Source organism: Pinus tabuliformis, chromosome 4_1 (genome assembly GCF_031772625.1).
Source record: "Pinus tabuliformis cultivar Carrire ecotype Pingquan chromosome 4_1, CPIR1, whole genome shotgun sequence".
NCBI classification, from domain to species: Eukaryota; Viridiplantae; Streptophyta; class Pinopsida; order Pinales; family Pinaceae; genus Pinus; species Pinus tabuliformis.
In genome coordinates, this window is record NC_142303.1 from 676,782,528 (window position 1) to 676,854,616 (window position 72,089).

The window sequence follows — 72,089 nt, forward strand, 5'->3', positions numbered from 1 at the left end:
ATTTATACGTGTAGAAAAATATATGTGCAAGAGGTATGGAGTGTGTAGGAGTGTGAATGTGCAGGGAAATGTATGTGCGAAAGGATTGGTGTGCGGAAGGATGGGTGTGTAATTCTTTTGGATACATAGAAAATGATTAGGTATGGACATGTACCTGGAAGTGATGTGCAGAGTGGGGAAAAGTGTGGAGTGAAAAAATGTGTAGAGAGTGGGAATATGAAAGACTTCCACTCCACTACCTTTGAGAAAAACAACCAAGTATGAAATTGAGGTAAGGATAGACAATACATAGCGGTGACATAAAAATGGATCAACAAAAGGGACCTATTACACAATATAAATACACATGGGAATGTATTGATTGAATAATTTTTTTCTCATTCAAGGAATTCTTGAATGAAAACTTTCAACGTCCATTGCTTGATATGTATTTTCTACTAACATGTAAATACAATAGTATCATCATAAACCTTGTTAGCACTAAATTATGTCCTCTACTAAGTCAACAAAACAAGGCACTAAATAATGTTGTATGCATAAGTTAACAAATTAAATGTACGAAGTTCTTGCAAGTAATTATGGATGGAAGATTGTGGAAAAAGGGTTTCTCATAAGAAATGTGTATAATCATGCACAAGACGTTGATGAAGAATTGATGATTTTGTATTTAGATCACATGGCCAAGTAGCTAGCTTATGCAAGTACGAGGATAACAAATGAAGAATGGTTTGATATCAAACATATCAATTTTCCTCAGTAATGGAAAACTAATGTGAAGTATCTAGACAACATCATCAATTCTTCAAAGTTGAAAAATTGAAAGAGAGTATTATGGAAAGAGAGTATTTGATAAATTGCGGAGGAGTTAAGAAGAAATTTTGTAATGTATTCAGAAAAATCCTTTACTATTGGATTAACATAATTAATAATTAGTGAGATGGAGGAGGTTATTTATTATGTATGCCAAAGAAAGGGACATGTATAGAGATATATAACAACATAAGAAGAAAAGCACAAATATGATTCACATTGGATGAAAGCATATAGTTGGATAAAACTTATGTGGCCTCAAGATGTATAAGAGAGATTCAAAATAATTGGTGGACTAATTTTGGGGTTTCATAACACATTATTCCAAATCAAGAGAGACCACCTTAGTAGACTAAATTAGAGGAACAATACAAGTATAATTGGAGAATATTTTATGTGTTGATGATGAATATTTTGGGACTATATCAATTAGATAGAACATTAAAAAATAAAGGATATGAATGACTTGTTGCATGTGCTAGAGGAGAAGCATAATTTTCTCTTTGTTTGGAATATGGCTAGTGTTGATGTTATAGTTGTGGTGTGATAATTATATTGAGGCACCAAGCTACCACAAAGAGGAATGCCCAAGCTCTAATGCTTGTAAGGAAGGTGGAGTTTCCATCCAATTCTTGGGTAAAAGTAGAAAAAATAGGTTGATGGAGGAAAGTCACTAAGTTAACTAGGTTTAATTTTAATATTCATGTGAACCCTAGGGATGAGGACTGATTTTCATGGTGATTTTATGTCTCTTCAAGAACAAATAGAAATAGTAGTGAAAATATAAAGGAAAGAAAGACACTGAAAATTTACACCATAAAGAACACAAGAATATAGAGAATAACCTTGAAGACATGTTAAAACCATCAAACACTCCTTATAGAACAAGTCACTGCATAATCCATGCTTGATATGAAACAATGTATCCAATATATCCAATACAATGATACTCATGTGCATTTATACTTTCTCATGAGTATTCATAGAGTATCAACATCTATTACAATGAGGGGTTGGGAAGGCAGTTCATGGATGGTGGTGCAAAATAGCAACTTTCAAATTCACATCATAAATTATGAGAAATATTTATTATAAATTGGTGTAAAGTACAAGAGTTAATACATGTGATATTACTGAGAATATATTTTCCACTCTAACAATAAGAGTGCAAAATTGATATGCAATACTATATGAGAAAAATAAATTTATTTATTTATTTAAAGTGCAATAAATAATATCATTTAAATTCACTTAAACTTTTCCCAATCGGGGTGCGAAACAGTTGGAGTTCCACTTGGGTTTGGTTGATATAACATAGCATTGATTCATTTGGGATGGTGGGTGGTATCCCCCACGCCCTCACATGCTTATTCAATGTGATAACATGAAGCATCGCAGATCAAGGCAGATGCATGACATGAAGGTTGGTAACCCTCGATGCCCACAGGTGGTGGGAGCGGAGGTGGAGATAAGACCATATGTCCAACATATAAACTTGGGTCCCCAGCTTCATAGGGAGTCTAAGATTGATGTTTACAGGTTTGCAGCGCCAGGAATGCGAGAGGTATACCTAGTTGCTGCTTGTCTCAGTTCGAGGTTGGCATATAAATTTTGGCATGTTATAATGCTATCTCTGTATCCCAGGTTGGGGGCTGCTACTTGTGATAAGCCTCATGTCCGGAGGGGAAAGGAAACTTTGGTTAAATTAGCAGTTTTTGTGACTGGAAATATTTGCCTTCTTGACTATGTAATGTCGATTTCTATATTTTATGGCAATATCCTTTCTTGCATGGGCATGTTTACTGGCTTCCAATTTTTTCTCATGATGTTTCCTCTACATGTTGATAATTGGGTTCCTCGTTTTAAGCTTTAATTGTCTAGGCAAGCCTTTTGGAGAGTAAGGGTTCTGGTAAATGAACAGGGTCGAGTCGACGGACTCAGGGCTTAGGGCTCAGGGGTGCATGGGGGCCACCATTTTTATTCTAGTGGTACCTCCCACTCCCAGAGGGTTACTATTTAGATATGCTTGATGGTTCGGGTGGTGGAATTTTGAAGGGACACAATGCTGTTCGATGCTTCATTTGTTTTTCTGGTCACACATTAAATTAATGCTTGTCTTTCGGGTGGTTCTTTGTATAAATCATATTCCAAGTCCGCCTAAGCTATATCCACTTTTGGCCTCTGTATAGTGGGCTGGTTTATGAGGGCGGGGAGGAGGGAGAAGGGTGAAGAAAGGGGGCCCGACCTTGGCACATATGGTGATGTCTCAACCTCATGGTGGAGCCTTAGGCTAAGGCGGAAGGGGCCACAGACACCAAGAAGGCAAAGGAAAAGAAGTTGGTTCATCTTTCGGTGGGACTACATAATAGAGGACTGAGTGGCAGAGGACTGCGTGACAGAGTACTGCGCGACAAAGGACTACGCGACATAGGATTGTGCGGCAGAGGACCGTGCAGAAGATGACTGCGTGACAGAGGACTATGTGATAGAGGGGTCAGAAAATGAACTCTAAGATTCTTCAGGTCACAGTTCATGCATACTGCGAAGGGACCCCGACGCAGGTGAAACGATTGATCGCGACCTTGGAAGTAGAGTTGAATTCTAAAGCGGAGCTTGAACCGCCAGCTAAAGATTGGGGGGAGCTAATCACATATATTGGGTACACTCGCGAATGTCTCACCCAGTTTAGACAGTCCATCCATCTCTATTGGTTAATGAAATGCATAGTGGCCAAAGTAATGACTGCGACCACCAACACAAAAAAACAAAGTGAGGTCGAGTTAAGCCTTTGAGACATTCAAAAAGAGATCCAACTTATTCAATTTCAGATGCAAAATCAAAACGCTTGCTTGGGACGCATTGAACAACATAGCTCATGTCTACGTAATTTGAATTACCAGGATCAAGTGCTAAAGATCCTGCGAATCGTCGGATGATTAGTTGGTCGAAGTTATGCCTGCTAATTTTGACTTAATTTTGGTTGTATATGTTAGGTAGCATTTATGTTTTCAGTGTTATGCTGACTAGTTGGTTTTCAAACTATCAACCTTATAAGGCTTGGTTAAATAGACTCAAACTATTTATGTTTTGGATGGATTATAATGCGATTCAGTGGCCAATAGACATGGTTTCCCATTGGGTAGGTTGAGGAAACCAAACGAATTATATATTTTTAACTTGCCTGTTTATAGATGAATGAATGAAAGGTATTACTAAGCTTACAAAAAAAAATCACTTAAACTTGAGGAGAAAAAACCTTTAACTAATAAGACAAAAACCTTTATAAGTGCAAAAATACTACATCAAGCTCCATAATCAGGAGCTAATTCACAAAATTTACCAAAGCCTTGTACACTTTTTTGTTGTTGTTGGTAAATTTCAATACTTTGTATTAATCATAGAAACAAAGATACATGGATAAAATGTTGTGGGCCAAGGGAATTCCAACAAAGGAACTCCACCTCTTCCTTAGATACCCAAAAATAGCTAAAAACATACTAACTTTTACACAATCACTGCCTAGTTGAGCTTACAAGTTATCCACCAGATCAACACATATAGACCAAAAGACATGGCATACCCACATCAACAAATGAGTGACCAAAAACAACTTTCATAAATAACAAAGTAGGAGATGCATTTCATCTTAGAACCATAAAAAAACATCAACTTGATGGGACCAAAAAACACATCATACCAAACATTCGAGCCATGACACCATCTGTTGCCGCAATCACATTGGATAGATGTCCATCCTGGGCTGAAAAGAAACACAAAAACCACCACTTGGGAAGTCATCCTCCATTAACTAGCCACAATCTTTCAACCTTAGCCCTCATCAGACGAGGAGACTATCACCAGAGCCTGAACACTAGAGCTGGGTGGCTCGCCATGGTCACCACCTTCCAACTCACATGATACATGAATTTCAACATACCCAAGAGGGTATTCAATTCCATTGACCATAAAATGCAAGTTCCTTAACATTCTATTAACATCATCTAGTGATGCAAATAGATTGTATTTCTCCACCTATTTTTCTTTGAGAACTAAGTCCAACATTGTCTTAATTTGCCAATGAAGGGCCACTAAATTTAAAAATCATTTTTTCCCGCCTCTTGTGTGAACCCATCCTCTAAAATATCCAAGAATTTCTGAGTTAGACATTGATTTCTTTTTTTCTCCTACCTTCACCTCCATTTCTCTTATTTCCAGATGCACATTAGGAGGAATGGGTTGAAGTAGGAAACCACTAATTCATTGGAAAACAAACTCATGCCCCTCAGACCAAACAGAGAAGCACTTCCTCCACCCATTTTGCTTCTTTGATGTTGCCTTGGAGGCATGTCGAAATCAGAGAGGGGTTGATTGAGATCTTTATAGGGATTTCCCCTACTTGTAAAAGTACAAACATACCTAACTTTATCTTCTACCAGGTTAGGACACCAACACACGAAGTTGTCACAATAGCCCAAAATTAAATGAATGTACTTGGAGAGAAGACTTCCAACACAAATAGGAGGTGGCACAAAATCTAAGTTATGCTTAATCCCCTCCACCATTTGACCCATGCAACACCCCTTTTTGGACCCGAACTAACCACATACCTAGATCGAAAGGACAACACTACAACTACTAGACTCAAACTCAATACCTAAGTAATCTAGCACAACTTTCCACTAGAGACCACCCACACCAAATACCCATGATGTCGCGTAGAAGCATCTAACTGCATAAACACCCTTAGCACCACACAAAAAGAGCCGATAAATAAAACCCTAGGCCCTAGACCAAGCGAATAAAATACTTTCAATACTGGAGCTAAAAATAAATTGGGGTAGAGGCTGATGCACCCAAGACAACAATAAGGCCCAAAGGAGACAAAAAGAAACCAAAACCTAGAGGGCTAGAGCCAAAACACATAAATAGAACTTATAATCCCAGTAAGCCAGACCGCCAGGAGGTGCTCGCCACTCCATCAACTAGCACAAGGCCTACGTCTAGAACACCGCCTTCCAAAAACACATGAGGGAAGGACTGAGAAACTCCCTTCCCCATAGGAAAATCCCTCATAGAAAACATAGTAGGAGATCCCCCCGTAAACCAAATATCCAACAATATGCAAGACAAGGCTAAGGAAGAAACCTTGACACTAACACATTCCTTGACACTACACACCATCAAACAAAGCCACCTCCAACAAATAAACTTGTTCATGCATGTGAGGAGGACATCGTGTACTCCTGAAATAAATGAGCGTGTGTTCCCTAGGGTGGTGGTCACATAAACCCACGCCTTGTCCAATTTGCATTGACACCCCGATCACGGGTGCAAAATTTCAAACTAACAAAAAAACTTTATCATTCAAATTTACTTAATTTGCGGGAAAAAACATTTAACTATTAAGACAATAAAGCTTCATAAGTGCCAAAAGGCTACATCAAGCTCCACAATCAAGAAGCTAATTCACAAATTTTAACAAAGCCTTGCAAAAATTCAAACATCTAACGAAAAATTTTATCATTTAAATTTATTTAAACTTAGGGATAAACACATTTAACTAATAAGACAAAAAAGCTTCATAAGTGCAAAAAGACTACATCAGGCTCCACAATGAACAAGTTAATTCCCTAACTTTAACAAAGCCTTGCAAAAATTCAAATATGTGAAAGGGAATTAAACTATCTTAAAGGGTGTCCAAGTTCAATCAAATTATCTTAAAGGGTGTCCAAATTCAATCAAATTTTACACATTTGACACAATTATGATAATAACATCCCACTAGTAAGCAATGGTTTTTTCCATTCAAATTAACCTCCAACTATACATAACCCATTTATGAAAATTAAGAACCAACACATCAACAACATATCTGCACCATGTGGGACATAAACATTATTTATTTTCATGTTGTTGTTATCGCCCAAAATATTTAAGGTCGGTTCTCAATATTTGAGATGTTCCACAAAAAATTAATCCTGGACCTCAACACAATTTGCTTAATGGCATTTTGTTTATCCATTTCAATGACATGCCTTTAGCACTTAAAATATATAATTGAAAATCCGGCCATGGATCACAGATGGTTGTAGCCACACTATTATTATTATTATCCAATTTTAAGGTCACAAATAAGCCAGAAACCACATTGGTGTATGAGACGCCCTTGTTTGTAGGACAAAGGACCCACCTCCACGCAATGATTTGAATGCCAAGTCTACGAAGGCATACACACTCTACCCTCCTCTAGTTTCCCTCTGGTTTTGAACCTGTGACCTCTTAGGAGGAAACATGCTCTTAACCAATAGGCCCACTATGAAAGCAAATGAATTTTAATGACACGATTTCATCGTTTAAATAAAAAATTGAGATCCTCGAACTAGTAATCGATGCCTGCAACGACGTTTAAAAATAAATATATTTAAAATATCGATAATGGATTTGAAACACTGATAATGGATACAGATCGGCTGGGTCTCTAAAATTAATAATTGAATAAATTACATAAACTATTCATAAAAGGGCGAAATTCATGGAAAACATGATGATGAAGGGCTACCTCAGGAACTTGATATTTAGATATTTATTATATTTAATAAATGTTTATAATATATAAGATGTAAAGTACAATAATCAATTCATTTCCTAACTTATAAAAGAACCTTTTTAATATATAACAAAAATAAAAGTATTTAATCAAATACAATTTTAAAATAAAAGGTATAATATACGAACTAATATTTGTAAATAAAATTATTATCTAAATTTTATATCAATATTATAAAATAAAATTAAATATTGTTATCATTTCTTATGGACAAGCTATTATAGAACTTGATTACAAGCCATGGAATTAATAGTAAAAGATGTTCATAGAATTTCTCAATGAAACCCATGAGTGCTCACTTTTGTGACCATTATATTTTATGAGCTCCTCTATTGCTATGGAACTTTGAATTTAAAATAAGACAAAATTAATATCCATATGCTATGAATTTGGGCTTCTTTTGGTAATTTATGATTCTTCTATATAGGCCACACTACTATCTAGGCTTTGATAATGCTTCTACTTAAAGGCATCAAACCTTTTATGCACAAGAGGAACAAATCTTCATCTCTAGTAATGGATGTTGAGATACAAAATCCTAGGCATGAATGAAAACAAGAAGTTTCATGATTTTTTTAAAGCAATTATCACCTATTTGAAAGATGGTGTGGCTCTTATTTTTCCAAGTTCTACTCCAATATTTTTCTCCAAACAAAGCTCAGTCTATTGGACTTTCCACCATACCATATCAATGCATAATTTTCTCCTTGTGGAACCCCTAAGTTGCAAAGGCTATATGAAAAATTGTACAATAAAAAAATGTGTGAAGGGCATGAAGGCCTCCTTCACCAATTGTGCAACTATTAAAGAGCTAACATGGAATATGAAGGCCTCCTTCACTAATTGTGCAACTATTAAAGAGTTAATGTGGAATCCCCACCATAACAAGGACAAGTGCATGACCAGGGCTTAGCACATTCTAAACCTCTCTCAACCATGTCTCCATGTAAATTTATGCATTTTCTCAACCGATTAGTACTAAGGTGTCTTTTGTGACCAACCCTCATCTTAGTTTATTATGATCTATAGTGTCAGTGACCCATGCATAATTTCCTATATTTTAATTATATATTAAGTCTATTACTTATTTTCTTTCCAACTACTTTGCCCTCATTTTAGTGCCCCATTTTAAAACTACTTTTCCCTCCTTTATTTAAAATGACATGTGTGTATGCACATAATGATACCCTTAATTAAATAAAAGCATCTAGATAAAAGTGAATCTTTCACTGAATTTTAATGTTTCTATTACATAATCGTTTTAGTTTTATTTACTGTCTACGTTTGTACACTAAAGCCAAGCCTATTTTTACTCATAAATATTTTTCTATTTAAATTAGTGCATTGTATAAATGATATTTTCCATGTAAATGAATGCACTTTTTTTCCCATGTAACAAAGCATCCTAGCCTCTAGCCCCTAGGCAAGGGTAAGATATTCTTTAGGGCTCAAGGTTGTATAATAACCAGACTTGAAACCATTACAATAATATAGTTAATATGAGCTCTTTATGTCATTTGCGAGAATTGAATTTGGGTAGGGAGGATAACAATAATTCCTCCTAACCAGCCGAGATAAACCCAATTAACAATTAAATGAATGCAATTCTAAGACATGCACATGATGTATATATTTATTTTATGATGAGGAATCCTAGTGAATACCAAGTGTGAGGTTGTGGTCAATCTAGCCCTTTTATATAGGTTTACAGTAGTGGGGAACTAATGTTCTACAGATGAGATTAACAGGGAAAATTTTAGTGGCGAAATTTTCCTAAATGGCTATTTTTTAGACATTTTTTGAAAACAAATATTCACCAATTTGATTAAAAATTCACCTATTTTTTACATATATATTGTTAAATAGATGACATTTTCCAAAAAATTACCAATTTTAATAGTAAATTACATGTTTTTTCATTGAATATTCACCAATTTTCTATTTGTATGACATTTCAAATTAGAATAGCCACTTATAATACTACAAATAGGCATACCATTTGAATCCTTAAAAAATAACTTGGAGACTAAGTTAACTCCATACCCTTATACATTAGTGGGAGCCTTGTAGTCCATTGAGACATAAAGACTTTTCTCCCTTATTTCATACCCCTTAATTTATCCTTGGAGATGATGTCCCTAACCTTAGCTCATGGCATTATGCAACATCTTGGGTGAGGATTTGTTTGCGCCTAAGATGTCCTACATGGAGGGAGTTTATATTAGGTGGGAATAACCTAAACCTCTCTCTATGGTGAGCATGTCTCCTTCAAAAAGTCTTTGTCAATATGTAGGCTATGCTAGCAACACCAAACTTGTCCTTACAAACATTAGGAATCTAGATTAAATAATATCATTCGAATAGTCAAGCAATCCATAGTCATATGTTTACATCATAGCATATAAGATGAAATATCTAGTTTCTTGACCCCGACTTGGGTATAAGTATCTTGTCTCACTCTCAAAGTACATATGCTTATGATTCTTACTTATCACATTCAATGAATCATCAATAACATCATAAGATGCAACAATTAAGAGAGACATGTTATATATAATCATCATCATGCCAAATAAAAAAATAAGCATAGAGTAATAACATTCATTACCATCCTAGTAAATATGAGTGTGTTCACTAGTCATATATAATCAACACATCATATCATACCAAAAAGCATTTAAGTTTATACATCAAACATTATTGGGACATCCATACATTTGGAACACCACCATATAAGTGGCAATAAGTCTACTTAAAAGATGGAATATTACATTTCCATATCCACATTTTGGGGATGGACCTAAATCTACACATAGAGTTTGGTACATATTAAGAACAAAGCATATTCATCTATTGTTTTCCAATTTAGATAAAGAATTTCATTTCTAATAAGTAGCTATCATTAGAGGAAATTTCAGCGTAAAAGTGTCCATGAAATTTTCATGTACATAATATTCAAACCAATCAAATTCCTTTAAATTTAAAAAGAGATGCATATAAATATTTTGGAGGGAAAATAAAAAAACAAAATTACTCTTTTTAATTGTATTTTTGGCTTATCTCCTTATAGGTTTACTTAAATTTCAAGTGTAAACACTCGTTGTATGCGGAATTAAATTTCACATCCAACAAGTACCCATTATGCATACTTCTGAGAATACTCACATTGATAAAAATTGAAGATACATTAAAAAGCGTGTTTCAACATGTTTTTTTAATGTATCTTCAATTTTTATCAATGTGAGTCTTCTCAGAAGTATGCATAATGGGTACAAGTTGGATGCAAAATTATTTAATTTTGCATCCAATGAGTGTCTACACTTATTTGAGTAAACATATAAGGAGATAAGCCAAAAATACAATAAAAACATAGTTTTCTTCTTTTCCCTCAAAAATTCATAACTCTTATTTTATTATTTTAACTATTATTTTATTATTTTCCTTTAGGAGACCACTTTTAGGCTGAAATTTCCTCTAATGGTTGCATTAAACTCAATTTCCTTTCGAAGATGATCCCTTAGTAAGGCGAGTTTCAAGTGAATGCTATAGGGGAGGAGTTGGCAATAGAACCCATAGTCCCATTCTTAGGATAAGATGGAAAACTTCTATTATTGAAAAGATTGTTTGACAATTTCTTGTTTAGCACATTGGGGGCATTTTTTTTCAAGGCACACCAAGTATTTAATTTTCTCCTATGTATGATCCCTCCTAGAAACAAATAACAAGGAGAAAATGACTTCATATTCTTTGAAAATGATTTACTTATTGACTTAAGTTTGCAAAACTAGGTTTCTATTCATATTTTAGTCTCGAGAGCTTATGAATCCTAACATCCAAGATAGAGTTTGTAATTAAACTTCTATAATCATAAGATATAAATTTTTTCTAAATCTCTTGGTTTAATTCCATATGTAGTCTTTCTAATGGGTTGTTAGGGCTTATAGGCCAAGCTTCAAGAGAATATTATCAAGGATAAGGATTTGAACACATTCCAAAATTAGTGTGTCAATTGGTAGAACTCAACCTCCAACTTTCCCAAGCCTTATAATCTATGGTTCAAAGAGAAAAAAATTGGTTATGAATTTCTAATTTCCTCTCTTGTATAATGGATTGGTTGAGGATTAAGAAGTCTTGTAACACCATTGGAAGCCATGATCTAGGAAAACGTTTCTTAAGACGTAGATCATACATGAAGGTGTCAATTTTGTAGACCTATTTGTTTTTTATAGCTTCACACTCCTCTAAAATAACTTTTTCCATGAAGGTTATCAACTTGAGAAGAAGTGATAAGTAGTGTTTAAAAATTCAAGTTACTCTAATTGTTTTTGCCAATGGGTCACCTCTAGAAACATAGTTAAAAAGGAGGATTTTCAAGGCTTTTGACCCTTCTATAAATTTGATGATACACTTTATGCACAAGATATGAGTTTTTGTACACATCCTAATGATGCCCTCCTACCCAATTTTTGGGTAGGTAATAGACGTGCTAAGGAACTTTATAGAATATTTTATGACCTTGAGAATTTCCCAAATAAAATACCTAAGGAGTTCCTCAAGCCTTTGATAAGTCAGTGTAGACAAGACTTGAATTGAACACTAATATACATGCATGATATCCAATGTCTTAGTACGTATATGGAATTTATTTGTTAGATATATGGGCATGGTAATCCACTTATTAGTTTCTTTATATAAGTTGGAGAAACACCTCCCATTTATCCTTAGGAGATGCCTAAAATGCAAAATGGACATAATATTTGAACTTCAATTAATGGCATGGAATGTTGTGGACACACTTAAATTATCAAACTATGTGCATAAGCCTTGAAGTTATATGCACTATATATGCAACCACTAGGTATTTTCTTACTAAGGCATATTTTATTACTCTATGACTAATGTGCAACTACTTATGCATTTAAACTGACTAATTTATCAAGAATAAAGCCAACATAACATTGTATTGCATGTTGGTTGATGACAACAACAACAACAACAATAATAATAATTATAAGAATAAGGTCACAAACTGACTACACACCAAATTTGATGTATGAGCATATGAGCTTCACTTAGTGAAATTGTGACATAGCATGTTTGTTCATGAGATATTAAAGAATACCCCTAGTTGGGTATTCTTTCACATATGATTTTCACCTTCCAGTTGGGGTTTTTTCACATATGATTTTCTTATGGTAAATCTTACATTTATTTGTGGATGGTGTGTGTGTGTGTGTATTTTCATTCTTTAATTCTTGGATTTAAGATATTTCATACATTTAAGTAGAAAATTAGTAATTAAATAATTTGAAATCCAAAGGAAATTAACCTTCACAGTAGAGATTTCAATACTTTCATTATATATGTTGTGGTGAACTATTCAAGTGGAATATCCATGGTAGATTAAAGATCATGTTCATATCTAAGTAGTTTTCTTTGGGGTATTTTGTGGGAAACTGCAGAGATTGAGGAATTAGTTTAAGAAGAAGGTTGTTGAACCCTAGCCATGGACGATGAGTCTATTCAAGAGATATTTGTGAGTTTGGAAGCACAAGTTAACAACATCAATCACAATATGCACCTCATCATGACAACTATATTAAGCAAGCTTGGGTCTTTCAAAGATTTCAAAGATGTTGGAAGAACTAAGAGGGGGGTGAATTAATATTTTAGAAATTGTTAGAAATTTATACTTTAATTTATTTAGCAATCAATCATAGGAGAAAAATCATAAAACAAACAATCGTATAATAAAAGCAAGCATAGATGACACAAAGATTTTTAAGGTGGAAAACTAAAAAAGGATAAAACCACCATTCTTCTTCTTCTCTTCTTAAATATTTCTTCACATCTATTCATTGGAACCTACCAATAGGAAACACCCACTCCCTTGCAATGTTTCGTTGGCACGGTCCACCAATAGGAAGCACCCACTCCCTTCACTATTTCACTGGAACTCACCAGCAAAAAGCACCCACTCCCTTCACTATTTCACTAGCACTGACTAGCAAGAAGCATCCACTCCCTTCATTGTTTTGTTGGCACCCACATGTACAAAGCACCTCATCCCTCAGATTAGTTTGCTAGCACCAAACAGATGGAGGCATTGACCCCCAAAATCATGTGGACCTCCATTTCATCCATTTTCAAACTAGATCCACTCCCTTTAGTAAAAAATTAAAAATTAATATAAAACTCTTTAGCAAATTTCTTCATTGATCAACAACTCTGTTGTTAGCAACACATCATTAGTAAACATTCTTTTGTCATTGACATGTATACATTCCTTTAACACAAACCCTAACCAAAACCTCACTATCAAGCAACAACTTTATTACATCATCATTGTCAAACCTCTATCATCAACAACCTATTATCATTCATCATCATACTCTGCAAAACTTATATATATCAACAGTGTATTGTAGTAACCACATCAACCTTTCATTCATATCCTTCATCAGCAAGCAAATTTTTACACTAGCAAAGAATCTTGCAATACTTGATAGTAGCAATCCAACCCTGTCATTAAAACATCTCTATAACACTAACATTGTCATTCAACCAACAACTCTGGTTTCCTCACAATACTAAGTTATGAACTCAATAGTGCATTGACTCTAAATATTAGTATTCAATATAAAACCTTGGACAATAAATAACTCATTAAGAAAAGTAACACAAACCCTAGATTCCTTGGTCTTTTGGGCAATATATCACCAATCAAAATTTAGCAGCAAAAACTCTAAACACATCCTCAAGCAACCCTGTCAAACTAATTACAACCCTCAAATCAGTCAACAACAACTTAAATAAAATACTCTAATTTATTTATGAATGTGGTAGTAGAGAAGCTCGACAATCTTGTAGCAGTAGTAAAAATCCAAGCAAGAGACTATATGGATATCATACTTAGCAACATAATTATTATCATCATCATAACCCATCAACATCAATCATCATAGCATATATCTACAAAGCAAGCCTTGGACAAATATCTCCAATAACAACTTCAACTTCAACATTTTCAAAACCCTAAGACATTCTGTAATCGTTCTTGTCACAAAAGCCCTATCATCTTTAACAACATATAAACATTGATACATTTACATAAGAAAACATACCATTATAGTCTTTAATAACATAATAACATTAACTTCACTATTCAAATATTTTTCCAAACAAAAACTACATCTACATCTATCCTTGTCATGTCATGTTTTACTTATACAACATCAAACAATTTCTTAGACAAGATTATCTCTAACATGCTTTAACTACTACAACACCAACCAAACTAGGCCAAACGAAATTAGGATTGTATACACTCTACCATACAAGCATGACCATTTATAACTCTATCATAATGGTTATCGCACTTTAACAACGTACAAACTTTGCTCAAACTAGGTTTCGGTCAAGTAACACCAAATATAACAATCTTGTGCTGTACCATCGACCACATCAACCCAGTCCTATTGACTCTCCGTGGCTAGACAAAATATTTTACAACATAAAACTTTTTAACAAACTGTCACTTCTGCATTCTGACTTTAGTTCAGTCAATTTTACTTTTAAAACCTATAACTAAGATACAAGACATTGCACCATGTGAAACGTAGACATAAAATATAATGAGATGTTAGTGGGTGTCATGTGCTATTTTTCACGTTTTTGTTATAGCCCAACAGGTTTAAAGTCGGTTCTCAATATTTTAAATCTTCGACAGAAAATGAATCCCGGACCTCAACACAATTTACTCATTAGCCTTTGTTTATCCATTTCAGGAAAATGACTTTATTTGAAATCCGGTCATGGATCACGGATATTTTAAAAGCTGAAATCCTGTCATGGATCACGGATGACTGTAGCGACGCTATGAAAGTAAATGAATTTAATGAAATTATTTCATCGTTTAAATAAAAAATTGAGAGCCTCCAAATGGTAATGGATGCCTGCAACAACGTTTGAAAAGAAATGTATTTGAAAATATTTATAATGGATCTGAAATACTAATAATGGATACGGATCGGCGGAATCTTTGCCATTTATATTTGAATAATTTATATAAATTATTTTTAAATGGTGGAATGGAATCAAAATATGGATGAAATAAAACTGCATATAAATGTAAAAATTGAATATTTACTTTAATCTAAGTGTCACAAATAGCAAGGCGCTAAAGAATTTTGTTATGTAGAAGTTTGATAAACTGGTGGTATGGGAAAAGAACTAGGTAAAAAGAAAAAGTACTAAATTGAAGAATTCAACACTACGTGTGATCTATAATAAAAAATAAAAATTGAAGAATTCAACACTACGTGTGATCTATAATAAAAAATAAAAAGAGTTTATTAGAGCTAGCATTTGGTGGAGGGCAAATGTTCTTATTCCTCAATTAAGAACCAACTCGCATCAACTTCAGTGTGAAACAGGACAGTGGAAAATGCTTAAAGAAACTTGGGAAGAACGGGTGTGTACATTTTGAATATCGTGGAATTGGAAAAACATTTGATTTTGGAATGTGATACATTCAAAGACATGAGAGAAAGTTATGAGAATATGCTAGCATCGGTTTCTTGGCATTATCTTTTCAGCAAGAGAATTGTTGGAAAGTTAAGCCAGCTCATCATCCATTTGAATAAGAAAAAGATTAGAGAATTGTTGGAAAGTTGAGCCAGTTCATCATCCATTTGAATAAGAAAAAGATTAGAGAATTGTTGGAAAGTTGAGCCAGCTCATCATCCATTTAAACAAGAAAAAAATTGAATAACAAAAAAACAAAAAATTAATAATCTAATAAACTATTCATATAGTATGGTTAATCTCGTTAAAATATCATTTCATTTATATTGGTTAATCTAATAAACTATTCATATAGTATGGTTAATCTCGTTAAAATATCATTTCATTTATATTGGTTATCTGCGAAATCCATAGCAATATGTGATTCTAACCTAAATGTAAATTGAACATAAAGAAAATAAATAGTTTAAAGCTGGCACCTTAAACTGATTCTCAAGTTGGACTTAAAAAATGAATAGTAGAGCAGGCAACGCCACTTTTAAACAATGAAACTCTTCCTCATTTTTCATGCAGAATGGTTCTGATTTTTTCCTCTGAAAAGAATATAAGAGAGCAAGCCACCAGGGCTTGGGGCCCAAAGCATCAGATCTTGTATTCTGTGAGGAATAATGGCACAAGTGGAGGTTAAGGACATCGATGATCTGCCCAGGTGCCCTGCGAATCACATGGCGCTGACGCCGCTCTGGTTCATCCATCGGGCAGCTCTCGTTTACCCGAAACGCAAATCTGTCATCCACGGCGCCCAGCAGTATACGTGGGATCAGACGTACGAGAGATACAGGCGCCTCGCATCCGCCCTGGTCAAACACTACATCGGTCCCGGTACCACGGTAAGCGTTTCTGTATTCGCTTAGCTTAGTGTATGTATTTCAATCTAGAGGTCTGAAGTTTTAATTGGCAGGTCGCGGTGCTGGCGCCTAATGTGCCGGCCGCCTACGAGGCCCATTTCGGCGTCCCCATGGCGGGGGCCGTGCTGAATTGCATCAACGTCCGGCTAAACGCCCGGACGATCGCCTCCCTGCTCGAACATTCCCGGGCCGCCGCCGTGCTGGTCGATCAGGAGTTCTCTTGGCTCTTGCACGAGGCGCTGAAGCTGATGGCGGAGAAGCAGGGAACGGGATTCGAACCTCCGTTTCTAGTCGTCATCGGTGACGAGACCTGCGAGGAGGGGAATTTGAAGCGGGCCCTACGGAGTGGTGCCGTGGATTATGAGAACTTCTTGCAGACAGGAGATTCAGGGTTCGAGTGGCAGCCGCCAAACGATGAGTGGCAGAGCATCGCGTTGGGGTATACTTCGGGCACCACGTCGAGTCCGAAGGGCGTGGTCATGAGCCACCGGGGGGCGTATGTTGCGTCCCTCGGCTCTGCTTTGTCCTGGGGAATGGCTGATGGTTGTGTTTATCTATGGACTCTGCCCATGTTCCACTGCAACGGGTGGTGTTATACCTGGGCCATCGCAGCGTTCTGCGGCACCAACATCTGCTTGCGTCAGGTAATAGAAATTAAAACTGTAAAACCGTTTTCCACTGGTTAGCCGATATCTGATCTCGGTTTTTTGTTTTTTTTGGTTCGGAAGGTTACTGCCCAGGGGATCTTCACCTCCATAGCCGAGCACAAGGTGACCCATTTCTGCGCGGCCCCAGTGGTTCTGAACACAATATTGAACTCCGAGACCAAGGATCGAGTCTCCATCCCGCGCGGCGTTAACGTGATGACCGCCGGTTCGGCGCCTCCGGCTTCTGTGCTGGCGAAGATGGAAGAGCAGGGCTTCCACGTTACGCACACATACGGCCTCAGCGAGTCCAACGGGCCGTCAGTCATGTGCGCGTGGAAGGAGGAGTGGGACTCGCTCCCACCGCCGGATCGAGCGAGGCTGAAGGCCCGGCAGGGTGTGCGTTATGTCTCCCTGGAAGGGCTGGATGTGGTGAATCCGGAGAGCATGGTACCGGTCCCGGCGGACGGGAGCACTGTCGGGGAGGTTGTGATGCGGGGCAACATGATGATGAAGGGCTACCTCAGGGACCCAGAGGCCAACCGGGAGAGCTTCCGCGGCGGGTGGTTTCACTCCGGCGACGTGGCGGTCAAGCACCCAGACGGTTATATCGAAATCAAGGACCGGTTGAAGGACATTATTATTTCCGGCGGGGAAAATATCAGCAGCCTCGAAGTGGAGACTGTGCTGTATACTCATCCTAGGGTCCTGGAAGCCTCAGTTGTCGCAAGGCCCGACGAACGTTGGGGTGAGTCTCCGTGTGCCTTCGTAACCCTAAAGGGGTCTGCTGATCGCAATGGGGATGAAAGTCGTGTGGGGCAAGATATAATGAATTATTGTCGGTCTGCGCTCCCCCATTACATGGGACCCAAGTCGGTGGTGTTCGGTCCTTTGCCCAAAACCGCCACGGGCAAAATCCAAAAGCATATTCTTAGGTCCAGGGCCAAGGAGTTGGGCGCCCTACCAAAGAGTAGAATGTAATTGTTCGCTAAATAGTGGAGTTTACCACATTTAACCTACTCGTGATATGAAATGTCTCCAACTAAGTTTGCTGGAACATTGCATCGTTATCCATATTCAACATAAAAACATACATGAATTTAGTCTTTTATTTACAACTAGATATTAATAGAAATAATAGATAGATAGCCTATAATAGATAGCCTTCGCTACCCTATTCATATTGATACTACTGCACATTTATTAATAAATTGTCATACAAATTCGAAAGAAAGTTCATATACTCAGTGTGTTTATCCATATTCAACATGAAAACATTCATGCATCTAGTCTTTTATTTACAACTGAAATTAATAGAAATAATAGATAGCCTTCACTACCATATTCATATTGATATTATCAATATGCGTAGTATAGATAGCCTTCACTACCATATTCATATTGATAGTATCAATATTCGTAGTATTTATATTTATAACGTATCAAACATATTTATATCTTATAGTGTAATTATGTAAACATAGTAATTTATGATTTATGGGATGTAAAGTAAATCGCTTGGCTAATGGGAAAGCTAAGGACATTGGAGGTTATTAGGTGGAAATCTTAAAAATTGGAAGTCCTGTCCTCATCCCCCACATTCACAATCTTTTCAATCAAGCAATCAAGCAAAGGTTCCCTAAACCATGGACTCAAAGCCTCATTATCCTAAAGTGGGGATACAAATAACCCCTCTAATTATCGAACAATTATGATCAACCCTCTCCTAGCTAAGTTATATGGTATTATTTTGGAAAGGAAGTTGAGCATATGGCTTGAAAGTGAAGGTAAGTGGGCTAAAGGCCAAGCGGATTTTAAAAAGCAACACTCAACAACAAACCACCTCGTTACGCTTAAGATCATTGTGGAGGAATGCCATAATGATAAATCCAATCTCTTTTGTTGCTTTGTGGACTTTAGAAAGACTTTCGATACAGTTCCTAGAAACAACCTTTGGAACAGATTAGAAGAACTAAAGGTTCCTTTTGAGTTGAACGCTGCCGCTATAAGGTTATACGAGAATGTAATTGCCAAGTTAAAAAGCAATGAGAGGTGGTCGAAAGATATTAAGTGTAATATCGGAGTTAAACAAGGTTACCCCCTCTCCCCTACCCTATTTTGCATTTACATCGACAAGCTAGAAGGTTGTTTAGAGGAAGCAAGATGTGCTGACACGACCTTAGCTGGGATAGTCATCATCCTTCTTCTCCACGCTGACGATATTGTTCTTCTTGCAAGGTGCCCATCTGACCTTGATAAGCAACTTAAAATTATTAAGGATTTCTGCTCTACCATGGGTATGATTGTTAATACTGACAAAACAAAAGTTATGATTATCAAACCCAAGAAGGACACTTACGCTAATTTTATGTATGACAATAGTAACTTGGAGGAAGTGTCTTCCTATAAGTACCTAGGAATTGATATTCATCACAAGCTCAACTGGAACTATAGCATTGAGAAAAGGATTAATGGGGGATGGAAAGCTTATTTTGGACTTGAAAACAATTGTAAAACAACAAACCTTGTAATGTGGGATAGAAAGAAGTTCCTCTTTGAAACTTTAGTCACTCCAGTTATCTTATATGGATGAGAGGTTTGGGGTTGTAGCATCTCTAGAGAATCCTGGAGAAAGATTGAGCAAATCCAAAAGCGTTTTATAACGTATAACCTCAAAATTAAAAGCGACACACCATATCCTATTCTCCTTATAGAAGTGGGTCTTTCCCCTATTGAGAGCCTAGCTATGACTAAGCTTCTGTTGTATAAGCACAAACTCAATAACATAGGAGATCATAGACTTCCTAAGCTAGCTTTAAATTCTAGCCAAAACCACATAAGGCTCAAACGAGGTTGGTATAAAGACACCAGGGCCTGGTTAAACCATTGCGAGATCGACGAGAATGTTGCATTGCAAAACATTAATAACATTAAAAATATTGTTACTTCTAAGTTCAAAGAAAAAATGTGGTGTGAGAAAGATTTAGCAACTAAAAGAAAATTAAGATATTATAAGGAGGTCATCAACCCCACCCAAAAAGATCAAAGTATCTCTCTGTTTTAACTATCTCAAAGAAGAAAATTAATATAGTCAAGATTAGAATGAACTCTCATGAGCTCCATAGTGAAACGGGTCGTTGGGAAATTTCTAAAACACCATGGATGGAAAGGTTCTGCCATCTCTGTGAGAATACGAACATCGAGGATGAAAATCACTTCCTCTTAGAGTACCCTGTGTACAACCACATTAGATCTCAGTTTCAAAATCTTTGTTGCAATACTGACCTTTCTAGCCTTTTACGATGTCAAATTACAGTGAGCTCGGGAGGCTTCTCTCCAAGTTTTTTGAGCATAGGAATAAAATCTTAAATCAAACTAAATAATTCGTTTCTTTAGGTTCGATAGACCAAAGTTTGGTTTCAGTGGACATTAACCATCATCATCATCATCAAAATAATCCATTTATTTCTTATATTTTAAGGAAATTGTTTTTTATAAATAATATTCACATAAATTTATTTTAATTTTGTATTTATTAAGTATTTAGAGGAATCGATTATCTTAAATGCAAATATTTTTTTTGAGTGCAAAACTTGAGAGGAATCAATTATCCTAAAATGCAAACATCTTTTTGAGTGCAAAATTTAAGATAATGTTTGCACTTAAAGAGATTTGATTTGAATCTTTTAAGCTTTCGATATATCTGGAGTTAAATGGATTTATGCTAGTTTTGAACATACTAATAAAATGTTTAACTATAAGAATTTTTTAGTTTTCAATTGTTTTGTGTATTATATAGAATTATTTTTGTTATTAGTATTCTTTCTCTACACAAACACATTAAAGTGTTTTTGTTATCAATACTTTTTAAAATATTTTATGTAAACTCCCTATTAAGAACATTGAAGGAATAGCAATTCTACGCTATACTTTCAATTAGAAAAAACATATTAATAGAATAAGAACACACATTTTCTCTCTCTCATAAATATTAATATGAACTCCATATAAAAAATGAAATAAATTATACATCTTTCTCACAATGTAAAATAAAAATATAAGAAAAAAATAATTTTAATTGTTTTATTATTTTCCATATAAAGTTGATATAAAATTATGTTACTTATAATGTGCAATAAAATAACTTTTTTTTTTGTTTCAAATGTTATATGCTAATTGAATATAGAATGAATTATACATCATACAATATCAATAATATTATTTTTACATGTCATTTATCAACTGCATATTAAGTAGTGAAGGAACTACACACACATATATACTTTCAATTACTTTATTTCTTTATATAAAGTTTAATATAAAATTAAAGTATTTTATTTATAGTTTACATTAGTTTTTTTGTTTTTAATTTATTAATGTAAATATTCATTTATTATTTTTAAATGTAATATTTAATAACAACATCTTCTTCATATTAAGTTGTAAAAAGCTAAAATAAAAATATTTAATTAAATACAATCTTCGACAAAAAAGCATAATATATAATATAATATTTATAAATAAAACTATTATTAAAATCTTAAATCAATATTATAAAATAAATACATTTAAAGATAGTTATCCCATCTTTAAAAGTTTCCAAAAAAGTTTCTAAATTTCTTATAAATAGGGAGTTATAGGAATTTTTTTATGGGCCATTGACTTGATAGTAAAATATGTATATAGCATTAACTTAACCCATGAGTACTCATAATTGTGACCATGGACCATTATAGTATATGAGCTCTTTTAGAGTCAAGCGAGAGGGCGGGCAAACCAATGACAACAAGTGGCACAGAGTCAGAAGGAAACCCACAGAAAGAGTAGTCGACTACATGAGTGAAGTAATGGAAGGGTCAGGGGAACCTCATTCCGAGGAAATTGAATGAAAGATTGGACGACAGGAAGAGGAAGAGGGCAAGTGGGGGGCCGGATGGAAGTTAGGTGGGGCAGTTAGAAAAAGCAGCAAGAGCCAAAGGCAGACAGGAGAGAAGGTAGCTGCATTCAAAGGGAGAAGGAGAAAGAACGTGCAGCGGAAGGTGGTGGACGCAGGCTCGAGGATGTCGAGAGGATAACGAGCTTCGCTGCAAAGCATTGTTATGTTTCTTCGGTTTCCTTTCTTGCTTGCATCGTAGAAATGGATGTTACAGAGGAAGTCAGGGAGTGGGATGAGGGAAGGTAAGACTTAGAGCTAGTCGAGACCTGGGTTGTTCGGGATTCTAACCGAGTTGAATGGAGATTCTATGCATGGAATGCTGATGGAGGGAGGGGGCTTGGGAATTATATAGTGTATCTCTGGATAGATGGGATTCGAGGGAATGAGGCCCGATGGAATGACCATTGGGAAGTCCATAATGGAGAGTGTAGGAAGCCTACCGCTCCGATCAGGTGGTACCCGAGGCATGGAAAGGAAGAAATAATTAGTAAAGGAAGGGAGCCCAGAACCATTATGGCCAATTCAGTAAGGTTGTGGTTAGCTCGGCTCGATCTGAGCCCAAACTGGGCTGACGACTGTGGGCCTTATGGGATAACAAGGGGTAAAATTTGGGCGTGTTCACATGAGTGGAGAGAGTCTTGGACAGAAACCTCAAATGCGAACCTGAATGCTGATAAGGAAACCAAAAATTGGGACTCCAGTAGATATACAACTATTGATTTGCATGGTCCTGTTGGCTGGGGAGGGAATAAGCAGAGCGGAGAGGAATTGGGAGGTCGAAGCCTGCTAGCCCCAGAGAAGGTATGGGGGAAATAGGGGGAGAAAGAGGGAAACCCAAAGTCTTCAGACCCAAAGAGAGTGGACAAGCCCAGGGCAGAGAAAATTAAGACCATTATGTGTAAACAAAATCTGAATGATAAAGAAATTTCTTTTGTTAATGTTTTAGGTACTAAAAAAATAGGGTGCAACACCGTCTGGAGGTCCGAATCCTATATCATGCTCCAGTAAGCAAGCCTATCAGTCCAGGAGGTAACTCCTCAAATGAGATTCTATTTATTCATTTAGGCTTGATCATAGTTATATACACGAGGGAGTGACTATTGAGTTTCATCTCCCGACGACTCTCCATTTTTTATTATTATTTATTTACATTATTTAAAATTGTTCACCCAATCCCTATGATTAGGTGTCAACATTCCCCCCCTTAATCTGAATGGATGTTGGTGAGTCCAAGCATCGTTCTGAATCTTTCAAGATTTTCTCTTCCAACCTCTTTGGTGAAGATGTCTACAATCTGCTCATTAGTGGAACAATGGTGAAGATGGATTGTTTTAGCCTCAACATGATGTCGAATAAGATGATATTTTGTATTGATGTTCTTCGTTAGATCATGGAAATTTGGGTTCTTGGCCAAATTTATTGCAGAGGTATTGTCAATCATGAGTGGAGTCGAATGTACTTGTTTTACTTGCAAATCTTCCAGAATTTTCTTAAGCCACACAATTTCTTTTGTTGCCTCAGCTGCTGCCACATATTCTGCCTCTGTTGTGGAATCTGCTGGAACTGATTGTTTGCGTGATCACCAGGAGACACTCCTGATCCAAGACTCATAACATAACCAGAAGTAGATACCCCAGTTTCTTTGTCTCCAATGAAGTCTGAATCAGAGTATCCAATCAAGTTGAAGTCGCCCACCTGTGTATACTTGAGTCCAAAGTCTTGAGTTCCCTTCAAGTAATTTAGAACGCTTTTTGCAACAGACCAATGTCCCTCACAAGGCTTTTGCATAAACCTGGAGAGGATTCCAACAACAAATGAAATTTCTGGTCTGGTAGTAGTCAGGTAGTTGAGACTTCCTACAAGCTATCTATACTTTGTTGCATCCTCAAATTCTTTTCCTTCAATGGATGTGAGCTTTAAGTTTTGTTCCATTGGAGTAGTTAGAGGATTTCATTCAGCCATGCCAAACCTGTTCAACAGATCTCCAATGTGCTTCTTTTGAGAAAGGAACATGGACTTCAGATGTTGAGTTACTTCAATACCAAGATAGTAATGAATATAGCCCAAATCAATCATTTCAAAAATTTTCCTCAATTCCTTCTTTATGGATGCAATGTAGCTCTCATTTTTTCCTGTCATGAGAATATCATATACCTATACCACAAGATATACAACTATTTTGCCAACTTTCTTAACAAACAAAGTTGCATCATCAAGATCATAATGTTTGAAATTGAGTTTCAGAAGATGCTCAGTTAGTTTTTCATACCGGGCTTGCGGTGCTTGTTTGAGGCCATACAAGGATTTCACAAGTTTGCATACTTTATGTTCATGTCCTTTCACAACAAATCCTTTAGGATGGGACATAAAAACATTCTATTTTAGATCTCCATTCAAGAAAGTAGTTTTCACATCCATTTGATGGACTTTCCAACCGTTCTGAGCCGCTATGGAAAAGAGTGTCTAGATGGTAGCCCATTTTGCTATGGGGGAAAAAGTCTCCTCATAATCGACCCCTTCATTATGTGCAAAACCTTTTGCCACAAGCCCATATTTGTGCTTTTCAAGTGAGCTATTAGCTTTATAATTGTTCTTGTAGACCCACTTGCGGCCAATTGGTTTGGTTCTCAATGGAGGATCGACCAACTTCACAGTGCCATTCTTTATCAAGGCATCATACTCCTTTTGCATCGCTTCTTTCCATTCATCATGAGAAGCAAATTCTTTGAAGGAAGTTGGTTCAAAATCTGTAGACAAATTCAATTCACAATCATAAGAAACAACCATATCAACAGGTGAATCAAATACATCACCTCCATTTTTCCGGGTTGAATTTCTAGTTCCTGCCTTTCCAACCTGATCAGGATGAACACTTTCAAGTGTCTTTGTCAGCCACTTTGGGGGACCTTTCTGAGATGGTCCAGGCTGCTCAATTGATTGAGTTGGGACTGAATCAAGATTGAGTCCCAATTCTGTCAATCACATCAATCAAAGTATCATCAGTGGTTGGAGTTTCATTTGGGGGAGAGATTGCTTCAGAAAAAGATTCCACAGGTTGATCCAGTATAGGAATCCCCCCTTCAAGACGTGGAATCTGATTATCAAATTCTTGAAATGATTTTTCATTTGCGAATCTGTCCAAGCGATCAAGTTGCCGCTCAACAACATTGTCAATTTTGGATGATTCAAGAAAGATTACATCTCTAGATACAACACACTTTTTATTGACTTCATCATAGAGACGGTATTCTTTGGATGTGTTTGAATACCCTAAGAAGATACACTTATGACTTCTTGCACCAAATTTGTTTCTATGTACCTTTGGTATCAAGGCATAACATGTGGAACCAAAGACCTTCAAATGCTTTACCGAAGGAATGTGCCCATACCACATTTCATAAGGAGCCTTGTTTCTAATAGCATTAGATGGACATCTATTATTTACATATACAACACATAGAACTGCATCAGCCCAAAAAATCAATTTTACATTCTTGAAAAACATCATGGAGCACACCATATTTAAGATTTTCCTATTCATTCTTTCAGCTACTCCATTCTGTTGGGGATTATAAGGCACAATTGTTTGATGTTTGATCCCATGTTGGCGAAGATGGTTTTCAAATTCATTTGAAGTGTATTCTTTTCCATTATCAGTGTGAATAGAGCCAATATGAGATTGTGCATCATTTTCAATCCATGTATGAAATTTCTTGAATGTTTGAAAAGCATCGGATTTGTTCTTCAATAAATAAACCCAACACATTCTCGTGTAGTCATCAATAAATGTCATCATATATTTATTTCCATTTGCATAAGGAACAAATATTGGACCACATAAATTTGAATGAATGAGTTCAAGTTTTGTATGTGCTCTGGAATGTGAATTATGAAAAGACTATTTGTTATGCTTTCCTAGAATGCAAGCATCACATTGCTTAAGTTTCCTAGGAATTGTAGGCGAACCAATAACACCATTTTTCTTCAACAAGCGGAGGATGTCATAGTTCAAGTGTCCAAATCTAGCATGCCATAATAAACTTGATGGAAATGTACCTTCTTCATAATGAGAATTGTATGAGAAATTGTGTGCACGAGCAAAGGTACCTTGCAGCTTGAGAAGCATTTCTTCTTCTATCCCCGTCATGAAAAGTGAGTGATCTGATGCTTTTCTCACCTCAAGCTTGCCATCAAACATATGAATGGAGTGTCCTTGTTGGCGGATGTGGACCAAGGAAAGAAAGTTTCTCCTCAGCTGTGGGAGATATAAAACATGATGCAGAAGAAGGTCTGGAAGACCAGACAATTTAAGCTTGATTGTGCCAAGCCCTGATGTTTTGAGTTTTGATTTGTTTGCAAAGTATACTTCTCCATCAACATTGTCAGTAAATTCTTCAAAAAAATATTTTCTAAAAGTCATGTGGCAAGTTGCTTCTAAATCAAGCAACCAATCTTTTTTCCAAGAAGCAAGTGAAGCATTAAATAAGTCTTCATTTACTCTAATATTACAGTCTAACACAACATAGTGAGTGGATTCAGGTGCTTTACCTTTCTCTTTGTCATTAGTTTTACCTTTGGGTTGGTTTCTTTCCTGCTCAATTCTGTCCCAAGGCAACTTGCATGTGGATGCATCATGTGATCCATCTCTATTGCAACATATGCAATGCAAATCTGACTTTTCTCCTTAAGAGTGTCTGCCCCCCATGCCTCTAAAATTTATTCTTCCTCTTCCTCTTCGACCACCTCTTCCTCTAGAAGAATCTCGAGCAAGATTCTTCTCTCTATGTGCAAGACACACAACCTCTTCAGAAGACTGAGGAGCTGTCTTCTTCCCAAAAGCTTTCTTTGTTTCAACAAATTTTTTCACAAGGGAGTCAAAGGAAATTTTTTTGAGGTTTCCATTTGCTTGCAATGACTCAAGATAATTTGAGTAAGTGGGATAAAGTGCCTTGAAAAAAGCTATCAGAGGAATGTCCAGTTCAACATTAGTGACTTTGATATCATGCATAATAGATTTTACTTCTGATGCAAGAGCAAGAGGATCATAATTTTGTAAGTCAAGGCTGCAAAATTTAATCATGAGTTGAACAACTTCAAGTGCAGAGTGTGAGTCATAGAGTTCCTTCAGTTTTTGTAAGGCTTCGAAAGAATTTGAAAATGGTGAAATATGGCGACTCACCTCTTCATTTACTGATGCTGAAATCAAGGCATAAGCCTTGTTGTTCTTATTTTCCCAAATGACAAATTCCTTGTCTGAGGTAGGTTGTTCTGGTTCTTTGTCTCCGTCTCCAACACACACTCCTTTCCACAACTCATTAAAAATGAGTGTGTGTTTGATTTTCCATGACCATTATAGATAGTTCTCCTTGTCGGTGAGAACCACTCCCACAATAGGTATCAATGGATGCATTTAAAAAAACAATTTGTGTACTGTAAAAAAATGTACTTCTGCTACCAAGAAATAACACTTCCAGTGGTAGTTTTGTAAAAAAAAAATACAATTCTAATATAAATATGTATCAGAGGTTTTATATAAGGGAGGGAGTTAAATGGAAACTCAAGGCAACACTCACAAAATAGTGCACAGTTGAAGGCAAAGCTCTCTGAGGCTATGGCAGCAATATCAAACTTAACAGAAGAGAGGCTATGGCAGCAATATCAAACTTAACAGAATGCTATTGATATGTCTTCACAATTTTATGACTCCAATGCTATCACTTTAAATTCATTAGCAATTTAAATGCAGAAGCTAAGATGACTTCTTTAGAAAGAAAAGAGGAATTCAAATGGAGTGATTGTACTCACATTTTATTCAAGGCTTAACAACAAGATTGTATGTGCAACGTTTATGGGTGGGATATATGTGCAGAGGCCGAGCCGAGCAGCGTTGCAACCATGGTCCACGTTAACTTCTATGGTAACTATGGCAAGACTTCTATTGTGTGAGATATAAGAAATCAGGTATGGAGACGTTGGCTGGGAGCAGGTCACAAGCTGAGGAAGAGTCTTGGGACTTGTGCAGGTATTCGATGGGTATACCAAGCGTTACACCAGATTATCACGTAGAGGGCAGAGTGCAAAGAGCATAAGACTAAAGAATATGGCAGACTGCAGGACAAATTTCTGAAAAATGGAAAAAGGGAGTTACAATGGTAGATTGTAATGCCAAAAATGGAGCTGCCTCTGATACCATGTCACTCCAGGAGGTAACTCCTCAAATGAGATTTTGTTTATTCATTTAGGCTGATCATAATTATATACATGAGCGAGTGACTGTTAGTTTCATCTCCCAATGACTCTCCATTTTCTCTTATTATTTATTTACATTATTTACAACTGTTCATCCAATCCCTATGATTAGATGTCAACAAAGCCGGTTCTGGTGAAATGCTTGGGAAAACCAAAACAACACAAGAACGAAGACAGTATGGAAAAAGAAGGAAAAGAGGCAGGCAAAAGAGGAACCAAAGGAACAGGGAAGGCAGGGAAAAGGACAAAGGCAGGGGAAGCAACCTCCAACAGAGGTTCTAACAAAAGAGGCAGGAGGACTGGGAAGGAGCACATACAGACCCTCATAAATGTGTATATAGCTGGCAATCCACCAAAGGTAAGAGCTCAAATTGCAAAGTGGGAGAGGGAACTGAATGACAATATAACCAATCAGGATATAGAGACAGAAGAATGGGAAGCCATGGTGAAAGATCCGGGGAACACCAGAGGGAGACACATGTTGTTTCGGCAAACAATCCAACAATACTGGGTTATGAAGAACATAGTGGCCTGAGAAATGACACTATACAAGGAACATGAGGAGTAGGAGGAGGCCCAGAAAAAAGAGGAAGCTCGAACAATGGAACCCAGTATGAAGGATCTTCATAGAGAAATTGCTGCTGTCCATATTCAAGTGTATAGAAACAATCTTGCACTGAACAGGATAGAGCAAAGCTTACAGGACATGAAGAGGAGCGAAATCCCGGGGTCCAGCGCTAAAGCGCCAACCCCGGTGGACTCATCTAACGAATGAAACAGGTCCTGAAACAGATTTTTGTTTTATGCCAGATAACCTTTACTTTTTAAAGCTAAAATTTATAGTAGGTAGAACTGCAAATGTTGCTTGGATGGTGTTGAAAAATTTATTCAACTTTTGGACAACATTTAACGCAGACAGGTGGCCAACAAACCTAGTTACCTGTGGGCAGGTTGAGGCCACCTGCAAATTTTGTTAAAAAAGCTTCTATGGTATGGAAATATTAATAGAGAAAGTACTACCAAGCTTACAAAAAAAGATAACATTTATCTAAAAACTAGGTAAACATAAAATAAAGTTAAATCATAAAAAATTATATATTCAAAAGTATTATATATATTTTTGTTTTTTTAAGTTGCGTTAATAGATTTTTATTAGTAAAAAAAATCACATCGTGCACAACTGATTTACTGAGTCACTAAAAAATAGTCTGTGTGATATTTCCATGGATACATAAGTCCAATGAACTATTTACTAACATAAATACATCTCAGAGACCATGTAAAAGAGTGTGGATTTTAACAACAATTTATCCCTTTACAAAAAAACCAAGATCATTGTATGCTAGCATAAAACTAAAAACTGAAAACAAGAAACAAAGAGCTCGATCAAAAGATTGAAATAATAAGCTATCGTTTCCGCCACAAGAAACCATCAAGCATAATTCGACAAGAAGGAAAATCTATAGCACAGGTATCTCATTTAGTTGGAGATAGTAACAGGAGATATGGGTGAGGATTTCCCTTAAGGAGAGACAACTCGAGGAGACACATTGAGTGGTATCACATTGATCGATGCAGGAGTTCCATTAGGCTCCTTTAATTCAGTGCCAGAATCTAGGACAACATATTTCTCAACTCTTGAAAGTTGGGCAACAATATCATCCAAAACATAGCGGATGTTCCCCAAGGTTTGTTTGATGTCCGCCTACCCTATAAACAACTTGCAGTTATCAACTTGTTTATCCTCGGGGACCATTTGCATCAGGGTTTCCATCTACTAATGCATCGTGATGGAATGATGGAAGTGAATCTTGTGCTTCCGAAACCTGCCCAGATCTAGAACCCACTTTAAAGAAGCACCTTCAATTTCTGAGTGTGAGAAGTAAGCCTGATCCCCAAACTCCTTCGACTCAAGAAGGAGGATTTCATTCTTGAAAGACGATTTCCTTCTTGACCTCAGGACAGACTGTATAAAATAAATTGGCCGTTGATTCCCATCCAAAGAGCTGGCGACAGTGGGAAGAGGGACTAGTTGCACCACCTTGGCGGTTCGACATTCATTGTTGTGGAGCCATAAAGGCCAAAGAAAATAGGATTGGTCGATTATAAGAGTAGATCTGGAATGTGTGTAGCGTAACAAGAGAGAGAAAAATAATTTTTTTATGCATAAATTGTATCCTAAGATAAGTAGAAGGACACGGAAATAATAAAGAACTCGAGCAGGATTGTGCAACAGATCATCCAACCAACAAAGTTGTGGCTAGGGCACATTTAGGATGGTGGGTATGTAGCACCACATCATTGTTCCAAACCCATTGTTGGAAATCGAAAGGAAATATCATACAGGAGGGAAAGGGTAGAAAACTATAGGGTCAAGGGAAGTTGGACCCAAAGGAGTCAATTTTGAAAAGAGGGAGAGGGAATTGACTATTGCCCAACTAGAGAGACCAAATCCATGCAATCACATAAAAACCCTGCCAAAGGGAGGAGAAAAAAACCAATTGAATGCTTTCAAAACTAGATTGAAAAAGTGCCTAGGAACCACACCCCACATAATAGAACTAGGTAGCTAAAATAAATCCCTGCCAGGTCGAAATCTTGAAGCAACACAGTGGAGATCACTGCCACTAACTCAAAAGCAGGCTCAGTTCCTGTGCGATGAAGGAAGAAGATTAAAAAGATGGACCCTTGCTTGATGGTCCAACTCTGTGGAAACATAACTTAGTTTTTGTTAAAAAGGTCGTAAGAAAGCATTTATCAAGAAAGGTAAATGACCACCCGACGTAGAGTTGTGAGACTACCACAAGACTACCACCCTTCTATCACATTCACGCGATTGTAGTAGGGGAACATCATTTTTTTTTTTCTAGTTTGAAGTCTTTCTAGAAAGGTTGGTAGTTTTGCTAGATAAGAAGACTTAATAAATTCTTGTCAAGATATAGATATGTAGTACTCGATATATTTAATATGGTCCAGGTACAAATTTGCATATAAATACAAAATTCTCATTCAAACTGATTATATATATATATATATATATAATCCCACAAATATATTAATAATTTTATATTGAATATATATTTTTTTATATTAGTTTAAAATAATTTCATATAAAAAAATAATAGCATTCCATTTTTATATTTAAAAATTTATATAATTTTAATATAATTTCAAAATAACTATTATTATATATTGAATTACATTTATATATATATTTTTTCAAATTCTAATATTTATAGTTTTTTTTTTAATATAATTTTAAGTTATTTTTTTATAAATATAAAATATACTAAAACCCTATTAAAAAGAAATTACATAATAAAAAATATATTTTAATTATAATTTAATTATATTAATATTTTCAAATGAAAATATAAATATAAAAATTATTCTACATAATTTCATATATATATATATATATATATATATATATATATATATTAATAATTTTATATTAATATAATCTTCCCACTGAAAAAAATAAAAAAATACATAAAATATTTTAAAATATAATTTAAAATTAATTTTATATTTATATAATCCTGGCTTTATTTTCTATCTAAAAAACGGATGGTAAATATAGAAACCAAAGCTATAAAGAAGCAGTAATAAAACCAATGATGAGCCTATGCACACGATGGATGGTTAAGATTTAATTGGGATTTCTGTTTTTTTTCCTTTCTTTAATTAATAAAATTAATGAAGCAAACTTGACTATGTTCTCCCTTCCCATCAATTGTCTATTTCTTATTTTCCTGCATTATGAGTTTGATTGGCCTAGAGTTTGATTGGCCTAATGGCTTCAGCTTCTGCTGCATCCAAAGAAAGTCAATTCAAATTTGTTGCATTGAAATTGGAGCCAAATTTGTTACACCAAAATTCAATTCAAATTCAAATTCACTGCATCACATACTTTGTACATTCTCAATTCAAAACTTTTATGTTGCCACACTAGGCCCCTTGATATCAAAGCTAAAATTTTAATATCAATTTGGTAGCATATTTAAAACTTTTGTGTAGTTTTCATGTCTTGTTTAAATATTTTTTTTTATTATTATGTATTTTGATATCAAATCTATTAGTATCTTCACATTCAATTTTTTTTTTAATTTATTTATATATATATTAGTATCTTCAGATTCAATTATTTATTTATTTATTTATATATTTTGATATGAAATATATTAATAACTTCACATTCAAATATTGTTGTTTCTATAATTCCAAATCATATTTATATAAAAATATAAACTATCATCAAGAAAGCAACAACAATATAAAGTGTTATGGAGAACATTAGGAAAGTAGCAAAAGAGTTCTTTTTAGTAGTATATTTCGTGCTAATGAACAGTCTAAATTGGAGATTTAAAAGGCAATGTTCAAATCAAGCTATGTCCTATTCTTTCAAGCTAAATGGATTGACATTTCACGATTACGAGTTATTGCATTATCAAATAGTTATAGTGTGATATGTAAATTATGTTTTTTGGTGGGTTATTTTTGTAAGCTATATGCCTAAGTCTTTTTTAAAAAGGTTTGTAGTTTTTAGATAAAAAGGCTTAAGTTTAGGTACAAATTTGCATATAAATACAAAATTCTCATTCAAGCTGATTATATATATATATATATATATATATATATAGATAGATATAGATATAGATATAGATATGGATATAGATATAGATATAGATATAGATATATATAACATAAAAACTAATTATCCCACAAATATATTATAATATCCCACAAATATATTAATAATTTTATATAAAAAATAATAGCATTCCATTTTTATATTTAAAAATTTATATAATTTTTTTTTTTCTATATTAAGACTAACCTACATACCCACGGGAGATTTGAACCGGTGACCTATCGCAAGGAGTGCCTTAACAAGGCACCCATTCACCGTCAATCCAAACCCCGTGGGCTAAAGGTAGTGGGCTTGGCCCGATTTAGACTAACTACTCGCACGACGAGCTACGACCTTGCTCGGGATCGAACACAAGACCGGTCCGTCATGACGAGGCCGACTTTACCACTACGTCGCCTCCACGACCTTAAATTTATATAATTTTAATATAGTTTCAAAATAACTATTATTATACATTGAATTACATTTATATATATATATATATATATATATATATATATATATATATATATATATATATATTTTCAAATTCTAATATTTATAGTATTTTTTTAAATATAATTTTAAGTTATTTTCTATAAATATAAAGTATACTAAAACCATACTAAAAAAATTATATAATAAAAAATATATATTTAATTATATTAATATTTTCAAACGAAAATATAAATTTTTATATAATTTAAAATTAATTTTATATAAAAATTATTCTACATAATTTCAATATAATGTTCAAATATTTCCAATTATATTTTTTAGATTAAATATATTAATAATTTTATATTAATATAAACTTCACACAGAAAAAAGTAAATATAAAAAAAGTTACATAAAATATTTTAAAATATAATTTAAAATAAATTTTACATCTGGGCTTTATTTTCCATCTAAAAAACCGATGGTAAATATAGAAACCAAAGCTACAAAGAAGCAATAACGAAGGAAATAGAGAGGGAAAAAGCTGCTAAACATTAATTAAAAATGGCAAGCCCATCTACATGCCAATGCAGTCATATGTTGATAGTTGTGCAAGGGAGTTTCAAGAATTTTAATTTAATTAAGAGTTTTTCTTTTGATTTATAGTGGGAAGGGATTCCATTCTATTCCATGGAAATATAGAGGGAAAAGGATGTGAAACATTAATTAAAAGTTACAACTCTTAGTGTATGTACATATAGTTATATCTTGATAATTGTGCACGTAACTTTCAGAATTCTAATTTAATTATCAATTATCTTTAGGTGGATGATTAAGATTTAAATGAGAGTTCTTTTTTTTTTTTTTTTTTCCTTCTTTAATTAATAAAATTAATAAAGCAAATTTGACTATGTTCTCCCTTCCCATCAATTGTTTGTTTCTTATTTTCCTGTATTATGAGTTTGATTGGCCTAATGGCTTTAGCTTTTGTTGCATCCAAAGAAAGTCAATTCAAATTTGTTGCATTGAAATTGAAATAAAATTTGTTACACCAAAATTCAATTCAAATTCAAATTCGCTGCATCACATACTTTGTAAATTCTCAATTCAAAACTTTTATGTTGCCACACTAGGCCCCTTGATATCAAAGCTAAAATTTTAATATCAATTTGGTTTCATATTTAAAACTTTTGTGTAGTTTTCACGTCATGTTTAAATATAATATTTTTAATTATATATTTTGATATCAAATCTATTAATATCTTCGCATTCAATTTAATTATTTAATTATTTATATATTTTGATATGAAATATATTAATAACTTCACATTCAAATATTATTGTTTCCATAATTTCAAATCATATTTATATAAAAATATAAATTATCATTAGGAAAGCAAGAACAATATAGAGTGTTATGGAAAACATTAGGAAAGCAGCGAAAGAGTTCTCTTTAATAGTATCTTTCCATGTGTCTCCGTGACCTGTGCTAATGAACAATCTAAATTAAGATTGGGAGATTTAAAAGGCAATGTTCAAATCAAGCTCTCTCCTATTCCTTCAAGCTAAATCGATTGGCATTGCAAGATTATGAGTTATTGCATTATCAAATAGTTATAGTGTGACATGTAAATTATGTTTTTTGGTGGCTTAGTTTTGTAAGCTATATGCCTACAAAACATCATATTTTTTGGTCTAGTTTGAAGTCTTTCTAAAAAGGTTTGTAGTTTTGCTAGATAAGAAGACTTAAGAAATTAATCCCAAGATATAGATATATAGTACGTGATATTTTGATATATTCAATATGACCCAGATATAAATTTATCTATAAATACAAAATTATCATTCAAGTTATATATATAAAATAAAAAAATAAAAAATAATTAATAATTTTATATTGAAATATATATATATTTTTTAAATTAATTTTATATAAAAAAATAATAGCATTCTATTTTTATATTTAAATAATAATAATAATAATTATAATAATTATATATATATTAATCAATAATTATATATATATATATAAATATAAATTTTAATTAATTTTGTATAAAAAATAATAGCATTCTATTTTTATATTTAAAAAATTATACTATTTTAATATAATTTTCATTATAATATTTTTATATTAAACCTATTAATAATTTTATATTAATATAATCTTCACACTGCAAAAAAATAAATATGAACACGAAAAAGTAGCTTGTTTGATGTGGATTTATAGTTGGAGGGTTGTACATTCCATTCTAAAGAAATAAAGAGAAAAAGCTGCTAAACATTAATTAAAAATTGCAATCCCATGTGCATGCATATGGAGTTATATGTTAATAGTTGTACAAGGGAGTTTCAAGAATTGTAATTTAATTAAGAGTTTTGTTTTTTTTAAAGCTTCACATCATTTGTCTTTTTCTTTACTACTTTTTTTTTCACTATTATTTTTGTTGCAGGGTGAGCTTGGTTGCTCGAACCGTTGTGCTTTTGCTGCATTAAAAGAAAGTCAATTTAATTTTATTGCATTAAAATTAAGTCAAATTTGTTACATCAAAATTCAATTCCATTCAAATGGGTTGCATCAAATATTTTGTAAATATTGAATTCAAAAATTTTATGATGCCACACTAGAGGCCTTAATATCAAAGCTAAAATTTTAAAATTTTAATATCATTTTATTTTTACTAAGCTAGGCCTAGGTTGCAGTAAACATACTCATTCAACTTGCTCTTAAGATAGAAGGATCTAACCAATAAACATATTCATTCAACTTTCTCTTAAGATAGATGGATCTAACCACTAATGGGAGTCCATTCACCAGATTTGTACTAGGTTGCAGGTCTAAATTTGGACTCCCATGAGGAAAGTTCATATTTACATAAAAACATAAACTATGATAAAACCATAGCATAGTTCAAATACATAAATAAATATATAATTATTCAAATTATATAATATTCAAAATCTAAATAAAAATAAAAATTACATTAATATAATTTTATATTATATAATTCAACTTTTTTAATATAGTTTTAAAACTATATATAAAATAAAGTAGGCAAGGGACACTACCTTATGGTTTTGAGGAAGGGGATGGTGTTCAAGGGTTCTGAGGAAGTTAAAGTTGCTGAGTATTCATGGGCTTAGGATGGATGACAAACAACCACAATGAAGCGTATGCCCTCTACTAGGGGATTACATTAGCCTAGGCCACAATCAACCTACTCATTCAACTTTATCGTAAGATGGAAGGATCTGACCACTAACGGGAGGTGTCGTCTAAGAAGGTGAAAAATTTGCCTGGACGGTAAAAAATGGTCAGAAAATAAAAAAATCTAGTAGTAGGAATGTTTGAATTGAGTTTTTAATGCATAAACTATGAATGTTTGAATTGAGTTTTTAATGGATAAAATAGACTCAACATCATCAGATACTGTTGGGGTACCCAAAATCTTGAAGTTTCACAATTGTAAGCTGGATTTACAAAAATTCCTTATCAAAATCTTTCCAGTAGTAGGAATGTTTGAATTGAGTTTTTAATGGATAGAATATGAATGTTTGAATTGAGTTTTAAATGGATAAAATAGACTCAACGTCATCAGATACTGTTGGGGTACCCAAAATCTTGAAGTTTGACAATTGTAACCTGGATTAACAAAAATTCCTTATCAAAATCTTGCCACAATTTCCATAATTTTCAGGACAATTTTGAAACTTAGGTATACTACGGCCTAATGGAATGTTATTCACCGGATTTGTACGAGGCTTGAGGTCTGAACTTGGACTCTCGTGGGGAAAGTTCATATTTATATAAAAACATAAACTATGATAAAACCATAGCATAGTTCAGATACATAAATAAATAATCATTCAAATTATATAATATTTAAACTCTAAATTAAAATTAAAAATATATTAATGTAACTTTATATTGATATAATTCCATTTTTTAAATATAGTTTTAAACTAAACTATATATATATATATATATATATATATATATATATATATATATATAAAGTAGGTATGGCAGAAGGGAGGCGGTGCTCCATGGTTTTGAGGAAGGCGATGGTGCTCAATGGCTCTGAGGAAGTTAAATTTGCAGAGTATTCATAGGGCTTAGGATGCATGAAAAACAACCAAAATGAAGCTTATGCCCTAGCCAAAGAAAATAAGATAGCTTCTCTCACTTTTTTTTTGGAGACTCCCTCCTTATTTACCATTTGGTGAAGGATGGGGACAAAGCATTATAAAGCCTTATGAAAAGAATTAGGAAAGTAGAAGAGTTTTCCTCAATAATATATTTCCATGTTCTCAATTACTTCAATAAAGCTAATGAAGGGTGTAAATTAAGATTGGGAGATTCAAAAGTCAATCGCTGAATTAGACCACCTCTCCTATTCCTTAGAGCTAAATGGATTGGCATTGCACGATTACGAGGGACAATATTATCAAATAGTTAACAAGGGACAATATTATCAAATAGTTATAGTATAAGATGTAAATTCTAATTTTTTTGTTATTATCAAATACTTGTAGCATGACAAGTATTTTTTTTTTTTGGTTCGTGATATTTGTAAGGTATATGCCTATAAAACATATTTTCTTTTTGTCGAGTTTGGAGTCCAACTTTTTGTACTTTTGCTACATAAAAGGACTTGGGAAATTTTATTATATAGCTACGTACTACATGATGTATTAGTTGTGGTTCAAGTACATATTTGCATATAAATACAAATTATCATTTTAATTTCAATTAAAACCACAAAAATTAAATATCCCATAAATATATTAATAATTTTATATTGAAATTTATCTTCCCTGGTTTAAAATGATTTTATATAAAAAAATAAAATAAAAAATTATATTAAGAAATATTAATTTTAATATAATTTCAAAGTAAATACCATTATATATCCGAAAATATTAATAATTTAACATTCAAATATATAAAAGATTATATAATTTAGTTTGACATTGTAATATATAAAACATTATATATTTTAATATAAATTTGAAATAAATATCATTGTACATTCAAATACCCTAATAATTTAGAATATTTATATTTTTTAAATGTAATTTTAAATTATTTTTATATAAACCTAAAGTAAAATAAAAATATAAAAAAATTATATAATAAAAAATATAATTTTAATTGTAATTTAAATATATTAATATTTTTAAGTTAAAATATAATTATTTATATTAGTCTATTTGTGGTAGTTCAAGAGGGGATCATTGGGGAATGAAGTCTTACCGAACCCGAAATCTTGGGTTCAAATCTTGTACTACCCTCCTCGGTAGTGGGGCGAATAATGGACATGTAAAACTCGAAAATCAGAGAATCCTACCAAACTTACTATATATATATATATATATATATAAAATTTAAAATTAATTTTATATAAAAAACATTTAATATAATTTCAACATAATATTTAGATATTTCTAATTAAATATTTTGATATTAAATATATATATATAATTAATTTAAAATTAATTTTATATAAAAAACATTTACTATAGTTTCAACATAATATTTAGATATTTCTAATTATATATTTTGATATTAAATGTATTGATAGTTTTATATTCAATATAATCTTAAGCCTCTCGCATTCGAATAATATTTTTATGTTATTTTAAATAACATATACCTAAAAACTAGGTAAACATAAAATAACGTTAATTCATAACAAATTATATATTGAAAAGTATTATATATATTCTTATTTTTTTAAGTTGCATTAATAAGTTTTTTTTTACATCGTGTTCAATTGATTTACTGAGTCACTAAAAAAATATATGTGTGACAAAGAATTCATCTAGGCTTACGCTATTTCCATGGAGACATAATTCCAATGAACTATTTACTAACATGAGTACATCTGAGAGACCATGTAAAAGAGTGCGGATTTTAACAACAGTTTATCTTTTTCCAAAATAAAAAACAAAACCATTGTAGGTTAGTATATAACTAAAAATTATATTAACTTAAAACAAGAAACAAATAGATTGACCAAAATATCGACATAATGATTTATTTTTGTAGTGCATCATTTGACAATAAGGAAAAGTTGTAATACATGTATCTGATTCAGTCAGAGATAATGACAAGAGATAAGGGTGAGGATTTACCATGAGGAGAGACACCTGAAGGAGATACATTGAGTGTTATTGCATTGACCACTGCAGGATTTTCATTAGGCTCCTCTAATTCAGTGCTAGAATCTAAGGCAACATGTTTCTCAACTCTTGAAAGTCGGGCAACAATATCATCCAAATTATAATGAATGTTCCCCAGGGTTCATTTGATGTCCACCCACCCTATAAACAACTTGCGGTTGTCAACCTGTTTATCCCTGAGGACCATCTACATTAGGGTTTCCATCTGTTGATGCACCGTGATGGAATGATGGAAGTGAATCTTGCACTTTTGGAACCTGCCTAGATCTAGAACCCACTGTAAAGAAGTATATGCAATTTTTTAGTATGAGAAGTAAACACAATCACCAAACTCATTCAATTCAAAAGGGAGGATTTCCTTCCTGACCTCAGGAGGGATCGTATCAAAGAAATTGCCCATTGATTCCCATCCAAAGCGCTGGTGATGGTGGGAAGAGGAACTAGTTGCACCACCTCAGCGGCTTGACATTCACTATCGCAAAGACATAAAGAAGAAATAAAATAGGATTGGAAGATTATAGGAGTACACCTAGAATGTGTGTAACTTACCAGGAGAGATCAAAAGAAACTTTATATGTATAAATTGTACCCTAAGATAGGCAAGAGATCATGAAACTAATAAAGAACTCGATAAGGACTATGTGATGGACCAGCCAACCAATAACGTTGTGACTAGAGCACATTTAGGCTGGAGGGTATGTAGCAGTACATCATTGTTCCAAACCCATTGTTAGAAATCGAAAGGAAATACTAGATGGGAGGGAGAGGGCAGAAAACTATATTGCCAAGGGAAGTTGGACCCAGAGGAATCAATTTTGAACGGAGGGAGAGGTAATTGAAAGTTACCCAACTAAAGAGACCAAAACCATGTGACCTCATAAAACCCTGCCAAAGAGAGGTGAACGAAACCAACTGAATACCTTCAAAACCAAATTGAAAAAATGCTCAAGAACCACACCCCACATACTAGAACTAGGCAGCTAAAAGAAATCTCTATCAGGTTGAAGCCTTGATGTGATGCAATGGAGAGCACTACTGCCAACTCAAAATAAACCTCAATTCATATGTGGTGAAGGAACATGATAAAAAAGATGGTCCCTTGCTTGATGGTCCAACTCTATGGAAACACAACCAAGTTTTTGGTACAAAGTTCGTAAGCAAGCATTTAGCAAGAAAGGTCAAATTCCACTCGATGTAGATTTGTGAGACCATCACCCTTCTATCACATTCTTGCAATTGCACTAGGGGAATGACCACCCTATATCGGAATTTAGGTAAACCATTCCACCATATTCGAGATTAATACATAAATAGGTGGAATGTGTAATGCCTAAGTTGAAGGCCACATTCCCTCCCTAGTATAGGCAACCATAAATGATCTCACAATGATTTATGTTAGACTACATCCCTATGATAACCAATCCCTCCACCAGCAGCTAATGCTTTTGATCCCTTAACCAATTGTCGTATGAATCTTGTACTGCGATCTCAAGTGGGCATTTACCGTGAGAATATTAGGTTTGGTGATCCCTCCTCAGTGATCTAGGTGAGCGTCATGTATGGTTAGGGGATGGACAAGTGTGAAGGGAGGCATGCCCCCCAACAAGCGCCACCTCTTCTGTCATTCCTTTTCTCTGCATGGTAATCATGTAATAATCACTCTTCATATGCACTTTTAATAACACCCCATCGGGAAAAAAATACTATATATAAATATAAAATATAAATATTTATATTTATATATTTATATAAATATGAATATTATATATAAACAGAAATATTTTAAAATATAATTTAAAATAACCATCACATTTATATAGTCATGACACGATTTTCTATATAAAAAATGGATGGAAGATAGAGAAACCAAAGCTGCAGAGAAGCAACAACAACATAGAGAGATGAGTGAATGCACACTAAAATGTGGAGGGTTGATGTGGATGTATAGTTGGAAAGATTCATTCCATGAAAATATAGAGGGAAAAAAATGACTAAACATTAATTAAAAGTTGCAACTCCTAGTGGATGCCCATGCAGTTATACATTGATAGTTGTGCAAGGGAGTTTCTAGAGTTCTATTTTAATTATGAATTATTACTATGTGGATGGCATGGATTTAATTGAAATTTATGTTTTTATTTTTATTTTTCTTAATTAATGAATTTAATAAAACTAAATTTAACTATTTTTGGCTTTCCATAAGTTGGTTTTTTTAACCACTTATTTAGTTGTTGTTACAACATCATGAACTTAATTGGCCTAATTTATGTTCTTTACAACATTCAAAGAAATTTAATTCAAATTTGTTGCATCGAAATTAAAGTAAAATTTGTTACATCAAAATTCAATTCAAATTAGCAGCGTCAAATGATTTGTAAATATTAAATTAAAATGTTTGATGTTGCCACATTGAATGCATTGTTATCAAAGTTTAAAATTTTAATATCAATTTGGTTTCATATTTAAATTTTTTTATATCTTTTTCACATAATGATTTAATATTTTTTTATATATATATATATATATATATATATATATATATATATTTCAAGTTGTCTGTGATCCCCCAGCCTTGACCTATGGCTTGGGTAATTGCGACCTAGGGGAATCTAATCTATCAAAGCCACCCGAAGATCGCACCTAGCCTAGGCCACACGAGCCCTAAGTTGACTAGATTTTTTAGCATGTCTCCTCTCCCTAGCCTTGACCTGTGGCTTGGGGAACTGTGACCTAGGGGCATCTAATCTATCAAAGCCACTTGAAGATTGCACCTAGCGTAGGCCACACCAGCCCTAAGTTGACTAGATTTTTTAGCATGTCTCCTCCCCCTAGCACAGGACATAGCCACACCCGTGAGGTTTGATCCTAGGTCCCCTTACTAAAGAGGTCCATCCTCGACTGGTTGTGCTAGTCCATCCTCAATTTGATCTCATATTTAAAACTCTTATATAGTTTTCACATAATGTTTAGTTGTTTTTACTATATATTTTGATATCAAATATATTTATAACTCCACATTCAAATATGTACTTTTTTTATAATTCCAAATCATATTTATATAAAAACATAAACTAGATAAAATGATAACAAATAATATATTCAAAAATTGTATCCCAAATACATAAATATAAAATTATTTAAATTATATAATATTCCTAATCTAAATAAAAATAAAAATTATATTACTAGAGTTTTATATTGATATAATTCCACTTTTTTAATATAGTTTTAAAATAGAACAAAATTCAACTATAAATATATATAAATTACTAATATATAAATATAAAATGAAGTGTGAAAGCAGGGAGATGGGTGTTCTATGGCTATGAGGAAGTTAAATTTTGTGAGTATTCATGGGGCTTAGGACACATGACAAACAAACCACAAGGAATTTTATGCCCTCTACTAGGGGATTCAGTTAGCCACAAAAAATAAGGTAGTTGTCTCACTGTTTTTGGAGACTCATTTTATTTAGCATTTAGTGAAGGTATCCTATCGTAGGGAAGAAAAATTATAAATTCTTGTGAAAAGAATTAGGAAACAATGGAAATATTCACTTCAATATTATATTCTTTGTGATATCAATAAACATGTAGGCTTATGTGTTAATGAAGTGTGTAAATTAAGATTGGGAGATTTAAAATCAATGGCCTAATCAAACCCTGTCCTATTCCTTAAAGCTAAATGGATTGAAATTGCATGATTATGAGAGATTATATTATCAATTAGTTATTAGTATGACATGCAAAATATGTTTTATAAGGTAGATGCTTACAAAACCTCATTTTTTGTTATCCAAATTAGAATCCTCTCGAAAAAAATTGTAATTTTGCTAAATAAAAAGACCCGAGAAATTTTTATATATATAAACCATAAAAAATAAACATTTCATAAGTACATTAATAATTTTATATTGAAATATATGTTTTTAATATTAATTTAAATAATTTTATATAAAAAAATTAATCACTCTCATTTTAAATTAAAAATTATTATATAATTTTAAATTAAAAATTATTATATAGTTTTAATATAACTTCAGAATAAACATTATTATACATTCAAATACATTAATAGTTTAACATTCAAATACATTAATAGTTTAACATTCAAATATATATAATACTGCTTTCAACATTAATGGTTTAGAATTCAAATATTTATATATTTTAAATGTAATTTTGAATTATATTAATATTTTCGAATGAAAATATTATTTCATGTTTAGATGTTTTCAACTATATATTTTAATATTAAATGTATTAATAATCTATATAATTTTCATATTTTTTTTTCCTCGGGGAAAAATTGTAATTTTCTATTATATATGGAAAATTACATGCTGTAGATGCCAGTGGCATATGCTATACGTGTGACCATAGTCATCAAATAGTATAAGTCTGTACATATTACCCAAGTAGGGTGGACCTTCAGAGATCAGTAAGTGTTTACAAAAAGTATTACAAAATTTCAAAAAATATTCTTTTCTGTGAATTTTCTGTTTGTTGGTGTCTAAACAAAACTATGATAATTTAGGGCCTATCGGCCCTTTGCTGCATTTGTTCTATATAAGGCCTGTGATAGTACTGGTAGGCCTGTCCTTGTCTTTGTTCATGTATCAACCATTCACCCCTAGGTTGATGCGCTGCCTCTTTTGAAAGCTGATCCGCAGATTTGTTGCGCTCCCTATAAATATGAGTACATGAAATCTGATCAAATTGTGATTTTAAAAACAATGCATCATCCAAAATGTTCCTGAGTGAATGAACATGGCATGCAGATGTGCAATTGAACCAATTTATGACAATCTTAGAGTCCCCAAAGATCTGTAGGTGGCTGCAATTTTGGTTTAGTGCAAAATATAAGAGATGTCGAAGTGAGACGAGCTCAACATAGTTGTTTGTGCCCTCACCCAGGCCCATTCAAATGTGGAAGGAATGTGAATCGGTCAGGTGGAGTAGGAGTCCCCCCCCACACCCTTGTTCTTGCGTTGAACCATCAAAGTAGGTCTAGGGATGAGCATGATCTATAAATTCAGGGGTGATAGTTCGTGTCGAGGTGTGTAGGTCATCATCCGATATTTCATTATAGTTGTTGCAGATTCTCAAGGTAATCAAGGGCCATCTGATTTTCTTGCTATTGAAAATAATATTGTTCCTTCATAACCATATATTCCAGCTCAGGATCAAAGGGAGGTTTCGAATTTTCATGGTGGGGGCTGCATTCCACCAACTATTCCACGCTTCCTTAATGCAAGTCCCTTCCCATCTCTTGTTGATGTTTAGTGTGGACATCACCTATACCCAAATTTACTGTGTGATAGTGCAGAACAAGAATAAATGCTCATTTGATTCCTCCTCCTTGCGGCATAATACACACCAAGATGGACCCTGAAAGGATCGTTTCATGAGATTAGTGCTGATGGGTGTCTTATTCATGATCATATTCCACATAAAGAGGCACGTGTGGGGTGGTGCCTTGAGTTTCCAGATCATTCGCCACCAACTTTCCAGTACATTGGGCTTATGAGAAATGTGGATGATGGGGTATCCATCTTTAGGAGTGTATGCCCCATGCACAGCCGGAGCCCAAATCAATTCATACTCGTCGCCCCTTATTCGCACATGTGATTGTATTAATGCATTTTTACAATGCCTCCACTCCTGGCTCCACAGATCGGGGATACCAAGATCAGCTGCAAACATCCAAGCTTGTTGAAAAATAGTAGAATTCATCTGATCCACGATATGATCTATGGTGACGATGCCTCTGTTGTTTAGAAATGCATTTAGTTCTGGGGGAAGGTTGAACAGATTGCCGCACCCAATCCATGGATCTACCCCAATGCGAACTGCTGTACCATTGCCGATTCACCATGTTAGCCCACTCCTAATAGTGGGGAGAGTTTGTATGATTGCTTTCTAGATGACAGATATTCTATGTTTGTTCCAAGATGGTAATCGGACCCAATCCATGATGTTCAGAGGCCAGATATATTTATAAGTGATGACTTCTGTCCATAAACTTTTGGTCTTCAAGAGGAGCCAACCCAATTTGGCCGCCAATGCATGAACGAAAGCTGGGAGGTCCTTGAGGCCCCATCCCCCCCATTTTTTAGGTACAACAATTCGGCTCCATTTGAACCAAGAAAAGGGTTTACCTTCCTTATGCCCCTTCCATAAGAAATTACAACAAATCCTTTGTATTCTAGATAGAATGCCTTGAGGAATCCAGGCAAGAGACATACAATAGACCGGGGTGGCTTCAAGAACAGACTTAATAAGCACCAAACACCTTGCCATGGACAAGAGTCGATGGCTCCAGTTGTTCAACCTTTTTTCTACATTAGCAACCAACCAGGTCCAGTCAACAATTTGTATCCATGAGATTTTATGCGGAAGCCTAGATATTTCATTCCATCCTCTAGCTATAGACTCTGGAAGGGGAATTTTTGGTATGCATGACGGTGTTCCTATGGTGAGCAAGCTAAATAGGTAATGGTGGATTTAGGGTGGCTGATTTCCATCCCCGTGGCCATACAAAATAATCATAGAACCTCAGATAGAGTGTTGAAGTCATGAATGCCTCCATTGAGGAATATGAGTACATAATCCATGAACAGGAGGTGTGTAAGTATGCATTGGTCCATGATCTTGAGTCTGTGAAGCCTCCCTGCCCTTTTTTCAAATGTGATTAGCTTGCTTAAACCTTCCATGACAATCGGGAAGAGAAGAGGGGAGAGTGGGCATCCTTGTATGAGTCCCCTCTCTACATGGAAGAAGTAGGAAACATATCCATTTATGAGAACACTAAAAGAGGAAGATGTAATGCAACACATAATCCATCGAATGAAGGGAGTAGGGAATCCAAGGTGAGTTAATATCATCCTAATGTATAGCCAATTGATAAGGTCAAAGGCCTTTGAGAGATAAATTTTGAGTATGGCTCCTTTCAGATTCTTTATCTTGATGGAGTGGAGGGCTTCCTGGGCAGTGCCAATGGCTTCACAGATCTGCTGATTATGGAGAAAGGGAAATTGTTCAGGGGATATGTTATCTAATAGAATCGGCTTGATACAGTTTGCTATGATCTTAGCAATAATATTGTACAGGTAGTTGCAAAGGGAGATGGGCTGGAATCACTAAAGGATTGAGGGGAGTCCACCTTAGGAATGAGGAAAATGAAAGTAGTATTAATTGCTTCGTACAATCTCCCAAAAGTTCTGCATTCCTCGATTACCTTGAGAAGATCCGAACCAATGATATCGAAGAAGAATATATAGAATTCCCTCGACCATCTGTCCGGCCCTGAACTTTTATCCTTACTGAACAATTTCAAAGTGCTTTCCAATTCTCCCATTGATACATGTTTGATAAGTTCCTCCACCGAGTCTGGGTCAACAAATATAGGGAAATGCCCAACAATTTGAATAATTTTTGCAAGTGTTGCTCCACGGGGGCTTTGAAGAGCTGTCTAAAGTGAGAATTCCCTAGGTGTGCTAGCTGATGAAAAGAGTGAACCGGCTGCCCTTTTTTAGTTGGCATCTCCCATATAGTATTGCTGGCCCTTCTCCCTTTGGCAAAGTTATGAAATAACTTCGTGTTATCATCCCCTGCTTGGAGCTAGATGGATTAGCTTCTGAGTCTCCAAGTGTCTTCTCGATCCAGTAGAATCTTGGATCTCTGGGCCTCCAAACCCGTCAATTTGGCATTTGCTTCAATAGCGGTGTACTCTCTGCCTTGGTCATCAGTCAGTTCATCAATCTGGCCCTCAATGCCACAAAGAGTCTGTTCATCCTTGACCTTTTTGTCTTTTTCCCAGTTTATGGAGAGTATTTTAAGATTCACTAGGTTATGACAGAATCCCTCTACCACACAGTGATCATTTGATAGAGGGTGGTCTCTCCAATACTTAGTAACTAATATGTGATAATCAAGTTCCTTTAACCAGGTCGAATTGAATTTAAAAGGAGACCTGGGCTTTTGTGATGGGCTAACCATATCTAAATAGATGGGGGAGTGATTCGAGATCCCACCGAACCCCACCCATTACCTGTAATTTGTGAAGGATGCTAAGAAATCTTCATGAATGAGAAATTGGTCCAATATTCTGCCCAATGCTTCATCTCCAATCCTTTTGTTATGCCAGGTTGACATATTTTTGTTCATAGGGACATTTATAAGGTGATGCTGCTCCAATAGAAGTTCCAGTTGGTCAGAGAGGGGATCCAATTGAGAGTGATGACCCCAGGATTCTTCGTGGCCAATGGTGAAATTTAGGTCTCCTCCTAATATGGTAGTGTTGTTGATTAGAGAGAGCCCTAAGAGGTTGTGCTAGAAATCTAGTCTATTATGATAAGGAGCATATATATTAACAATGCGAAGATTCCTGCCCAGCTTCACGGAGTAAATGTCCAACCCAAGGTATCCATGGCCACCCCATGTTGAGATAGGTTTAATGGTACGGGAGTTTACTACAAGAGTGATACCCCCCGATCTCCCCATGACATCCAAGGCATGAAAGCTCCAGCTAGGCTTCAATGAGTGTAGGCTTCAACCATACCTAGGGTCTCTTGTAGAAATATAGTATCGCAAAGCTTAGAATCCAAAAGCCTCTTCAGAGCTAGTTTTTGGAGGGACTAGCTAAACCCCTGCAATTAAAAGATATCCACTTCATGGGGGAACCATAGCTAGGGTTTCCTGTGCTCTAAGTACCCTTTCGATGGTGTTCTGTCTACCAAGGGCCACATCGACCCCTGCAAGCTTAATGGCTTTAGAAATATTAGAGGGATGTCCCCGGGAGGGTTTGGCTTCCACAGTCGAAGATGAAATACCTAATCTAGTTGATTCAAAAAGTGTATGGATTCAGGAACGAAGGTTATATGAATGCGATTGGGAGGAAGTGGATGGAAAAGATGGATCAGACTCACTCAAAGAAATAACAACAAGGTGAGTGGTGGAAAAGATATCCAGAGGTGGGTCAAGCGTATAGTTGATAGGAGTGGAAATCATACAAGGGATGAATGGAAAAGCAGACAGAGAATGCATGAAATTACTAAATTTCATAACAGAGGAACAGAGAGGAGGAACTGTACTCGTGGATGGAGCAGCCACCACTGCAGTGTGGGATCTTGTCATGGGTGGGATATATGCGGAGCCTGTACAGAACAAGTTGGTTGAGTAGTGTCCCCAGCCGCATCCATTGGACTAGTAGGTCGTGAAGGCTGATCCTCCACTTGTGGTTCATCAGGTTGCATATTCTTTTTTCCCTTTGCAAATGGAGGAGATGATGGCGAAACAAGAGGAAATTCCTTATACAGGTGCCCTACCTTGTGACATCTCCAACACCAGAAGGGGACCCCTTCATAATCAAGCATTTTCTTGCGAGAAAAATGTCTCCAGTGGAGGGTGATCTTCTCCTCCAATCCTTCCCTTGTATCTAGATGGACTAGGATTCGCACCATGGACATGTTGCCTAAAGATTCATATGTCTTGTCATGTTCTAGATAATCCCTAGGGTGTTGCTTATGTGAATGAACATATCCTCTGACCAAAAATGCACTGGTAGCCTTGGAAGTCAAACCCAAATCGGCCCTACACCAAGCTATTTCCTTTCTGGGTCAAAAATGGGACTCCATTTTTAAAGCAAAACCGAGGCAAGTTCAATGTGCCAAAATCTCGAGAGGATCCAGTCAGTATACTCCTCCCTATGGAATTTTAGAGCAAACCATTCGCGAGTGAGAACAGTAATCGAGGGCAGTTCTTTAAGAAGTGAACCCAAAGTTTCCATGGTCTAGAGATGCAGATGCTCCGCAGAGTAGTTTCGCCCTCTAACTCGGCCCATAAGAACCCCGTTTGCCGTATCCTCTCCCATCGTGAGATATTCCCCAAGCGTGAGGTTGTTGTCCTTGTCTATCATCTTTACACACTTCCCTTTCTTAACTTTGTTGGATCTTGGAGTCGTCGAGTGGTCTTTGAAGGGGCCCCTGCTGCCCTGGTGTGTCGCCTGTGGGGAATGAGGGGTGCTCTTAGGGTTAGGTACGGGTGTACTGAAGCATCCCGAGGGAATGGGGAAACATAGCAGAGGGCAGTTAGGGTTAGGGTTAGAGATGCTGGCCGAAGTGGAGAAGTGGGGGGAGGAAAGGCCAGGCTATGTAGATGAGGGGGTGATGGAGAGAATGATAGGGAGAGGGAGATCAGGGAGCGGGGAGTCGAAAGAGTGAGATGGAGGGATGCAAGCCGTGATGATATTGAGGGTTGCAGGGGAGAGAGGAGGACAATCCAGGCCATAAGATGCGTCCAGAGCAGTAGAATATGGCAGGTGGGGCACAAATGGCCCAGGGTGGCTCCAGACAGGTATCTATGCAGACAGCGGGCGCTGCGGTGAGAAAAATGAGCCAGATCTCGACACGATGCGTGGGCACGTCCAAATCTCCTCGTAGAGATTTGGGCCGGCTGAATAGTCGACGACTTTAGAGTCCATACCGATAGTCGCGGAGGGAGTCAAAGGAGCGGTAACGATTGAGCAAAAGGGAAGGAGCCTAACCACACACCGTAATGGAGGGGGAGTCTACAGGAAGGAAACAGATGAGGAGTGATAGCGGCTACCGAAAGTCCACAAGGGCTTACCCTAGTCCCTGTGGCACTACATCTGGAGGATTAGAGCCATCAGGGCCTTTTAGTAAGGTCAAATTCTAACATGCATGTCTTTCATATTTAAATTATTATTTTTATATAATTTTAAATAATCTTTCCAAAAAAACTAGGTAGACATAAAATAAAGTTAAATCACAACAAATTATATATTCCAAAATATTATTTATAAACATAAAATATTTTAAAATATACTTTAAAGTAAACATTACATTTTTATAGTCTGGTCTTTACATTTGTATATTCTATGGCAGGATTTTCCATCTAAAAATGGATGGAAAATAGAGAAACCAAAGTTAGAAAGAAGCAACAATAAATGTAGAGAGATGATCATATGCACATGAAAATGTGGAGGGCTTGATGTGGATTTATAATTAGAGGGATGGCATTCCATTCCATGGAAATAGAGAGAAAAAGCGGCTAAACATTAATTAAAAGTTGCAACTCTTTGTGGATGCACATGCATTTATATGTTGATAGTTGTGCAAGGGAGTTTCCATAATTCTTTTTTAATTATGAATTATTATTACATGGATGGTCCAGATTTGATTGAGAGTTATGATTCTTTTATGTTTTTTTATTAATAAATTTAATAAAAACAAATGTGGTTATGTTCTCACTTTCCATCAACTATCTATTTCTTTATCACTTTTTTCACCATTAATTTTATTGCATCATGAATTTAGTTGGCCTAATGACCGCATTTTTTGTTGCATCGAAATTGAAGTCAATTTTTATACATCTAAATTCAATTCAAATTCGCTATATCAAATACTTTGTAAAGAATGAATTCAAAGCTTTTATGTTATTGCCACACTAAAGGCAGTTATATCAAAGCTAAAATTTTAATATCAATTTGGTCTCATATTTAAAAAATTTATATGATTCTCACACAATGTTCAAATATTATTTTGATTATATATTTTGATATCAAATAAATTAATAACTCCACATTCAAACATATTTTATTTAATAATGCCAAATCATATTTATATAAAAACATAAACTAGGATAAAATTGTAGCAAATAATATATTCAAAATTTGTAGTTGAAAATACATAAATATAAAATTATTCAAATTATATAATATTCAAGCTCTAAATTAAAATAAAAAAGTATATTAAAATAGTTTTATATTGATACAATTTCACTTTTTTAATATAATTTTGAAATAAATAACATTCAAATATAAATATATATAAATTTTTAATAAATAAATATAAAATAAAGTAAGCATGGCCGGAAGGGGCATATGATGCATGACAAGCATCCACAATGTAGCTCATGTTCTCTACTAGGGAATTTAGTTAGTCAAAGAAAATAAGGCATCTTATTCGACTATTCTTAGAGACTTGCTTCTCCTTTTTAAGCATTTGGTGAAGGGCTCCTATCTAAGGGACAAAATGTTATCAAGTCTTATGAAAAGAATTAGGAAAACAACATAAGAGTTCTCTTCAATAGTATATTTCCATGTTCTTTGTGATCTCAATAAACATGTGGGATTATGTGCTAATAAAGGGTGTAAATTAAGATTGGGAGATTTAAATATCAATGGCTAAATCATGCCCTCTCCTATTCCTTAGAGATAAATGGATTGGCATTCCAGGATTATGAGAGATTGTATTATCAAATAGTTATAATATGAAATATAAATTCAATTTCCTAAGGTATATAACTACAAAAACTCGTTTTTTAGAAATTCTCCTCCTATAACCCTTGGATTTTCAGAACTTAGTGTTCATGAGGAGTGGATACATATATAATAACCATTCAGCAAAAAATACCTCCTGGAAAGTGAACCTTGAAAATTACAAGTTGTTGAAACAGTTATTGGCCCAGTAATTAAATTACGACCCACTTCTCTGAAATTCTAGGATATGCTCCCGACTTACTAAGATTAAGATGATCACAATCCAGCAAATATATCCCACTCCTTGCATAGCAATTTCTTATTGTGATATTAAAGCCAATGTACAATCACATGTATTACTTCCTTCCTCTACTTGTAAATATTTCTCAGAAGCATCTAAAGACTCTTCTTCATTAAAAACAATGAAAGATTTTGAAGTTACCAAATCTCTTCCATCTATATCATATGGTCATAATGGTCAACATTCACATTTTCCATAATGCATTCAGATGATAATTTTGACCAAAGAGATTAAAAAGTTGTCTAGTGGTCTTCCTAAGGAAAAGGAGGCCAAAGGAAGAATATATTTTTAGGAAAAGAAAATTAGCCCTGGGAATTCTACTCAAAAATTTGCAGATGGAGCATTAATGTCAGATTTTGAATTTTTACATTATAGAAAACCATCAGAAGCAAAGCCATTCAAACTTATCAAGTTACAAAACTATAACAATTATCAATCTCTTTGTCTTGCACAAAATATTGATGATTTGGCTCAAGATGTTATAAAGACTAAAGAACATTTGGTTGAATTACATCCTTTGGTCAATTCTCTTGATGAATTACAAAGACACCATCAAGAAAACATAGGCTACATTCAAGAAAAGTTATCAATAATTATGTCCTTTTTGGCTGACCTAAAGGTTTCTTTTCTAGATTTAGAGCCATCTTCTTCGATAAACATTGGAGAATTTGAAAAACAAGTTTTCAAGTCTTCATTTATTAATAGTTCTTTTGATATAATTTAGAAACAACAGAGTTTTGGGCCAGTAGAAGTAGAAAGAATAGAGAAAATAATTAGTATGTCTTATGAAAAATTTGAATTATTGCAATCTAAAATTCCCCAAATAAATATGGTTAAGAGAGAAGAAGATCCAGAATCCTCCAAGAAAAGGGAACATTAAGGATTTGAGAATTTTGAGGTTAAAATTCCAAGAACCACTGGTGAAGATAAGGGTTCTGAACCTTTTGAATCCGTTTGGGAAAAATGGTGTAAAATGAAATATGGATCAAATTATAGGGTTCCCTATGATCCCTCTAATACTAATAATTATCCTTCATGGGGTGAAGAAATTAAATATCGTGCTCCTATAATTAATCTTAATTGCAAATAAAAATATGAATTTTTGATGACTATTCAAAGACTAAATGCATGGGCCATGACACATAAGGCCTAATATAAACAACGAATCTCATGGCAGGAATTAATTACATTAATGATTACTTGGGGATTCAAAGGAGTAGTTAGATTATGGTGGGATTGTCTCTAACATGAAGATAGAATAAGTATCACGGAGTCTAAAAAACCAATCGAAGAATTTATAAAGCATTAATGAAAGAATTTTATGGTAATATTTCTCCTCCAATGGATTATTGTGCTCAATTGTATATGTCTAAAAGACTTTGCAATATCAAACAACTTTTTGATTTTTATTACACAATGTGAAGTATCTTATATAAAACTCTAGATCCTGATAATACTACTTATCTTAGGAACTATTTGAGAGTAATTCCAAGAAGACTTCCTGATCCGGTTAAAGAAAATATGGAATAAAACAAAATAAATACTGAAGATATTTATTTGGTATAACTATAAGATTATATTGTACTTGCATTGCAAAATGAATGTATCAGAAGAAAGGTTCAAAAGAATATAAAAAAGCATTTAGGATTTAATCCCAATATTTGTAATACTTATGTTGAGACTTACCATTTTGGCTGTCATAAAAGAAAATATAAAAGATATAAACAATCTTTTTCTTGTACAGGAAATAATTTTTCTTGCAATAAATGTAAATATACTCATTCAAAACGATCCAAATACTTTAGAAAGAATAGATCTACTCCAACCAGACCAAAATTTTTTCAAGAAAAGGAGAAGTCCATCAAAGACTTTTGTTTGTTATATATGCAAGAAGAAAGGTCATTGGGCCAATAATTGTCCTCAAAAGAATAAGTCTAAGCACCCACAGAAACTAATGGATATTTTCCAATCTTCTTATGAACTAGAGGAATGAGAACAAGTGTCCCATTACAATTATGATGGTGAATATTTATTATTCTTTGCATCCTCCTCTGACTCTGAAACTAACGATATACAATATCATTTTGGCCAAGTTACTCTTTCATAAGATTCATCATCTTCTTCTTCAGATCATAGTTTTATTTCATATTTATTAGTGCTCACTAATGTTTATGCTTTAAAGAATTCATTAATATCTCTTCAAAATGCTCAAGCTTCACTTACTACTGGTGATTCTACTCTTCACCACCGATATCAAGAAAGTATTGATTAGATCACTGATCAACTCACAACCCTACAATGAAAGACATGTCTTTTCTGATAAGAAACCAGGTTCTCCTTCTATAGTTGTTTCAGAAGGACAAGCTCAGACTACCAGGTATTATCATAAATCTTCTCCAGAAAAAGTAGAAGAATGGATAGATAAGCAAATAAGGCAGAAAGTAAATGAACTTAAAAGTAAAAGAAATACACTTAGGTAGCTATTAATATCTATTAAAGATGCTATTTTTTAATTAGAGGTATTGTCCAAAGAAATAGAAATCCAATTAGAGGAGATTCTGGATGATGAAATATTTAGTCAGGAGGGTAACATAATTAATATTCAGCTGCTTGACATAAAAGGATTTGATGACAGTCATAATTACTATTGAAAGTAAGGTTAAAGGTTGTAAACAATATTTATTATATGCACAAATTGATACAAGTGCCATGAATAATTGTGCTAAATATGGAGCAATAATAGAATACTTTTGGTAGCCAACACAAGTGCATTTGAGAGCAATCAATAAACTAGTGATGCCAATAACTGCATTTACTCCTGATTTTCCATTACATTTGAATGGTGTTTCCACTTATGTGAATTTATATTGTTTTGATGTTGGTTATGCCATTCTTTTGGTCCAAGTTTTTGTTAAAAGACACATATTTCACAATTGACCAAGAAACTATTATCTTTCATATTCAAGGAAATCATGTAAGAATATTTGATAACCAGTCAGATGTGATAGAAGGGTATCTAGAAAAAGTGTCAAAAATAAATAAGATATTAAGGGATGCAAAACTACATGGCCAAGAAGAAATTAAGGAAATTGTAGAAAATTAAAGCAGAATGCACATCTGACTACCCAAATACATTTTGGTCCAAAGAAAAATACTTTGTAGATCTCCCTTATAAAGAATATTTTCATGGAAATCCACAAAAAGCTTCAGCAAACTCAATGTCTCCATAAGAATTACAAACTTGCAAAGAGGATATTAAAGAATTATTTAATAGAAAATTAATAGAGCCAAGTAAATGTCCTTGGGCTTGCCCTAAATTTTAGGTCAATAAACATTCATAATAGAAAAGGGAAAGAAGATATTGGTAATATACATTTCTACCTATCAGGTATCCACTTCCCTCAAAAGAGTTATTATTTGCAAAAATTGGCAACAATAATATATTTAGTAAGTTTGATCTAAAAAGTGGATTTTGGCATATAAGAATAACCCCCAAGGACATGTTTATTACATATTTTGTGGTTCCTTTTACCCAATACCAATGGTGTCTCATGCCCTTTGGTTTGAAGAATGCTCCATCTGAGTTTCAGAAAAGGATGGAAGATATTTTTAGAGATTCTTATTTTGTTATTGTATATATTGATGATCTGTTGATCTACTCCAAAGATATAAAGGAGAACAAGTAGCATTTGTAGATTGTATATAACAAAGTTATTTTTTATCCATGGCTTAGTATTATCCAAAACTTATTCTAAATTTTTGATTGGAAAAACCAAGATAGCATATCTTGGCCTCATTTTATCACAAAACAAGGTAGAACTCCAAGGTCATGTTTTAAAAGCCTTGTAGGATTTTCCTTATCAAATAGTAGAGAGGAAGCAATTGCAAAGGTTTCTCGATTGTCTAAACTACATTAGACAGTTCTATGAGAACCAAGCAAAATACGTTAAATGTTTTCAACAAAGGCTAAAGCCAAGAATTCCATGGACTGGTAACATCACAAAACCAATCCAAATTATTAAGCTAAAGGTCCAACATCTTCCAAATTTAGATCTTCCATTTATTTTAGAAATAGATGCCTCAAAATAAGTATGGGCAGGAGTTATGTTATAAAAACATACCAAGGGAAGAAATTTGTATGTACTCATCAAGGGAATTTCAAAGATGCAGAAACAAGATACACTTCCTCTGATAAAGAAATTATTGCAGTAAAAAATAACATTCAAAGATTTCAGCTTTTTCTCAAACTAGTTCATTTTATTGTAATAATAGATTTAAAACATATGAAGGGCATGCTCACAAATCAGAGACTCCTTGAACAAGGTAATCATCGAGTATTGAGGAGGAGTTTATGGTTAGATGGTTATGACTTTGATATAGAGTATAAAGATGGTAAAGAAAATTGCATTTCAAATCTTTTAACCAAAGAAGGAAGAAAAGTCCCAAAAATCAAAGTCCTAGGAAGAGGAGATTGGGTCATAACATCTCATCCTATTGCTCCACTAGGATATAGATGGGTTCTTATCTAAAATTATTGTACATATTGTTTATGTTGGTCATGTCTTGTACAAACCCTTTATTGTCTTCCCTCATTTTTCATTCATAAAATCCTTACTTATTGGGTCAATAAGAAAAATTATGACTGGTATTATAGGTCCTTCAAGAAATATGTTGTCATACCCATAATCCTTATATTCGTTATATCCTTATCCTTGAACCATACCTTAGTCATATGGATTCTTTTTCATTATTTGGATTTATAAAAAGACATAAAAGTGTCTTAGTAGTGATGAATTGTAATGATATAACAAGTCCGTCTAACCTGTGGAGTCCATGGTTTAAAATCCTTATGTATAAGTTTTTCCCTAGAGGTGAGTCCATCATAAACCTGACAAAATCATAGTTCACTTATCTACTATACCAAGATATGGAATAAGTTGTAATATCAGTGCATGGTTCGAGTTTCAATTGAATTTTCTTACATCACAATTAGAGCTCACACATAATCTTAACATTCATACCCAGACTATCAATACATGCATTTAACAACAATAAATTTGAATGGAAATCCAACTCATTTAATTCATAATATTTACACAACACATCAACCTATCTTAGGTCTATGTATTGGCTTGATTAGTTGGTCGTTTCTTCCTCACTTCTCTCTTGGAACTCTCTTAGTTCCTTCCCTTTATTCACTCCTCACTCTATCTCTCACACTCCCTATATAATTTTTTTTAATATAATTTCATAATGGAACCAATTCAGTTCCCAATGTTGGAATCAAATCCTCCATTTTTGGGAAAAATATCACCTAAAATCAACTAATATCCTAACCTTTTAACGATATTCTCAAATAGTAATTTTACATGGAAATGAAATACTAGCTCATCAAAACTTTCATAACAAATGTAGATTCTATCCTAGAACTAATTCCAGTTACATGAGAATTATAAATTTCCTAAATTATCCTAATATTGATTAAGGGAACCAACTCCCTTTGATAAATTCTAAGACCCCTTAGGTTTACAAAGGTTATTTCCAAGGAGTATGCTCTTGTATCAATAGTGGGTCTGATATGCAATGTAAATTTTGTCTATATTTATAGGTCTTCTGGAGAATCTAAAGCTCCAAATATCGTGTGTTCTTTAGAATAGTAAAATGGCTAATAGATATTGATAATAAAGATCATCGTGAGGTTACAAATATAAGTGACCTCAAATAATTTTCATTATAATTATTGTATAGACTATGATACATGCGTGGATTATGATTTAATTCAATATTCTCATCTATATATATTTCTTTTTATTTATAAGTAAAAAATAGAGTAAATATATTAAAACTATATATCTAAAAATATTATATAATATAAATAGTACAAATATATCAATAATTCTAATTTAGAATAAAATATTTTAATATAGTTATAAATTACCTTTATATAAAAAAGAGAAAACTTGTATGTAGTTTTACTATGATGTTTAATATAATTTCACATGAAATTTTCTTTAATGTAGTTTTAGTAATATTTTTTAATATAATTTCAATATATATTTTATATATTTTGATATTTTAATAATTTTAAATTTAAATATATTCTTTCAATATTATTGTAAATTATTTTTATATAGAAATATTAAATAAAATAAAACTATAAAATATTATATATAATAAATATTTTATAATAAATTATTATATAGTTTCACATAAAACATAAAATTATTTGAAAAAAAATTATATAATTTTTTATTTATATCGAATCAGTTTTATATTAACAATTTTATGTAGTTTTAACATAATGTTTTAATATTTTTGCCATAGGTTCCTTCATTTAACAACATGGATTGTGGTGAAAAAAACTTATGTTCTAAGAGTTTTTACCTAAGTTGAAGAGATGTTAGTAGTATGAGTTAATCCAATATTGTAAGTGACACATTATCATGGTGGCCAATATAAATATATGGCCACACAATTATACTTCTACAAGATATATTTGTGGTTACAAAGAACCTCCCATGCTGTGTTAAACAACTTGACATCCTAATTGTGAGGAGATATGGTGCCAATTACAAATATTATGAATGTTATGTCAAGTGAGAATGCATTATGGTTGTATTCCTTTACAAAATTCAAATGGATAAATATTATAGCGATGTTTAAATTGACAAGGATTCAGTTGTTTCTTTTCATGAAAATTAAACTGATGTGTCTAGCAGGTTGCAATTTGTTGATTGCAATATTAATTCAAATAGAAATAAATGATGTGGGAAATGGAAATGGCCCATTATCATTTTCACAATCATCCTTCATATTATGTTGCTTAATTACCCAATAAATGAAATAAGAAAATTGTTTGAAAATGCATATTCTACACCTAATTGGTTGTTCGACTATCCATATATTAGTTCCTACCATGCCAATGAATATTATATTGAAGAATTATTCGACATGGTACTCCCGATTTTATTCCCTGTTAGTGATGTTGATTGATTACATGCACATATTTTTAATGTTCAAATGCATGAATATGGTTTGCATCTAATATGCTTAACATGGTCAACATTATTCAGCCATAGGCAACATCTTCTACCATGGTTGGCCATACTCAATCATGCTCTATGATATACAACTTTAGTTTAATATGTACATCGTGGTCTACATGATCAACATTGTCAACATGGTCAAACATGATCGCCCATATTTCACATGGGCATCGTAGGAAACCATGGGAAACCACATCCATGAAAAATGTTTCTTGAGTTTTTTTTACATATCTTCTACCATATTCCTTATATAAATTTTACTATAAACAATTTTTTGCAATGTGATGAAACAATTTTACGTCTATATGAGAGAAACAAAATATCCATGTCACATCATGCTAATAAAAAATCATTGTCACAATGTGACATTGTAAAAAAAAAACACCAAAATGTGGTTATGCAAAAAGAATGATGTGAAACTACTTTGAAAACAAATGTCAAGAAATTGTGGTTTAAAAAAACATAATCACATTGTCACAAACAAATTGATTTTCATGTCGTAACAGACAAAAAAATTAGTCATGACATTTATATGATAAAAAACATCATCAACAATGTCATGTTATACAACTAAAATCATGATGTAAAATGACATGAACATGGTATGAAAAAATTACATCATAATGTGATAAAAACATCCAATGGAACATTGTCACAAACAAAATTTTCCATTTTAATGGGCTTAACAAATATCATTGAAAAATGATATAAGATAGCTTTAGTTTAATATGGACACCATGGTCTATGTGGTCAACATTATCAACATGGTTAAACATGATCATCCATATTCAGCATGTGCATCATAGGAAACCATTGAAAAACACATTCATCTATACGTGAATGTTGACAACTATATCTATTCCCTTAGTCAACCATATGTTAAGCATAGTAGAGCATGATTTAACAAGCTCAACCATGGTCAAACTTGGTGAACATGTTTTACCATGCAAAGCCTTGATTAGTTTTGTCAAATACGATCAACCATACTCAACCATTTCTGACCATGGTCAACCATGTTTAACCATGATTAGCAGAAGTCAACCATAGTCAACCATAGACATCCATATGCAACCTTCTTTGCAATGGTTGATGATGGCCAACTATGGTCTTCCATTATTGACGTGGCCATATAAATTTAACCATTAGAAACTATGGTCAACCACATTCATTTGTATGCACCATGGTTAAGAACATTCAACCATGGTCGAACATGTTGATGAATAATAAATGTCAGCATAATGTGACACACAACAAACAACGTCAATGTGATGAACATCAAACATAATTGCAATTGGAAGAAAAATCATGTCGCAATGCACAAAAAAAATCATCAACATAATGGTCAATCATGTTTGACTATGTCATCTGATGAGCCTCAGTATTGCAACAAGAAAGTTGCAACTCCTGAGGCTATCGACTTAAATTATCAACTCAGGGTTCATACAAACATAAGAGGGGTCGTCTTTGTATGTGCAATAGACACCTTTCTCTTCCTAGTCCAACTCTCTTTGATGCAAGTGAAAGAGGGAAATGAAACAAAATTAAATGAAAAACGATATACGTGAGCCACCAATCCTAAGTTGCAAAAGGTAAATAACAATAAGAAAATCTATTATACTTGGAAAGTAAATGGGAGGAATGAAATCTATTCTATTTGCAAAAATGTAAAGCATAATGAGAAATAAGAAAATACAATCTATCTTGTTGGAAAGTAAATGAAATTAAAGAGAATATATTCTGTTTTTAAGCAAAGGAAATTCCTAGATTACTCTTTCAACAAGAAAATCACTCTTTACATGAAGTAAATTGCAAAAACGGAATCTAGATTAATTGCAGAAATCAACATTCAAGAAGAAAGCAATATAAGTGATAAATTGCGCCCTAACCAAGCCTCAAATCAACTAAAGTGGCTTCAAATCCTTCATAGGATATAAATATAATTCTACCATTAATTTGGAGTGAATCTAGGCAAGGAAAACCTTGAAAACAAATTGCTATAGGATGCTACAAGATTGCTACAGGATAGTTACACAATTGTTACTTCTCGAGATAACTTGCTGAATGCCCAAGAAAATAAATTGAAATGAGATGGGATAAATTTTGTTATTAATTAGGATTCCCAAGGACTCCAATACAAGTAGAATCACTAAAAAATATCCTTGTTATAATGTGCTAAAAAATAACATAAAATTACTACTCAAAAAACCATAAATTCAAGAATTAGTGAGCTAGTTAACCTATCAAATGCCTAAACTGGTCAAGTGAAAATGTTATGTGGTAATTTTTTTATTGACTTGAATATTTTTATGAATCAATATGATTGTAACAAACTCAAGAAAACCTCATTAACATGTGATAAAAAATAACAGAAAATTACTACTAGAGACCAGAAATTCCAGAGCAATGAACTAGTAAGCTTATCTAGGTTCCCGAATGACTAGGCTAATCAAGTGAAAATGTTGCAGGATATTTTTTTTATTAAGTTGGATGTTTTTAAGCCCCAATAAAATCCGATTCAACTTGAAATAAGTTTGTTAACATGTGCTAAAAATTAGGATAAAATTACTACTATTTTGCTACAAGATGCTTCCAGAAATTCCAAAATTGTGAATTAATAAAGCAATCCAAGTAGATCAATCATGGATATGAATTTGCAAGGTTGTTTTAAAGATGAATTATTCTTGTGAATTCACAAATAACCTAAAAAAAAACTCACTTCAATCATTTAACCAACATAACTTACATCAAATGAAACATGAATACTAAATGCAAAAATAGGAAAAACAAGAATGAAATATGCAATTGAAAACATTGAAAGAAATTGTACAGGAGGGCTCCAAGGCTCCTAGGATGGATAAGCCCAAGGATACTCAATACTATAAAGTAAACCAAGCTTTAGAAGCTAAAAATTTCACCAGAATTCATTATTTGAATCAATCCAAGTACATCCCTGCTAGAAATGAAAGTAGAGTTGTTAAATAAAAAGTTTTCTCCTCAAGAAGACTAAGAAATACATGCCCCTAGAGGAAAATTTGAATTTTTAATTACACAAATATATGGAAAGTCATCCTCCTTGAAAACTGACAACTTTCCCCTCCAAAATCTCTAAAAAGTGGATCTAGTTCCCAACACTAGGAATCTTCATTAAATGGTAGGGAGCACATTCCTAGATTTTCTCAATCAATGGAGCTCTAGAATTTGTACAATATTTTCATAATATCTTTCTCCTTTATTATCAAATATTGGTCCATCCTGTATTAGGGAGAAAGTCCCTAGATTATCTCAACGTCTAAAACTTCATAATCTTCCCAATATTCTCACAATATTCTACAAAAACAAATAATATTAGGCACATAATATGCAGTCATCTATAAACCTTCATAATGAGCATATTAAATCTAAAAAGATGTCGTCCAATGTAAAAATATATTTTTAATGTATTAAAATATATTCAAATGGGTCTTAATTTGTGTCTAATTTGGAGGCCCATCATTCTCGCCTATTGAAATTGTTGCTGATCCTCTGAGTAAATTTTTCACCTAACTCCACCTCATTCATGCCCCTGGTGGCCTGTCATCTCCTTCCTGTAGTTGTGCATCATTTTCTTGCACAATTTCCCTACCTTCTTTTAGTAGGATATTCTTCTTGCAGTTGTTTAGTCTTGGCTTCCTTCCTTTAGGCTTGACTAGTGTGCCCAAGTCTTCCAGAGTGGCAACCACTTCTCTCTCTGTATTTCCTTCTGAAGTAATTTCTTATTGCTCTTGTATTCTCCTTTTTTGGGGTCTGGAAGGTTCCTCAATGACCTTTGGGGTCCTTGATTATTCTTTTTCTCCTTTTATGTTCTCCTTTGATTTTTTTTTTAGCACTTTTTCTTCTTCTTCAGCCTCTTTCTTTTCTTCACCACCCTCTTCTCCTTCTTCCTCTTCTTTTTCAGAGCCATCCTTAGTTGTCTCTAATTAAAAACACCCCCCACGGTTCCCACTGTAGTTTGTTCCAAAGTTTTGCAAGAGAATTTTTTTATCAAATACCAATTTTAGAGAAATTATGGTTTTTTGAATAGATGTCAAAGGTGTAATGATGTTTGTTGGTTAGGGGAAGGAAAAATATCATTCCCAACTTAAAACAAGTCCATTCCTCCACTACATGCTCAACTTCAAAAAATAACATGACACTTTGATTTCCTTTCATTATCACAGATCTGCTACAGGATTCTCCATGGAAAAAAAATGATAAATCACACAAACTTCTTGTTCACAAAATGTGTGGAAAATTAGGTATTTACCATTCCCTTGGATATTAATTCATAAATCTAAGGTTTTGTGACTAAAATTGCTCATATTGGGGTCCTTTACACCTCTTGGGACAATACTGTAGCACATAGTCTGCATCCTATATCATAGTCTACATCCTGTAGCACCTACTATGTCTCCTATAGCACACATTCTGCATCTTGTAACACCTACTTTGTCTCCTGTAGCAATTGGTCTGTGGTCCTAAAGCTTCTCTATGACAACATATGAAATTTTTGGTGTAGCTTATTTGACCTCCAACGATGGAAGTGGGCCCCTTTACCATTTTTGGAATGAAACTCTTAGTAAAAATAAACCTCAAGCCCGCTTTATTCCATTTTGTGACTTGGTGGTGGGCTCAACATGTTGTATTAGCTGGCCCCACCTAACACGTTCACAACTTCCTCATTGACCCGTTGGACCACCTTTATAGTCATCACCCTTTTTTACTTTGTCATTACTCCACATGTGATGAGGGAAAGATAAATTTAGCTCGCTATTTGAGGGTGGCCGAGATTTATTAACCATCCTCAACCTACAAAACCTTCTCTCTTATTCATTGAAAACAAATCTTTAACCATAATACTTTCAATAGGAGAGTTAAAAGAGGAATGCATACCTGAGCCTACATGATGTCGAACTGTTGTAGATGTATGCAAGTTTTTGTTGAACTAATGATCGATATGCTAGACTCTGAAGGTGATATCATCCATACTTTAGCTTGTGTATAAATCACCATTTGAACAAAACAATATGATGTTGTTGTTTTATATGTATTTGAATGATGAAGTCTCTCTTTCATATATGTTTTCCAATGTTAAATCTGGTTCTCTTGGAGTGGATTGGTGACCTTGCAGCTGCCCCTCAAGGATGGTGTGACTTATTTAAATATCAAGGATGACATCTCAATGCTTCAGGGTGGCCAAATATTAATTTTGGAGTTGGAACAATCCTCTGCCTCTAGTTTTGTTGGATGTGTGCAAGTTGCTACATGATTGGTATCCTTCCTGTAGTAGTCACATAGTCCCTTCCAAGAGCTCATATTACTTCATGAAATACATTTAGTGACTTGGATAAATCATGGTGAGCCTAGGGATAGGAATAGGAGCTCTAATGGTGGTGAAAGCTTGTGAAGAAGGGGTGAAGGCAAAGTCTCTCTCTTTTTTTTTTTCATGAACATAGGTGGAATCTTAAAAAGAGGTTGGTTAAATGGAGTAGATGAGAGGTGAAGGAGGTTTGACGAACCTCTTCTGACATTACCCAAGGGAAAACATGATTTTTGACCCCTTTCCCTAAGAATATCTCAATCCTGTAGCAAATCTGGACAATCATATAGATATACATGATAATAATGTAGCAAACTTGTTTAATCCATATCTCTCAAATGGTAGATTGGATTCACTTGAATTTTTTTGAGAATGTTTCCAACATCATTATGAATCCCCCTAGAAAAAATCTTGGCTAATGGATGCATGCATCACAAGAAAAATGGAAATTGGTTGTAGGTGATGGAAGTCAATTTCTTGAAAAGTATGCACCAGAATTTTCTGAAATTTCTTGAGCATGTCACCATCATTCTTAACATCTCGCCATTAAACATCTCAGAAAAAAGATGCATATTTTTAGAGATATGGTCAAAAAAAGTATGCCTGATTAGGATTTAAGTAGGAACACAACAAATTACAGATATAACCATACATACAGATGCAGCAAAAATAATACTTCATTTCATTAATATCAAATACTGAAATATGCTTACAAATAGAATGGAAACAAGACTAATGAAGGCGATGGTAGCTTATCTCTGAGAAGAGGTGGCGGCTACATGCCTATGAACTGTGTTACAATGAGGTTCAAAGGCCTATTTATTATTCAGAAACAATGGAAAACGCTAAACATCCAAAAACCTAACCCTAGGAGATGAAGCACCAAACTATGGGCTCAGTTTGGGTAAATTGGTACATCAACTTCCTGGGGTCGTAACTTTGGCATACGATATCCATTTGACGTGCACAATACCTCTTTAGAAATATGTATCCAAGGACTACAAATTTCAAATAGCCAATGTTGTCCCCAATTTTCCCAAAAAAAAGTGTTGGGTCCCTATAATACTAGTGATTACCCCATTACTATTATAGTTATACCCCTTATTTATATTGTTGTGCCCCTAGTACCCCCATATTGTTATTTATGTGCCCCATAGAATCCCTCTATTGTTATTTTTGTGGCTTTATATTATTATTGTTAGGTCGGCTGGATTATATTGTGACTCCTTAGACTCCTATATATAGAAAGGAGGTTTTGTCATTTGAATCATCAAAGAATTGTTCATTTATGTAATGTAAAGGAGGTTGCCCCCTCGAAGAGGCTGAATTCTAAGGCGTTGATCTATCTTTTCTATCTTTTCTTGAGCTGGTTTCATAACATTTGGTATCAGAGCTTTGGATTCTAGGGTTTCGCTGCTCCAAACAGGTCATCGTGGCATTTTCGCTATAACTTTTATTCTGTGACGTTTCAGAAGTCGCAAAAAAAATCCATTTGAGAAGAAATCGTGCTGAACCTTGGATCCAAATTTCAGAGCTTTTCGCGCGATATTTTCAGAGATATGATCTGAGGAAGTTGGTCTTTTTGCAGACTCCTGAATTACATTCAAAACAAGTGACCTGGGGAAAATTGTCATAACTTTCTCTCTGGGAATTAGATTGAAATTTCGTAAGAAGGTACAAAAAGAGGACGGACTGTAGTTTCTTGTATATATTTTTCAGAACCAAATAGCAAAAATTGTACACGTGGCACTTCATACAACTTCGCTCTTCTGGAAAGGTCTATAATCAGGTCATCTTGGGAGATTGTGCATAACTCTTTCTTGGAGAATCCAATTTGGATCAGAATGGTGGCATTGGAAAGATGACGCAGAGAGCTACTACAGGTCACAAATTCAGAACTAGATGATTGAAAAGTACAGAGATACATCAGAGGCAATATCGAGCTCCTACAAAGTGAAAAAAGGTGTGTAGATTTTTTAAAATTTTTTCTTAAGCTTGGTTTGAAAATTTATTTTGAAGGAATTCAAAGGGCATAGTAGAGCATTATTATCGGTAATTGATGCCCCGAGAAAAGAAAATTCAAACACCTAGTAAGGAACCTGATAGCTCTAGCATGACTCATGAAGAAGAGGAAGAAATGCTACATGATATATCAAAATTACAAGAACAAGTGCAACAAATGTCACGCTCACAAAAGTTAACAGATGCTAAGATAAATGGCATGGAAGCTAAGATAAATGGCGTGGAAGCTAAGATGAATGGAATGGAAGCTAAGATGGACAATTTGAAGATAGATTTGAACACAAATTTGAAGATAGGCATGGCAGATTTGAAGACAGATTTGACAAATTTTCTAGAAGAAATACTTACTAATGGTGAAAAGGTAGTAAAGGAAACTCATGATGAGAACAAAAGAAATGTTAATCATGATTCCATAGACGCTAATGTTGGATCGAAGAATCACCATATTCCAAAAATCGATATGAGGAAGTTTGATGGCAAGGATCCCGCCACATGGATATTACAGATGGAGCAATTCTTCGATCTCAATAATGTGCAAAACGCATAAAAGGTACGTATGGCAACTGTATATTTGGAACCAAATCAGTTTGTATGGTATCAATGGCTTTTTTCTCGTAAACAATTTATCACTTCGGCAATTTTTACGGAAGAATTGATAGCACATTATGAGGATACAAAAAGCAACACTTTTTTTAGCCAATTGATAAGTCTCAAACAAAAGGGTTCAATAATGGAGCACATTTAGGAGTTCCAAAAATTGAACATAAGGGTAAAAGATATTCCAGAGGAGCATAGGATTGATGTGTTCATAGGGTCTTTAAAGGATAATATCCAACATGATTTTCGCCTTTGGGAACCTGATTCATTAGAGAAGGCATTTAGGTTAGCAAGAAAAATGGAAAGCAAAATTATGGCAACTAGGAAGCATACCACTCACAACTATAAAGATGGAAGTGTTGTTGCCCCTAGTCTTCCACAACCTACAAGGTTGACACCACAACAATTGGAAGAAAAAAGAGCAAAAGGACTTTGTTACAATTGTGATAGCAAATACACAAAAGGTCATAAGTGTGTTGAGAAGAAATTATTCTACATAGATTGTGAAGAGGAAGAAGAAAATGAGCAAGAAAGGTCAAAAGAAGAGGATATATTCCAGGAACAAAGCCTAGATGAAGAACAAATAAATCCGACCATATCTTGTAATGCATTGGCAGGAATTACCACTCCTCAAACCATCAAGATAGAAGGACAAATCAAGAAGAAAAAGGTAATAGTGTTGATTGATTCAGGAAGCACCCACAATTTTATTCATTGTAGGGTAGCAAAAGAATTGAATTGCTTCCTATATCCAGCACTAGAGTGTCAAGTGATGATTGCAAATGGAGGAACAATAAATTGCTCTGGAAAGTGCCATAATATCAAGCTATCCATGGGAGAATATGTATTGACTAGCCCAATGCTTTCCATTCCAATGGGAGGTGCCGATGTTGTACTAGGAGTCCAATGGCTACAATCCTTGGGTACAATAGCTTTTAATTTTCAAGAACTTTTCATCAAATTTTCTACGGAAGGAAAGGAAGTTGAATTAAGGGGTATTGCAGGGAAACCAGGAAAGATAATCAGCTCTAATGGCATGACTAAGCTTCTAAAGAAGGAGCAAAGAGGTGTAATTGCACAATTATGTTCGCTAGATGTTTCCACATTGGAATCATCTATTTCTCCAGATCTCCAAAAAGTCCTGGACAATCATTCCAAGGTATTTGAGACTCCCAAAGGTCTCCCACCTATGCATGATCATGATCATGCTATTCATCTGATTCCAGGAAGTGTTCCTCCAAACATCAGGCCGTACAGATATCCCTATGTCCAAAAAAGTGAAATTGAACGTATGGTTGCAGAAATGCTAGAGGCTGGTATAATTCAACTGAGTCAAAGTTCTTTCTTAGCTCCAGTAGTATTGGTGCACAAGAAGGATGGATCATGGCGCATGTGTTCGGATTATAGGGAGCTCAACAAGCTCACTATTAAAGATAAGTTCCCCATTCCTGTCATTGATGAATTACTAGATGAATTGCATGGATCAATTTACTTCACCAAGTTGGATCTTCATTCGGGATATCATCAAATCAGAATGAAGATTGAAGACATTCCGAAAACGGCATTTAGAACTCATGAGGGTCATTATGAATTTTTGGTCATGCCTTTTGGCCTTACCAATGCACCTTCAACATTTCAAGTTTTGATGAATTCAATTTTCAAACCATTCCTTAAAAAATTTGTGTTAGTATTTTTTGATGATATACTAATCTACAGCAAGTCTTGGAAGGATCATGTTGAACATGTTGACAGGGTGCTACAACTATTGGAAGAGAAACAATTATATGCAAAAAGATCCAAATGCTTCTTTGGAGTCCAGGAGGTGGAATATTTGGGCCATATTGTATCTCATGAAGGAGTTAAGGTAGACCCTAGCAAAATTAAAGCCATTAAGGAATGGAAAATCCCCACATCCATAAAGCATCTGCAAGGATTTCTTGGGTTGACAGGGTATTATCGCAAGTTTGTTAAGAACTAAGGGAGAATAGCAGCACCTCTAACAACATTATTGAAGAAAGGTTCATTTTCATGGAGTCCGGAAGCAACAAAGGCCTTTGAACATCTTAAAGAGGCAATGTGCCAAGCACCGGTCTTAGCTACACTGGACTTCACAAAAACCTTTATTGTGGAATGTGATGCTTCAGGAAATGGAATTGGTGTTGTTCTAATGCAAGATGAAAGACCCATTGCTTTTGAAAGTCGTCCAATCAAGGGAAAGTTTTTAAGCAAAGCTATTTATGAGAAGGAAATGTTGGCAATACTCCATGCACTTAAGAATTGGCGGCCCTACCTAATGGGAAGACACTTCAAGGTAAAAACGGATCATGATAGTCTTAAATACTTTTTAGAACAAAGATTATCCTCTGAAGAGCAACAAAAGTGGGTCACAAAGATGTTGGGTTATGAATTTGAAATCATCTACAAAAAAGGGAAGCAAAATGTGGTGGCAGATGCACTCTGAAGAAAGGATGAGGATGTGGAAGCATTGTTGTGTACCATTTCTATTATACAACCAGATTGGATAAACGAAGCAAGGGAGGAATGGAAGAATGACGAAGAAGTGTGGGCACTTATTCAAAAGCTACAACAAGATTCCAGTACTTCTAATACATTTAGCTGGCAAAATGATTCGTTATGGTACAAAGATCGCTTATACCTCTGTAAGAATTCCCAGCTAAAACAAAAGATTCTTATGGAATTGCACACTTCTCCCTTAGGAGGGCACTCAGGATTTTTAAAAACTTACCGCAGGGTTAAGAAGGAATTTTTTTGGGATGGCCTTAAATCAAATATTCAAAAGTTTGTGGCAGAATGTTTGGTTTACCAACAAAATAAAGTTGAAACAATTAAGACACTGGGTCTATTACAACCTTTATCCATTCCAAGCCAACGTTGGGAGGAGGTTTCAATGGATTTTATCACAGGTTTACCCAAGTCTGAGGGAAAGAGTGTCATCATGGTGGTAGTTGACAGACTTACCAAGTATGCACACTTTTGTGCATTATCACACCCATTTAAAGCCAGTACAGTTTCTACTGCATTTATGGAAACAGTTCAAAAGCTACTGGAAATTTTTGGACAAAATTATTTTCTTGTCTTGGTACTCAGTTAGCTCATAGCTCATCTTATCATCCTCAATCTGATGGGAAAACTGAGATAGTAAACAAATGTTTGGAAGGATATCTTCGTTGCTTTGTATCTGATAAACAGACACAATGGGTCAAATGGTTGCCTCTGGCTGAATGGTGGTATAACACTTCCTTCCATACAGCAACAAAAATGACCCCATTTATGGCACTTTATGGGTATCAACCACCATCCATCACATCATATTTAAGAGAAAATCCTAAGGTTCAGGCAGTGGAACATCACATCGAACATCAACAACAAGTCCTCCAACTCTTAAAGGATAACCTCGTGTTGGCACAAAATAGAATGAAACAACAGGCAGATCAACATCGCAGTGAAAGAAGTTTTGATGTAGGTGATTGGGTATTCCTACGGCTACAACCATATAAGCAAATGTCCCTAAAGCAAGCTAAGAAGGATAATAAACTATCGCCAAAGTATTATGGTCCGTACAAGGTGTTGCAAAAGATTGGTACTATGGCATACAAATTGGAGCTTCCTGCAGCTTCTCGTTTGCACCTAGTTTTCCATGTTTCATGTTTAAAGAAGGTTATAGGCGACAAGCTCCCAATTCAAACAATATTGCCAGAACTTGACGAGGAAGGAAAAATTATATTGGAACCGGAAGCAGTCATAGAAACAAGAATTCGACAGCTACGAAATCGATCAATTTCAGAGTATCTTATCAAGTGGAAGAACTTATCCGCTGAAGATTCCACATGGGAGGATGAGGATTTTATGCAGAAGTATCCAGAATTACTCAAGCGTTGAGGACAACACTTTTTTGAAGGAGAGGGGCACGTTGGGTCCCTATAATACTAGTGATTACCCCATTACTATTATAGTTATACCCCTTATTTATATTGTTGTGCCCCTATTACTCCCATATTGTTATTTCTGTGCCCCATAGAATCCCTCTATTGTTATTTTTGTGGCTTTATATTATTATTGTTAGGTCGGCTGGATTATATTGTGACTCCTTAGACTCCTATATATAGAAAGGAGGTTTTGTCATTTGAATCATCAAAGAATTGTTCATTTATGTAATGTAAAGGAGGTTGCCCCCTCGAAGAGGCTGAATTCTAAGGCGTTGATCTATCTTTTCTATCTTTTCTTGAGCTGGTTTCATAACAAAAAGTCATTTAGGGCCTCAAAACGGCTTCGGAAGTTCAGGACCCGAAAAACTGACAAAAATAGTAAACTGTGATTCAATTTAGGAAATTGGAAAAATGAAAGAAACAATGGTGGGGGTCCAAGTGGAATAGGCAGGTGGCCATCGATATCCACTTGGATCAATTCCCTGTGTATTTTTTCAATCCTGTAGAAACACAAAACTTTACTGTAACACTTTAGGACAACGAGGAAAATGAGTGGGAAATGCTTGTAAATGATAGGAAATGCCATGGAAATGGATGAGGGTGATGGATTGACATGGCCTTG

General features: G+C 34.3%; 1 protein-coding gene across 1 annotated transcript; it reads left to right on the forward strand.

Annotated features, from left to right (window-relative positions):
• The first annotated feature begins 16,505 nt into the window (after window positions 1-16,505).
• LOC149177915 (acetate--CoA ligase CCL3-like) lies at window positions 16,506-18,534 on the forward strand. Its single transcript, XM_089420236.1, has 3 exons — window positions 16,506-16,833; window positions 16,905-17,495; window positions 17,580-18,534. Exons 1-3 carry the CDS (start codon window positions 16,612-16,614, stop codon window positions 18,474-18,476), a joined length of 1,710 nt encoding a protein of 569 aa, XP_089276362.1. The 5' UTR covers window positions 16,506-16,611; the 3' UTR covers window positions 18,477-18,534.
• The last annotated feature ends 53,555 nt before the right edge of the window (window positions 18,535-72,089 follow it).

What these genes read in the sequence shown, in the direction of transcription:
- LOC149177915 (XM_089420236.1), top strand. Translation starts at nt 16,612, where the DNA reads ATGGCACAAGTGGAGGTTAAGGACATCGATGATCTGCCCAGGTGCCCT. An exon ending in ACATCGGTCCCGGTACCACG is followed by an intron (nt 16,834 to 16,904) that starts GTAAGCGTTTCT and finishes TTTAATTGGCAG; the next exon opens with GTCGCGGTGCTGGCGCCTAA. An exon ending in CCAACATCTGCTTGCGTCAG is followed by an intron (nt 17,496 to 17,579) that starts GTAATAGAAATT and finishes TTGGTTCGGAAG; the next exon opens with GTTACTGCCCAGGGGATCTT.